Raw genomic sequence first — 72,089 nt, forward strand, 5'->3', positions numbered from 1 at the left:
GTATTAGGTGACCTTCAGGTTGAAACCTGTGGATATGTGTGGCCCGAGACACAAAATAGTCAAAGACTACACATAACCGCAATTTATTTAATGAATATTGCATAATAATTTTGAAAATATATTCAAAAAGATAATAAAAACACTGTTTTAACTGTTGGAAGAAATAACGATCTCTAAGTTGATAGGTATGATACTCAGTCGAGTCGTCTTTCAAAGTTAAATTGTGTACGTACCAGTCAGATCCTACGCGCAATCGTCGCTTTGAATGTGTACATCAAGAGACTAATTTCGATCCATGGGAACCAATGCATTTACGTATCAATAATGAATTATCTTTTGAATTTAATTTAATTTTAAAAAGTAAATTTCATTCGTTGGCAATAACCACGAATCCCCTTCATCACCTATTTAATTAGGATTACAAAATTTGGCGGCAGGTTTATTGTGAAACTAAAATTTATTTGAAATGTACGTATATATGTGGTTATAAATATTAGCTTTATGATACTCATTGAATCAAGTTATTTTGGTGCTATAGGAAAGAATTTGATTTAGTACATTCAACGAAATGGTTGCTATCTTTCGCGATTGGTGTTTCGCCTCTCATATTTTTCACGTTGTCCAACTCAGCAAAAGATAAAAGTAAATTAAAAAAGGATCAGCTATGATTTTTTTAAGTTATATCTTTTGGCCGTTATTTTTTTTTCTTTTATCAACAACCCCCATTATCTTTTCGGGATTTCAAATATGATCTCCTATTGATTCTACAGAGATATTTTTATCCATACATCTCTTTCCTCGTCGTAACGTTGCTTGCTCTGTGTAAGGAGAAGAAGGCGCGGCTGTTTCTCTATCATCTAAAAATCATTTGCATGCTTGTGTTTGAAAAGAGTGGCTCCTCGATATTTCAATTGCTTAGGACAGGAATACGCATCAGAAAAATTTTACCAATTGTTTCTAGAAGATAACACGAGTATTATCCCAGAGACTCAACCACCGTATGGATTTTCACAGCTGGAATCTTATCGAATGGTGTCTTTGCGATACCTTAGGAAGACAACTTAAGTTTACCAATTTAAAGAAATATGTACTGAAAATACTTAACGTTTTTAATGATTACTAGCGGTCAGAAAAAAGCTTCCCTGTTTTGCCTTACCATATGAATTATTAATATCAATACCAGTAGAAAAGCGCATTAAGTCTATGGGTGCACGGTAGGTCGGTATAAAAGCATGGATGACATACCTCTATCGATAAATACATACCGTTTAGCTGCACCTTTATCCGTTGTCCGGGAACCTTTTTAAAAAATAATAGAGCTCAGTATACTCGTAATTTTGCATCATCGCTGAAAATATGTCAGATTCTCTGTCAATGACCCTTCGTCAATGCAAATGCTTCATTTCCAGATAAAAACACTATCCACGGACTTTACTAGTGTAGGAGTATCCTGCGTCCTAAGCCTCTCTTTTCACCTTGAAGTCTTGAGAGAGAATTGATAGCGGTCGGTGGAAGCACGGAAAATTTGATAAATCCCCTTCGCACTTTCCGATGGTCTTTTCCAGCTTCGCTGCATCTTGATGGTGAGTTCGAATTTTTCACGTAGGAGCCACCACAGCATTGTTCCGCTCCCTCGGCGATTCAAAACGAGATCAGGAAAACAGAGTATGCTTTTTTAGAACACCGAATGCTATTATAGCTCTCTCCGTCAAGGGAATCCTAACAAGCTTTGTCACCGATATTGGCTCGGAGGCAAAGAGTGGAAAATTCTGCCTGTGCGGAAATGCAAAATGGACAAACTCGGGACACCGTCAAACATCATAACAATGAGCTCAGGAATATTATTCGCCGTCGTGAATGGAATGCTCATGGAAATAAATTTGCAGTGGGCATATGCTCTTTATTCCACCTCCACAGAGTCTATTACATTCGTAGGCGAGACCGTCATGAAAGATTAATCCTAGAAATAATTTTTACCTCTCACCATTCGAGGCCAAAATAGCTAGAAATAACAAATGACAAATTGAACTTTTCGAATGTTTTTAATTAATAAACACCAGTTACTATAAAGGCTAGTGACCTCTTGCTAGCACCCACGCCCTCTTGCCAGGTTGCAGGATAAGTTGCATCCTCCATATGACATGACCAGACCAATTTGGAGCCGAGTTCATCCTTGTACATCGCTCTAAGGCTCGTCCCACCGATTGGAGACGGTTGACGGGCAAAGATTGGTGGCTTCTGGAAGCAAAGGTCTATCTCTAAAGTTGAATTACGATGACCGTGGTTGAGTTTGTTATTTTAACCGCATGGAAGCAACTTTTTCTGTTAGCGACAACATATTTCAGACGGACATTTTGGTTTCAGGGATTTCCCGGTTAAAGTGGCCCTCTAGTCCATTTTTATAGATAAAAAGGGATATATGACCCTTACGATGAAATTTTGCACATATCAGGCTGAGATTTTAGTCATTCGAGGAGATAGTAGACTGGAGGAGATCCCCGGGAAGCTGTGAAATAAAAGAGTGCATCCAGATGGAAAACCATACGCCAGTTAGGCAGAAGTATAGCCCGGTGTTCTTCGCTTGAAAGAGCTCTATATGTTTCCAAATATCAATCGGGGGAGTGTTGTTAACGGCTACCGCACAGAAATGATTCGGGAAATGTAAAATGTTGGGCAATAATTGTTTCGCATTTTAGTCGCCAGGCCATTGTTGAGAAAAATTTATGCATGACTTAAGATATTCAATTGATTGGTAAAATTATATCATGTTATTAATGAGAAATCTACGTAAAAACTGAATAGGATATCACAGAAAGGCAAAATAGTATAGGAGAGTCATTTAGTTAACTCAATTTAAACCAATATTTTTGCGGCTATAATTATTTTTCGAAAAAATAATATGGCAATAGCATTATATTTATTCGTAATAAAAGATATCCTTACATATACATTTTTTCATGCATTTCAATTTGTAGATAACATCATAACATCCACATTTTGTTTCACATCTCTGCTTATGGTTATTTTAGAACCTAGATTTTTACTCCAGGACAAGCAAAATCACGTTTACCTTATCATCGGTACTAACATTTCATTCTACACATCAGCATTGGAAATGTTCGCACAGCATATGCCCTATAAATTATATTAATTTTGATTTTATTTATATCGTAAAAACATTAACCTGAACCGAAGTTGATGAGTTATGGGATTCAAAAACAATGGAAGCATTTTCCCACGGAACGTATTGTTTGATAAGTACCATTGATTAGACCATTTATCTTGAGTAAAAGATTCCCTATTTCCGCAAACAACGAATCAGTTCGGTCTAAGACTAAGAGATTATTGACTGATTGGTTCTCTATTTGCGTACTAAGTGCATTAGGTTTTTACATTTCCTGGCATGAGTTGTTTTCTCAATTTTATCGATCAAATATTAACGTTGTGAAAAGGGAGAAATTAACGTTGCGTCCGTTTGCTGCAACATCAAAATGACACAGGGTACCAAATTTAACTGCCGTCAAACTGGCGATTTCTCAAGAGGATTAGTTGGGAACACACGGGACAACAATTATACATATTTTATCACTTTCCTGGCGCCTATCAATCCGACGCCATGTCCGAATTATTATACCATACGCATGATCCTCGTGTAATTTCAGAATCATTGTTTAAGCACAGAGTTTTTGGTAGGTTTTTTATATAGGAAATCCTATTTCTAAATATCTCAATAATATATATATATATATATATATATATATATATATATATATATATATATATATATATATATCAGTATTCAGTCCGTGGCCAAATGAAATTTTTAAAGGAAAATCTTGACATAAATTTAACGAAATACTTGCTGAGACTCAGGGAATATAATTTGAAAGACGGCGATTAAGAAATATACTTACCATCTTCTTAACTTGAGACGCACATTAAAGAATGGGATAAGAATGAGGATTTTGCGTAAGGGCGCCCGAAAAGAAATAAAACGGGACGAGCGTTTACAACGAAGTTTCCACAACATTTCCTCACTAGCTGAGGCAATGATTTCTGCCAAATTTGGGGCCCCCCAGTTTTCCCAAAATTGATGCGTCCCAAATTTGTGACTGAAAGCCTTTTAAGAGAATTAATCGAGCAATCTAACGCTTTAGTATCCGAATTTGACAAGGAATAAATACTGAGACAGTTTAAAACAAAGAAATTCTTTCTGTGAGCATTGCTATTTGAAAAGTCAGACCAGAAATATTTTTAGGATCCTCTAATAATCCCCACGAACAATTCCCTTCCATACAAAATTCACCAAGGAAAAATAATAAAAAAGAAAATATTAAAAAGAGCACAATAGAGCTTTAGCAACTAGCCGGTTTCAGTCGTGTAAATGGAAAAATTCGAACTCTTAAAATCTCATAGCTCCTTTTAAAATTTCTTTTGGCGGGCATATTCCCCCCGGGATACAAATTAAGACGGAATGTCAAGGAAACACTTCACGTATTTGACGAAAAATAATGAATTATTTGACTTTTAACAGTGAACACACATCTAACAACCGTTGAATATAAGTACAGGGCCGCGTGAAATATTACTATGTTCTCGTATTGAACTCCAACGAAATGGCCGGGGAAGTGAAGGCCGCGAGTGCCGAAATAAGGTCCTGGCAGGAATGGGAGCAAAGCTTGCCTCCTATTCGAGGGCCACCACACATTCGCGAGTCATCCTATAGGTCGGGACCTCGGCTAATTCATTTCCACGACTCAAAATCTCATCTTTTTTTCAGCTCTAAGACATCTCCTCTTCGCTGCATGCACGAGGTCGCTCCACAAACTGAGATCCATGGGACGCGACCACTTTCGGTGAATCGAAAGGTTGAGAGCCACCTAGCTTCCTATTCATCTAGCTCGCGTCCAAGTGTGCACGCGAGCAAAGCAAGGGCCGCAATTCTGTCGGTCAGCGTGCTTCTCCGGACGCGTTTCAGGCTGCGGACCGCCTCCAACGCCGCATGAGGCGCGGCATCGCACGAGGGAACCACGTGGAAGCGGGAGCTGCCGGGGAGCTACCCTGGGATCTTGGCCTCTTCCTGGCCGTTGTTGAATGAGGCCGGCTCCGCCTTCCCACCCGCAGCCGACAACTGGACGGCCGGCACCACCGAAGCCGCCACCGTGAGCACCACGACCATACCGTCTTCCTCCGCCTTCCGCTTGGATTGCCCGGCTTCGAACAGCGCCTGGTGCACGGTGAAGAGGCCCTCGACTGACGAGGGTTTGGCGGCCGGTGTCCCCGGTTCGAACGCCACCCCAGCCGGCCCCGGCTTCACGGCCAAGAAGCCCACACCCGCTGCTGCCTCCACGGGCATCGCGACGCCCCTCGACCCCGTCCTTCGGGTCGAAGATCCGCTCTTCGAGTCGGTCACGCACCGTGGGTTCCGGCTCGCGAAATCCGTCTCGCCGATGTTACATGGTCTTTGGATCCCTTGGGGCAAGTTGTTGTAGGGGCGACGGTTGTCCGTTCGACATCTTCTACAGCAGATCCAAACAGTCTCCTGGAAAATCAATTATCATTTAGACAGGCTTTAGCTTCCGATTTTCTGATTACCGCTGATCATTAATGATCAGTAATACTCAATTCCACAGCATTAGTATGCCAAAAATCTAGAAAATGCATTAAGGATAAACAAATGTCCTTAAATGTGTTGTAGGTTTTGCACGGAGCTGCAGTGACCACTTTTGCAATTTAATTGTACTTTGGACGGTATTTTATGAATTATTATTTTTTTATCAAAGTAAAGCTCTTTTCATATAAATTTTCCTCTGCGCCTGCGTTTGCAAAATATAGTTTACCCTCACTGGAGTACCGGAGTACAAAGGAGGGTACGTGGACTCCACGCACTAAACGTGTAAATTTCACATGCCGTCCTTCTACAGGACTGAGTACGAGATGAATTACAATCTTACACACTAAATCTGCCTGGGGTTGGTTATTTAGCAGAGGCAAATTAAAATCAACCAGACGCTCTCCTATGAAGCTCCATGATCCGTTTATAATCTCAAGGATTTATTCAAAGTTTTCCTTATCGCAATATTATTCATTGTTTGGTTTTTATTACATTACCTTTACGTTATTGAAAGGAGCACAAAAAGTCTTTCGAACTTGCATTTTCAGAGAAGCTTTTTAAGATATCTTTGCGAATTTTGATCAATTATTCCAATTGTAATCCGCATATAATAACCAAGAAAGTATTTTTTGAATGAATATGGTTTTGACAGACTTTCTCGGAACGACAGAAACAAAATGAATGCTTGGATTTTTCCTTATATTTTACAGAACATATTTTGCAGTTATTGGGAAATTAAATGCCTAATTCCTAGATGCCTATGATTAATGAAATATAATACCCTCTCAGTTTTTTCAACAACCCTACTTGGGGGCTTACAGGAAATGTCGTTGAAATGAGGGCACGCCAAATGAGGCAGTGAAGAAAAAAAACTTCTGCAGAGCAAAGTAAGAACTCGGAAATCATCTCGTGAGAGAAGTTGCTCAGCTATTAGATGGCAATTGCGGAGAATGGAAGGACTCAATTATTGGAAAGATATCTTTGAATGAAATTTTATGTTAAAATATGCGCATTTAACGCACGTCCTGCCATGTGAGGCGGTCGTTTTCTTTGCAATGGGCCATTTTTACTGAGCACCACACACACTACAAGTTTTAAACTTTCTGAAACTTATCTTAAAATTAAATTTAATTGTGAAAATACCTTTCACCTGTCGTGTTCCACCTTTTACCTGGCTAGTCGCGTACAAGCATTGCATAACCAAAACATATGCTTTTACATGTACTTCACAGGGAACAAGTTAAAAATGTAGTTTATGTATGCAACTTTTAAAAACAGTGATAGATAAATTGGTGAATTTTTTTGTTTCACTTAATTGTTTTACAATAAATTATTTTATAATATTGTGAGACCTTATGCTAATTTTTACACCAACTTTTTGGGAATTTTGGAGACATTTTTCCCCTCTTCTATTTTGGCATATACAGTCATTGCAAATATAATTTCTTGTTTAATTAACAATGGAATTTTTACTTTTGTTTCTTTTTCGCTTACTGGCGTAGAGATATTTACTTCGAATAGGTGGAACTTTTCCAAGGGGTCACTTATTTTCTGGAAAGCGTTCAAAGATGACCACAATCGTGCAGTACTAAATGTTTATATTACTGTTCACACTCTAAAATTGTTGCATTGTAATGCAAATTTAGCGGACGACTCCGTTAAAGGTTACTGTCATGGCATCTCCCGCAGCTTCTGGGACTTAGTCACCAAGTGCTACAGCTCCCTTAATTTTCTTCTTTGGCATTTTTCACTGTAACAGTCCCAACGCCTAAGTTCCGTCCAGGCTCAAGTTTCTTTTTTAATCGTTTTAAGATGATTCTTTAAGACTAATTTCAGTACATACCTTGAATGCCTCTCTGAATCTGTGGGACATGATGTTGTAGAGAATTGGGTTGATGGTGGTCGAAAGATAATATAATATTCCAGACACATACGTTATTATTCCATATAATTGCAGCATGTGAGGGTTCTTCGGCGTATTGTCACTATTTGAGCCGTAGATGGCCACTAGGCGCTGCGTGTGAAACGGTGCCCAGCAGAGAAAGAAAGCAATTACCACAGCCACTGAAATGGAAAGAGAAAAAACTTCTGGAATGAGTAAATATGCGCGAGAGGGAAGAAACAGTATTCTCGTGCAGGTAATGTGTTTCAAGAAGTACGATTGATTATTGACTATAATCGTCTTAAGTGTTGATTCAAGGACAATATTTTATTCGGGATGTTAAAAGGCTTATAACAGAAGGATTTATGGTTGATCTTTCTCGGCGAGAACTATAAGAAAATCATGCGGGAGCCATAAAGCCAAGGAGAAGTTTTTCAAATGCATGGGCGTGATCAAACGCTTTACTTTAAATTATTTTACGGCGTATTCTACTCATGCAAATCCATACTACATAAAGTAGCAGTACTTATTTCAAACTAAAGCTGACCGACCAATACGATTTCCATGTCTACAAGTAAGATAAACAAGATCAAAGTTGAAAAGAAAGGTACGATTCTGAAGTAGGATAAAAGATAAATCGTTTTTTGACCTATTTATGTAACTACAGTATTGTAAATATATGGCACTACATTTTACTGGGTCCGAGGTACCTGGTATGAACCTAATTCAGAGTCAGACTTCACCTTGTGGAAGTGTTTTGTGTCTATATTTCAAATGAAAGGGAAAACGTACTTTTCAACGAAATTTATTGGGTAATGGGAGTTTAACAGTGATACGGCATCATCAGGAATAAATTTGCCATGAGGTACGTGTGATTTACGTGTAAGAGAAGGTGATGGGAATAAGTTGGAGCTCAAAGGGTCACTGGTTCCTACGAAATAACCAATTCCGTGTATGTCATAACAGATTCCTACCTGATGATGTCCTATCACGTAGAAAAGAGTCGTACCCAAGAAATTCGGTGGAAAAGTTCGTTCTCTCTTTCGTTTGAAATATGGCATCTGGTAAAGACTCATGACAATGTCACAATAATTTGTGTCAGGAGGTTTGCTTATTCTGATGTCACCATGTAAATTGAATATAATGTAGTTCTTAGTGTGAATAAGAACGTCATACTGTGGTCGCAACCTCCTATTATCTCCAGTTGCCTCTGATATCTTGTTCCGGTGCTATGTTCATTTCATTGTTGCACTAGTATCCAATAATTGGATTCGGATCCAGCTGTCTCGAGGTCAACAAATATGGAGAGCGTCAGCACCAAGCTTCAGAAACTCTTTCGCTGAATAAAATTGTTTGCTTGAGTGGAAAGAGTTTCCTTTCAGTGAATTATTCTTTAGTAAAATGGTGTATAGGTAAACATTTTCCGGGCGTAATGAAGGCCCTCTTCTATTTATTTCAGCTTCGTTTATATTTTAATGTAAAGCATTTGAAATACCAAGTAATATGGATGAATATAGTGGAAAATAGATGTCTACTTAAGGGTTTCCATTACAAAATAAAAATGAGCAATTAGGTTTCCACTATCATGAAGTCGTATATTCCTTGAGTGGAACGCACAAATTTGACCACGATTAATTAATACCCGGTGCACAAAGCTTTCAAAGTGGGAACACTAAATATTCTGAAAATGTTGAGTTTCTTGTTTTATTCTCCTCGATGAAGACGCCGGTGGGTTGGACGGGGGCAGGGCAAACAGTAACCCCACTAATTATGCCTCGAAGACAATTAAAATATTTCCGCTGCTCCTATAAAATACGTTGACGCTCTGCATACGAGCCTGTCGGCCTTCATGATGAGTACAGGACGGTTTACCCAAACCCCACCTCCGTGGAGATCTGAACAATCTGATCCATAGTTCCAAATATTTAAATTATAACATTATCTGAGTCATAATTGTAAAAACCCCCAGCAATCGAGTCAACATCCGAGAGTCCCAAAATTGGAATTTTTCCTTCAAATTATTGTAGTCATCATCATCTTGAGTTGCTTTGCCTCGTGGCAGGCTCACCCATGGTTAACCTGCATGTCTTCTTGTCACGAGCTATTCTCTTCATTTGTTCGTTTATCTCTTCCTCCCATGTCCTCTCTGCCATTCCCTCTAACACAGTCTTCAACAGGCACTCCTTCCACACACAATGCCCTAACCAATTAGCCTTTCTTTCCTTGATTATCTTCACCAATCCTCTGCAATTCTTCGTAATACCTCCTCATTCTTTACTCTATCGTCTCATCTTATTCCTTCCATTCACCACCAAATCATTGCAAGGGGATACGCAATATGCTTAGGCATTCACAATTCATAGTGGAAGATGTTAAGTCGGCCCTACAGCAGGCTACCCTTCATATGCGATGCCTGTCCACTTGCCAAGAGCATTCCCTCACCACGAGTTTACCTGAATATTAATCGGGTTGTTAAGATTTTTCTTGTGACAAGCTAAGGTCGTATTGATTCTTTTACTCTTTTTATTCCATATTTACGAATCATATTTCATTTTTTGTAGCCAGGCTTTAATAGTCTTTTTTTGCTATTATCTTTTACTGAAAATTTCAGGCAGTGCTTCTGGTTATTATTCTTCTGGTTATTATTATTTCTGGCTGCTGAAGAGGGAATGCTGCTTTTTAATAATCATAGCAATGCACCCTGTCACATTCTTAAACACGTGTACTTAGCAAATTACCACTTTTGACGCTACCATGAGCACCATTTCGTGGCGTAAACTTGATAAATACGAAATTGGATAAATATAATTAAAAACCCGATTTAATGGAGACAATAGTGTTATATTTTTATCTGGGTTGACTTAGTCCAAAAACATTTCCGTCTGTTATCTGCACTTAGCACTTTGGCGGTACCGTAATAGATTAAGTAGCTACGTAGTTGGACGCAGCATGATGCCACGCCGAAGTGGTGAAGACATTGCATGGGCAATCGGCCATGCTTAGTACCTATTCAGTCATATAGTTCACATGGCGCCGCCGAGTAACGAAGAAGTTATAAGCAGGGGTATTTGCATGAAGAATGCATTTACGTGTATGCACGTGAAAATACGCCATGCAGAAGAATATTGGGTAGATGTACATATAAAATGAACGTACCTATGATCGTGAAGAAATGAAAAACGAAATAGCCGAGACCGTAAACTTGACTGGTGCCAGGTTTGTAAAGGGGGGGGGAAGGTAAAACAAAGCTACAAGTAAGGGGAAAAATAGGGAACGCACACTAAGTCAGTTGGGTGTGTTTGGGAACAGTAGCCCACGTATACCGTAATCACACACAAAAAAGCAAAATTAATAAATAATAAAACAAGCTTACAACCACTCGATCAATAGGGCGTTTTAAGGAACAACAGTTACTCCAGAGAATCGCATTCATACAGACACCCAGGGTTTGCAACGATATCTCCTATGCCAGGGACCCGTTGTACTTAAACAGGTAAAAAAACAATTGAAATAAAAATCAAAAAGGAAAGGCCCAAGTTCGCGTTCGGAATCACTCGGGTGTGTTAGACCGTTGTGAATCGCACTCGCTCACTCGTTCAGGGTTTACAAGGATTCCTCCTATGCCAGGGACCCATCGATCGCACAAAAACAAATGAAACGGATGGACGCAAGTTCTCGCTCATTCACTCAATCACTCGAGTGATTCGCAAAGGTCCCTGTTTCCGAACACACTCGAGTGATTGAGTAAATGAGCGAAAACGTGAGTGCATCCGTTTTATAATATCGTACTAACCTGTGTGATTAACGGGTCACTGGCATAGGAGGAATCCTTGCAAACCCTGCGTGTCTGTTTGAGTGCGATTCACGAGAGTAACTGTTATTCCTTAACACACCCTAATGATCGGGTGGTTGTAAGTTTGTTTTATAATTTATTAGTTCTCCTTTTTTGTGTGTGATTGAGGTATACTTGGGTCACTGTTCCCAAACACACCCTAGTGACCTAGTGTGTGTTCCCTATCTTTCCCCTTACTTGTAACTTAATTTTTACCTCCCCCCTTTACAAACCTAGTGCCAATCAAGTTTACGGTCTCGGCTGTTTCGTTTTTCATTTTTTATTGGGTAGATGGTGAGTGGAGAAGGGAGTAGCTTTCCTGGCAAGAAGGAAGCGGAGCGAATACTTTATAGAAGACACACTCAGGTTTTCAAAAGACTTCGAGGGAAATATTAGCTCTCTGCACTATATCCCATGATCACCATGGGACCGCAATGATCAATGAAGAGAAATACCATGGTTGTGCACTCCGTTGAAAGTTGTCTTCTTCCAGTAGAGTTGGCCGCATTTATTCATTCTTACAGTCTAATAAATGATCGCTGCCCCAAAACCCCCGTCCGCAACTCTTCCCCATGGTGTCTTCAAGTTGATGCTGCACTCACGGTGCGACAAATGGGCTTACGTGCAGCCGAACCGACGGCACTTGCGTTAGACAGACGGACGAGCACTTGACATTGAGAACATCGGGTGAATCGAGAAATGTGAACCGCATCGTGCATAGGAAAAATATCGTTCATACCGGCTAATTCAACCGTATAGTTAGGGAATACCGGTCATGTTGGATGATATGGTCATATACAGCCGGGATGGCATCTTTATGGCCATCACATTTCGTCTTAATTTTCTTCTTTCCGGTGCATTGAAGTATATCAAAAGTTTTACCCGTTTTGTGCACATACACGTAGTTGATATCACGTTCTCGTGAAGATCACGGTGGACGCGCGCGACGTGACAGATTGAGGTATATATCCCTCCCTCCCCGGCCGACGCGGCGGGCTCTGCGTGCGATCGAAATAACCCGTTTGCCTTCCTTTCGCGCACTCAGAGAGCTTCGGAGAGTTGGCATGGGGTGTGAATTCGGACCGTGTGTTGACATCGCCGCGATCCGAAGCAAAAGGGCCGCGCGTGCGTCCGCGGCGCCTCTTCTTGCGACGCAGCCGCCCGCCATGGGAGGGCATAGGGCCGCAGTGACGTCAACGCCGGAGATCGACTCTCCCTCGACGCCCAATGAAGACCTCGACAATGTTTCGGAAGACTGAAATACTTCTGCTTATGTTGATTAAATGTTGATTCACCAACACTCAAAAGTACTTGCTTACTTTACTGATTCGTAGGCACCAAAGTGATAATATACTTGTTCAAAAAGTGAATAGTTTACGTTGTCACTGCACACGTACAAACTCCATTCCCCCATTTAAGCTTCCCAGCTAGACTTAGTCACCTGGGCTTAGCGTAATATTTCTCTAAATTTGGTGTGAAATGTGTTTGAACGTGCTTTCTGTTGTAAAATTGCTATTCTCTCGTATAAGTTTATATTATTTTTAATGCGCACGATTTTATCTTCGTCTATTAGATACGTTTATTGAATGGCATTGGGATGTTGAAGACTGTGATGCAGGGGAGAATGTCAGGCGTACGAGGAAGGGGCAGGAATAGGATAGGTATGTTGGACGGAATGAAGGGAGGAAGGAAGTATGCGGAGATGAAGAGGGACTTGTTGATAGAGTAAGATGTCGGGTTTTGTTTGTTAGGAGAGACAAGGGAATTGCCACTGCACCATTGAGCAGCCAGTGTCCATCCAAAACTACCTTAACCAGTAGATTACCGGTAGTTATATTAAATATTGATTGCGTTTTATGAAACATTTTACCATCGTGGATCATACTAACTGCTGATCACTCTATGGAACTGCAATTTTCATGACAATCATTTGTCCTCTCTCCTCGAAACTGTACCAATTATTTACAGTTACCTGGACGTTTGGGGGACGTGTTACCCAGTATTTGGGGGACGTGTTAGTCCACTGGGGAGAGCGCTGGGCTACTGAACGGAGGTTCCGGGTACAATTCCTGGGGATACCTCTGAGCACCTTCAGCTTCACCAAATGGAGTGATTTTTCGGGTACCAGATCTTCTGGCGCTGATACTCGAACAAATTGTTGCATCGGAATATTTTATGTTTCCCGGGTTTGGTTTTAATACCTCTGCTCACAAAATAAAATATTATTATTACTATTTTAAAATTCAATTTTTTTGGAGATAAATGGGGTTGCCTTCCCGACAACCACATTTATCTCCAAATCCCACCGTTAGGCAAGCGAGGAAAGGGAAGGAACAGGATAGGGATGTTGGACGGGATGAAGGGAGGAAGAAAGTACTCAGAGATGAAGAGGGACCTGATATAGAGTAGGATGCTGGATTTTGTGTTTTGTTGGGAGTCACAAAATATTTTATTTAGTGGCTTTGTCCATCCAAAAACCTACCTTAACCGGTATTAATAGTTTTTAGGGGAGGCGACCGACAGCTAAGGTCATTTGCGCCATAGGGGATGGACAGGAAAGGATGAAGGGTGGAGAGAAACCAGGCGTCCGCATTAGCCTACTCTTTACGAAAGGCGCCAAGGGGTCCGCAGCTTAACGTCCCATCCGACGGACGCCGTACTCACTCAAAGTGCCCTCCACAAAGCACCTCAAGTAGGGATCGAGATACCTCTGAAAAATATTCAACACCGCCGGGATTTGAACCCGCGCCCTCAGGGTGGGACCTTAACCGGTAGATTACCTAATAATAAATGGGGTTGGAGGGACATAAAGGGATGATTTGAGTTTGCGAAAGAAGGTTTGTCAAAGAGAAGGGCTTAAGTGGCCAGTAAGCTAAGGAAGGACGCAAATAAAATATAAATAAACACCTTGCTATGAAGCTAAACCCTGCATGAATCAGAGACCTGGTCTCCCAGGTACTAGGAAGAAGGTAAATGGAAGGCTTTAGAAATGCTAATGTGGTGAAGAATGGAGGATATTAGTGGGGAAGATAGGAAGACTAGCGATGAAGGTGTACACCTGGTGGGCGAAGAGAGAAAGTTGCTATGGAAATGAGGGCAAATATAGACAAAGATGGTGGACGAGATATCGAAAGGTGGTGGAATATTGAAGAAGGGAGGATGCTGTATATGCGGGACAGACGAAAGATTAGAGTGGCCCTTTTAGAAAACGTGGAGGCCGAGGGAAGTTACAAATATATGAAGGAGGATATAATCTAGAGCATACAAGAGGAAGTTCTCGTAATGCGTAGAAGATTATAGCCGTTCGGGTCCGTCCGAAACTCACCTTTTACTAGGGTGATTGTTTCAAATGAATAAAATCAGGAAGGTTTCGAACCGGGAGTAGGGACGGATTGCAACGTAAATCTATGACCACATTTAAGGAGTCTCTCGGCCAGTCCGCGATAGTCGGCAACCGTGATGGTGGGTTGGCGAGCGAGAAGGTGTGAGGGGCGTGGTTGGGGGTGGGGGACGAGCGGAGGATTCCGGGATTGAAGGGAGGGGGAGAGGCAGAAGGAAAGTTAAGGTACGAGAGGGAGGTAAACGAAACGTAGAAACGATTTTCCCCTTTCCTATTATATACTATTGGAACAGACCTCTTGGTAGCTCTAGACCATTAAGTATTCTGTTAGTGCAGTTCGTCGAAAAATAACAAGTCATGATAGTTTATCATTTGTTAAAATGTAATTATTTAGCAGGAAAATATTTCTGAGCCTGGTAGCATTGCACGTCTTAATTTTAGTACACATCTATGATTTACAGCTCGCATATAAGGAGAAAAAGGCATCATCTTGTTATTGGATTGCTTTGTCTGAGAGACATTGATAGGATGAAGGTCACAAGAGCGGCTTAGGCTTTTAGAAAACCAAAAATCACACGGGTTTAACCCTTACATGGTCAAAATAACGCCGCATTGAAATTGTTAGGTGAAGCTACAGTTGGAAGGTAAATGGACCAGAGAGTTGATTGCTACGAGAAATCATATTTCCCTCGGGTACAACAGAAGACCACAGCATTTGTAAACAAACTGCGACAAAACAATCGACAATTACTCTAATGACTGGAGGACTAACACCCCCCTCCCCACGCCCTCTTACAGCGGTTTGTAAGATGAAGTGTACATCTAGAACTATTTTCCTTTCATTTCGCCCGTAATTCCTAAAGGCCATTTATTTCCCATCCGTCCATCTTAGTAAAAGTATCTCATGGACATCTAAGCGTCTTATCCTTTATTTCCTATATATTTTGCGATTGGCTCTCTTTCCATTTACCCGAAATTTTAAAAAGAATAAGTATTTTTTATGGAACCCGATTTTGGGTTAATGAAGCAAATTGTTTCATTGTTTTCATACTTATATGGATTACCATTATTGTCAGTAATCTACCGGATGTGGTAAGGGTTTTGGATGGACACAAGCTGACGAATAGGGAGAGCGATGGATCCCTTGACTCTCTTAATAAAAACAACCTAGCATCCTACTCTACAAAATGCCCATCTTCTATTCCGCATACTTACTTCCTCACTTCATTCCATCCAGCATCCCTATCCTTGTATTCCTGCCCCTTCCTCGTTTGTCTAATGTCCTCCCCTCTATCACAATCTTCAACATTCCACTGCCAATCTATACGCCCTTCATTCATTTTTCCTGCTGCCTTATGATTTCTCCCAACAATCCCCTCTCCTCGCCCACCGCACATAGCGGACAAGTGCAGGTGAAAATGGACAACCCTAAATCACTCCTCTTCCTAGCACTGCCCATTCGGACTATCCCCCACTCACACCTGAGCAATCTGGGATGTGTACAGGTAGCGGATTAGGCTCCTATCCCTCCAATATATTCCTGTTTTCTGCAATATACAGGGTTCGTCCGGAAAATAAGTGTACTGTGCTCAGGAAAAAAAATGTATTACACTTTTACATATCTTAAGCTAATATTCCTCAAAATAGGACCCTTTTGAGTCGATACACTTGTTCCAGCGGCGTTCCCATTCCTGGAACGCTCCCGCGAAGGCATCATCGGGAACCTCTCGAAGACACGTCGTCACGGCCTCTTTGACGGCGTCCAAAGTCCCGTATCGCGTTCCTTTCAAGCTCCTCTTTATCTTCGGGAACAGAAAGAAGTCCGGTGGTGCCCAGTCCGGGCTGTAGGGCGGGTGCGGCAGCGTTGCCACGCCGTGCTTGGCCAAGAAGTCCGACACGACAAGCGCGGTGTGAGACGGCGCATTGTCGTGATGCAGCCGCCAGATGTTTTTGATCGCTGGCCGGACGCGGGCGACTCGTTTTCGAAGCCTGTCGAGCACTTGGACGTAAAATGCAGCATTTACAGTTTGTCGTTCAGGTACAAATTCGTAGTGGACGACTCCCCTTTTGTCAAAAAAGACAATGAGCATCGCCTTGATCCGAGATTTGCTCATGCGAGCTTTCTTTTGACGGGGTGATGATGGGGTGTGCCACTCCGCACTTTGTCTCTTCGACTCCGGGTCGTACTCAAAGATCCACGTCTCGTCACCCGAAACAACGTTCTCTAAAAAATGTGGATCATTTTTGCAGTGATCCGCAAGTTGTGTCGCGATTTCCAAACGATTGAGTCTTTGATCATCACTGAGCACTTTCGGCATCAACTTTGCACAAATTTTTCGCATCTGTAATTGGTGCCTAATAATCTCGTGCACTATTGTTTTTGGCACATTACACTGCTCTGCTATCATCTGAACACTAAGACGACGATCAGAGTTCAGTACATCGCGAACTTTTCGCACATTTTCGTCGGTGAGTGTCGTTGATGGGCGTCCAGGCCGTGGTTCGTCGTCGACCTCTTCTCTGCCCTCCACGAACATCTTGTGCCACCGAAAGATCATGTTTATGGACATGGCTGACTCCCCGTAAGCCTGGTTAATCATACCGACAGTTTTGGTAGACGATTTCCCAAGCTTTACCGCAAATTTGATGGAATAACGCTGCTCCAAAAACTTCGGCATCGCGTTCCGTGACGTGGGTCGAGCGTGGAGGTTCGCGTTAACAGAGCTCCTCACTACACCACAGCTCAGAGCCGACTGCCTTTTTCAGCGTCGCTTGCCAACATACCCCCCTCCAATCGCAGCCCGTCAGAGCGGTGCTGGGCGCGCCTGGAGCGGCGGGAAAAAATCAGTACACTTATTTTCCGGACGAACCCTGTATTTGATAGTTTTCCCAATTTTCTCTATCAAACGCCCTCTTGAAATATAAGAAACAGGCATGTACATCCTGTTGGTATCCCATGCTTCTCTCCATTTGTGACCTCATTTCTGCAGTGACATCAGGCGTGCGTGCCTTTCCCCTTCCTGAACCCTAACTGATCATATCCAAAGTAATCATTTTCTCTGCTCACCATCCCCTTGTCGATGATCCTGAGAACCACTTCAGATGCCTGGGAAATCAACCTTAATCTTCTATGATTCCCACATGATGTAGCATTTGACTTTTTTGGAATAGGCACTTACACTCTTCCGACGAAGTCCTCCTGCCAAATTCCTCTCGTATTAGTATTACAAATCATTCCGCAAAACTCTTCTTCCCCCTTTTTTGTAAGTCTTTATGTAGTTCCACGGGAATGATGTCTCCTTCCACGGCCTTATTTGATATCAATTCCCTTGATTCCCTATCTATCTCACCGTCGATTAAATTTCTCATCTTCGGAGAAATTTGGACCTAACCTAAGTTATCCTCATCTACTTTAAGTTCACTTAATCTGACCTTGCGGGCCCAATGTCTTTGCCATAGATTTCTTCTCTACATTCCTTCTTTCTCTCTTATTCATTTCTCTTCCCTCTTAGTTATTTAATTCTTATTACTTCATCCTTCCTAACTCTGTATTTACATGTGGATGTGTCCATGTAATTCATTTCAGAATTTGGAGTTATATATATATATATATATATATATATATATATATATATATATATATATATATATATAGGTAATCTACCGGTTAAGGTAGGTTTTTGGATGGACGCAACTACCAAACAAACATTTTATTACTCCTAACAAAACACAAAATCCATCATCCTACTCTATATCAGGTCCCTCTTCATCTCTGAGTACTTTCTTCCTCCTTTCATCCCGTCCAACATCCCTATCCTGTTCCTTCCCTTTCCTCTTTTGCCCAACATTCTCCCCTCTATTACAGTCTTCCACATCCCACTGCCGGTCAAAACCCCCTTCATCCACTTTTCCTGCCTCCATAGGATTTCTCCCAACAATCCCCTCTCTTCGCCCACAATACCAAGTACTTCCTCATTTGTTTTCTTCTCTGTCCATTTCACCTTCTCCATTCTTCTCCACACCCACATTTCAAAAGCCTCCAATCTACGTCTATCCTCCTGCTTCAATGACCACCTTTCCGCGTCGTACATAACTACGCTCCATATCAAAGTTTTTACGAGTCTTTTCTTAACATCCTTACTCAAAGTCCCCGTCATCAACTCCCTCCTCCTTGTGAAAGCCTCTTTGCCTAGCGCAATTCTTCCCCTTACGTCCCTACTACTTTGACCGTGTTGGTCCAAAACACTACCGAGATACGTAAACTGTTTTACCTGCTCTAGTTTTTGCCCTCCTATTTTAATGTTAAGCTTGGCCTTTGTCTTTCTAGAAAATCGCATAACCTTTGTTTTATTAATATTGATTCTCATCCCATACCTGTCGCACTGAATTTCCAATTCACTCAGCAATGCTTGCAGCCCCTTGGCTGACTGACAAACTAAAGCTTGGTCATCAGCAAACCTAACTGATTTTACGAATCCCCCGCCCACTTTCATTCCTACCTCGAGTTCTTCCCATGCCTCTTTGATCATTTCCTCTGCATACAGGTTGAACAGCAACGGTGATAATGGGCAACCCTTCCTAACACTGCCCATCCTGACTCCCCGTTTCCCACCCGCACCTGAGCAGTCTGAGACATGTACAGGTTGCGGATTAGCCTCCTTTCCCTCCAATCTATTCCTATTTTCTGCAATATACTCATTAGTTTTTCCCAATTCACTCTATCAAACGCTTTTTCGAAATCTACGAAACAGGCAAATACCTCCTGGTTGTGTTCTATATTCCTCTCGATTAATAATCTCATTACTGCAATGGCATCACGCGTACCTCTCCCCTTCCTAAAACCAAACTGATCATCCCCTAAGTAATCATTTGCCCTACTCTCTATCCTTTTGTTTATGATCCTGAGAACCGCTTTAGCTGCGTGGGATATCAAACTTGTTTTTCTGTAGTGCTTACATGATGTAGCCTTTACCTTTTTCGGAATAGGAACTAACACTGATCTCACAAAGCCTTCTGGCCAGATTCCTTCCTCATAGACACTACAAATCAGTCCATATAGTCTCTTCCCACCACATTTTCCTAAGCCTTTCAATAGTTCCACAGGTGTGTTGTCTACCCCCACGGCCTTATTTGATTTCATCACCCTCGATGCCCTTTCTATTTTATTGTCGAGTATGCCTGGACGTAAGCTGTCTTCCTCTACGTCATATTCTTTTTCAATGTCTAACTTTTTTGGTCTAAGTTCTTTATTATACAGTTCTTCTATATACTCCTTCCATCTCTCTTGGATCTTTCCTGCGTCAACTATTACCTTACCCGCCTTATCTCTAACTGTTAGCATAGATCTTCCTTTCTTACTTCCCGATAACGATTTAACTTTGCTGTACAGCGCATCGTTTTCACCCTTCCTCTGCAGACTTTCCATATCCTCGCACTGCGTCTTCCACCATGCTTCTTTTGCTTTATTTGTTGCCCGCCCTAATTTATTGTTCATATATATATATTATAAAGGTTAAATTTATGGTAAATACAAGGCTGGCAATGTAGAGAGTAGAACATACGTAGATGGGTTGGCTTCTCTCCCCTACCGTATTTATCACTTTTTGGAAAGATGGAAGGCATTCAAAGGAGGCAGGAAAAATGGATAGAGAGCATTGTAATTGGTTTTGGGATGTGGAAGACTGCAGGGACAAACAGTAAAGAGGGAAGAACATTGGGAAAGCGAGGAAGTGGGAGGAATAGGTTGCACGGGATGAAGGGAGAAAGGAGGTATGCGGTATTGAAGAGGCGTTTACCATGGATTCGGATGTCAGGTTGAGTTTTTGTTATGAGAGGCAAGGGAATTTATCATTGTTACATTGCATACGCCGTGTCCATCCAAAACCTACCATATCCAGTCGATAGTCAAAAAAGAAAATAATCTTGAAATTATGATCCAATTTCAGCTTATCGCATGTATTTCTGATGGCTAGGGTAGCTTATTCCCGAGAAAACCAAATGTTATTGTTCTGACCGACGACTTTTAGGACTTCACCCGTCAACCTCCTCTCCAATAAGTGGAAAATGTCCAACGATATCATTCGATAGTCATTTCAACTGAAATGCGGCTCGGAAATGTGCCGGAAGATTTAAACTAATGGATAGCATACCAAATGGCTCCCCATTACCGAAACTCAACAGGCTCAGCTGACCGATCGGCGCGCAGCAGAACCGATTATTTCGATTCGACTGCGCATAACCCCTGAATTATTCCCCGGGCAGGGGCGAAGCCGGTTCGTCAACCGTTTATCAAAATCACAATGGAAACAGCTTCACGAAAATAGCTTTTAAAAATGTCTTTCTGCAAATGAAATACCCTCATTTTTTTAACCTGCCGAGTGCAACTCGAAATCAAATTTACGGCGAGGCGCGGACTATCTTCACGCGAAGACCTAGATTTGAATCCTTCTGATCTAAATCTATTATTCTTAAACCAAGGCTAGGTACCGGGCACCACACGCAGAGTCTTTATCATATTATTGCCATTTTTCCGAGTGGACATTTATGATCGGAGCTAACGTAAGAATTGCATGAGAGTAAATTTGGCGCTCTAGCGAGAAACGCTCCGTTTTCTCTCTGGTGTGCCCGCGGTTCTTTCCCCCTAACAATTCAAAATAATGTTCACGGATGTTCTGTCATACGAGTCCATGCGTTTATCTCTTTCGGAGGTGCCGTTGTGTGTGTCCAAATCCGCATTCTACCCGGACTCGCAGCTTCCCGAGGACATCGTCTCGTCGGAGTGGTCCATGCAATGAACTTGCGGGGCCGGGAGTCGCTCCTTCTCTCAGCCTCCGGTCTGGGGCATCTCTCTCCCTGCCTCCGGAGAATACGTAGAAACGAAACCCCAACGGAGATTCAATCGCGTCTAAATTACTAATGTTTTCGACTAACAATTCATGATGATGACAGCCCATGACTAGGGCAGCGAAACATCCGATGGGAAAATTGTCCATTTTGGTCTGAATGGAGGCCGCCATCGGGGGAGGAAAATTCCAATCGTGATCCACGTTTTTCATTCATTCATTCAGAAAGGGTCACTTTCTTTGGCGCGTTTCACCCTGCTCCCGCTCCGTTTGGATATTGACATAACCTTTACACGTTTTATCAAACGATCGCTGCGGTAGAATAGACGCCGAACCAGAAATACAGAACGTACCAAAAAGGGAATTTTTAAAGTAATTACTTCCGGAGAATTTTTTCTTCCGGCTGGTGAAAATTACGACAGGTTCCCCTCATTATTAAAAGAAAAATGAATGACTAATTTGGGTCGAAGGGAATTATTTCTGCATCTAATTTACATCTACTGGGGATTTCCCAACCCAGAGAAGGCTTAGACAAGGCGTATGTATTAACAAACATCTCCCAAATACATACGGCGGTGTGATGTTTCCCTTGATGTAATTCCATCGTCTTGTTAGAGGAAGAAACATTTGCCTTTCCAAAAAATATATTTTATTCGCTACTGGTTTCGATCCTCTGAAATATTTTTACACTTGACCTTCCGAACCCAAAATGATACGCTGCCTTCTGCCAGAAAATAATCAGCTGCATCGAAATCGGTAGCGAATAGAATATATTTTGTGGAAAGTCAATGTACTTTTCTTTTCGTATTATTTCCCAAAGTTCCTTGCATTCTCACTTATGGTACATGAAACCTTTATTCAAATGACCTGTCTCATGGTAAAAAGGAACTTTGCTCAAATACCAGCATCGATGAGGGCATTTAAACGAAGTCACGGGCGCTATTAGTCTAGCGTCAGACAATTAACCCGCGATGCAGTCGCCAGTGGTGTCCGAACGTTTATTCCCGGGTTGATAGCTCTGCAATCGTCATCTGTGGTAAGATGGAACTATGCGGGTTGAAAAGACTAATGCCAGCAAATTTATTTCCAATATATCTCTTTGACTTTAGGGAAAATGAGATTTCGCAGAATAATACTGAAAATTTTCATCTTTTCTCGATAAGTCTCCATCCATCGTTTTGGAATTAACCGTGTTCCAACATTAAGAGTAATTAAGGCCCTTTCCATTCTTATTTCCTTGAAAGAGACGAATTTCCTTTCAACGAAACAACAATGATGTAATTGGAGCAAGGCCCAAGTTTCCGATTTCATTCGGAATATTTTGCAGTTATGTCCCAAACTTGGTCAATAAGAGAGAAGGTATACACATTTTTCCAAGCAAAAGCAATGCAAAAACGATTATATATATATATATATATATATATATATATATATATATATATATATCTATATATATATATATATATATATATATATATGCAAAAATGATTATATATATATATATATATATATATGTATATATATATATTTGAAAATTATAATTCTATGTTATCTCCATGAGAAAGAAGGGAGGAGGGGATTAGAATCTTAGCCAGAATATTGTTAATGCGACAAATTTACTGGGATTATCTCAATATTCGAAAACTTTGCTAGTTGAAATATTTTTTTCGAGTTTCACATTAATAAATGGGACTAATTAATGCTAAAAATAGTGATAATTTGTTTTATTAGTTTAATTTTTAGTATCTTGAAATAATTAGTTATTATTCACACCAATGTTAATTTACTTAATAAGAAGCACAATGACGCTAATTAATCCAAGCTTGGTTTCATAGTTGAGGCAGAGTTCCCAGCGGTTCCCGAAAGAAGTTTTGACTCCCAGAAAGACACAATCGGCAGGCATCCAAACTATCCAAAAGCATCATCCGGATTGCAACCCCGTACCCTTCGATCAGAATGCCAACCAAACCTACTACGCCGCCCTGTTGCGTAACAAGGCCTTCAATGCGAGGATTGATGTGCGGCGACGGCGGCGGCCCTCCAAATATCCCGTTCTCTCCTGCTCCTCTCTTCCAAGTGTCACATCCGTAGAAAAGCAGACTCCATTCATTACTCCTGCCGAATCGCTTCCTCATGTCTATGCCAGCACTGTGTTTCATTAGTATTTGCTTCTTCTAAAGCAAACTTTTTTCATAATTTCCATTCTGCTCACAATATGCTCTTGCTTTTTCCATCCCTAATCGGCTGCCTAAATAGCTAAGCTCATCCACCTGTTCCAGCGCTGCTTCCACTATTATTTCTTGGAAATTCCCATCCCTACTTCGACTGCAGTCCACAACTTTAATTTTCATCTGGTTTATCTTGAGCTTGTCCTTTTTCTTCCTCCGATATTTAGTTACTAGTTCATTGCATGTCGGTTTTTTTCTTTAGTTGTGCCTCATGCATTGTGCGTGACTTTGTCTATTCGTGTGCTGTGCTTGCCTGGTGTGGATACACCCCCTGCCACACCCCTTCCCGATGGCTTGCAGGGTATTATGTAGCTGTAGATCTCCTTAAAATGCAACAATTTCAGTGTGTAATGCATATTAGCAGAAGACTCAGTCAAAAGTTACTGTCGCGCCATCCCCCGCAGTTTCTTGGAAGTAGATGTCCTTTTTGGAGTTCCACCGAAGAACCCTTCATAATATAGTGATCACATTTCGTGGTGACGTTTAATTCAAGAATCCCTGTTTCTTTGTGTTAACTTTGCATCAATTAATACGAGGGGTTTTCAGCCTGACTAGTTTCAACACGTTGACTTGGCTTTCGGCATCATCCCGATGATGACGAAATATAGTATATGCAATAGTATGGCACCAAATTACTCGCATAAACCGTTCCCTCATTTATCAAATGGCTCAGTATATTACATTTCCCTGTTAGCGAATGCATATACTATATACTTGTGCGTCTGCAGTAATTTGACCAATATTCCTTCGGACTCGAAATATCATGAAAGGGGCGTTAACTCTGGGAGGTATTTATGGGCTGCTGATTCAAAACGGGATGTCACCATAAATCCTCAGTTCCGAAACCCCCCAAAATATTAACAGGGCATTGTAAAGAAATACCCGCTGCGAGGGTTCTAAGTGAGTACGGATCCCCGATTTCGAGGTGTGATGTACCCCTAAGAATCTCCCGGGAGATGATGCTCACAACTCGAACTAAAAGTTCGCTCCAGATTAGCATTCACCATAAAACAGGTCGTCCTCGCTTTGCTGCCGAGAACCCACTCCGCGGGGAGGAAGTCTATTTCGAGCGTTTCCCGTGCATGGCGGTGTCGGCGTCGCAGACGTCGGTCTCGAGAATGTGGGATACTCAGCCCACTCATCCGCTCCAGCGCCGCCCTACGATGGCTATCACGCGGACTGCGCCGCCATTTAATCGATCAATTCCTTGACGACCGGGAGCGTAAACCCCCGTGATGCGGCCCGTTTCATTTCTCCGTGAATTGAAGTGGCCCTATGGCAATTGGAGTCACACTGCGGGAGGGAGTCGTCAATTCGACGCCTCCCTCCGGCCCCTCGCGACGAAAGACAGCCTGTCAACAGAGGGTCCCCGGGTGGCAACCCTCCCTGTCCGCCCTCACATCCGCCGGACGATCACTGATGCCGGCGGGGGGAGCGGGGCACGGCGCCAGCCGCGGCCGCCCGTGAGGGTAGCGACGGGCGAAGGGCTTTGCGGGGAACCCCAGGGAGGATACGGCCCCCCCTCCCCCGAAGGGAAGGCCACCCCTTGTCGACCGAAGATGCGTCACCAGTGCGAGCAGCCATCCCTTAGTGTTGGGGGAGGCGGGCAGAGGGTAGCGGAAATTTTGATGAATACGAGAAGAAGAAATTAAGTCCTGGAACTGTTTGCCTTAAAGGACATAAAACGTTGGCATGCATTCATTTTTAGTTAGGGATTAACAGGTTCATAATTGAAAAGAGGGAGACGCAGTGAGGATTATTTCGAAGTTCAGTTTTAAAATAGCATTAAATCCGATTTTACAGCATTAATGCTAGGGATTCATCGGATACCTAATTTTGTCCAGAAGGTGTCACTATATTTCTTTTCAAATTTATGTATTTTTTTTATTTGAAACTTCTTTCGATCTGTTCCACAGGACAGAAGGTACTATAAAATAGGGAAAATACCCATCGAGATTCAGTCGTATATGATTTGGGATTCTCTTTGAGATAAAAAGTTCTTAAGCAATTATATGATTATTCTTTATCGGCAGAAATACGTAAGTTGATAATTGGTACTTATTATAGTTCTTGCATATAAATTCTGTCTTTTTGGAGGGAGCACCTTTCTTTGATTTTCGGTCTTCTGATATCACTCGCCACTATTACATTTAAGGATTATCAAGAGTATTTAATTCGTGCGATTTGTATGTCTTCAGTGTTGGTATACCGGTTGCACCAACGCGAGCGTATCCTGTCCTGACGGAAAAGAGGAACACGTAATCGCAAGTTTTGCGGTGTTCAATTAGAAATTATTCTTTGCTATCGGGATTTAATTGTGTAAGACAAGTGTAGTTGCATATTTATTACTTCTTGTTTGTTTATAGGTTATTTGATTTGTCCATTGTATGCATGTATTCTTATTCTAGGATATGGGTATTTATTAAAATATTATTTTGGAAAGAAAAATACAGACTTGTCAACGCCACTTAATGTTTTAATTTAACGATCCGGGTTTCAATACATGGTATGATCATCAGGTACTTCGATGATGATGGTAATATGTATTGAAACCGGGGTCGTAAAATTAAAACATTAAGTGGAATTAAAAAAGCCGTATTTTTCTTTCCGTAATGGCTAAGTTCCTCGAAGTCAAGCCTGAAACTACGAAAATCTTGTTTTTCATTATTAGTCTTGACTGGTTCACATATCAGCTTTCCAACCCAACCCCTCCCCCTTTCACACCTCCGCCCCCTCTCCCGCCAGCCTCCCTCCCACTCACTCGATCTTCTCCTTCGCCACTCTGAAGAAAGTGGCCGCGCCATCGGAAACCTAACAAATATCGTGTGAGTTTGGTGACGACGTTCTCGGGGTAGCTTTGGAGGGGGTTGGTTTAGGATGGAGAGGGGTGTCCCAATGGTGGTGGCTAGAGACAATAGTGGCTATTAGTTCACTAATGTGCTTGGTTTAGACCAGGAAATTTTAAAAAACATTTGCACATACTTATGTTTCAGCTGGTGTGTAAACTCTGTTTGCATGCATAAATTTAAAAAATCTCCAAGAGACAGCATTAATTCGAGGGCAGTATGGACATTCTACACATAATGACAGAGGAATGAAGGCAAGCGGTTGTTGTAATGTCTCGGTGTTGGCGTCCGCCGTAGCCAACGGAAGAAACTAGAGGGTGAAAGATGCAAAAGGGTCGAGGAGGCAAAGGATGGGGTGCGGTGGGGAAAAGGGGAAGATTTAATCTCTTTTGCTGAGGCCGGGGAATGGTAGGACCGAATGGCCCAGATGTATGCGGACTCGCGGAGGACCCTAACTTCCATGTTAGCAGCGGAATCAGAGAGGGATTTCAGGGCGCAAGGGGGAAGTACTCATCAAAAGCTGGGAAAGTGGAAAGCAAGTTGTACAGAAATAGGGAGAGTGGACGGGAAAGCGGATTTCGTTGAAAAGCGGCGATTTACAATATGGAGGGAGAGATTACATTTGTCCATCCCCCAGTCAAGAAGGAGGTGCAAAGGTTGCAATTGGGGGTGTAGTTGATATTTTTTGGAGATCAGATCATGGAGATATTCAGCGTGAAAGCGGAATGAAGAGGGGGCGTGGGGATGAGTGGGAATGGGGGAATGGGAGGGCATCTCTTAGAGCGAGGGAAGCTGCAGAGCGATGGGCGATGAGGACGCAGGTGGAACGATGGTCTGAAAACGAGTTGATGGATTTTAAGATACGTTCGAGGATCAACCCCAGGTTTGAGTAGAATAAAATGAATGTGAAATTGTAATTTGTTAAATCTTTTGAAATGGAACCATTTAATTTTCAGTGAAATGATTTCTAACATCCAGCGGTATGTACTGAATATTGCCGGCTTTTACCAAATCTAAGGATACAATTACTTCGGGTTACGATTTCAAATGTTTTCCAAAACCTGTGTGGCAGAGTTTGAATAACACTACTTACGCCATATGTGTAGTAACTAGGGCTCCATGAACTTGTAAAAAAAATATATTCCATCGCATCAACTTACTCGAAACTTTTGGAGCTCACTCAGAAGGTTTTGTTTCGTAGGGCTCGAGGCAGTCGCTGTCGGCAGGGAAGGGGATCATCACATTTTCCAGTGCCGCCAGCGATTCTCCGATAATATCCGATACCCGCGAAAGAACATGGAACAAAGATGGCCGGAGGCGTCTACCAAGGGGTTTACGATGAATACATCCGAGCTCTCTACCCACTGAGCTATCTCTACCCAATAGAAGAAGTAAGGAAATTAATTAGAAGAAACAAATAGGCGTGCGGGTGACGTCCTTGGGATTTGCCCGTTGTCAAACTTGATCGCAGAGTGGAGGATTGCAACAGGCGTACCTTTTTCTAGCATATCATGCGATGCCTCCAGATTTCCCCGAGCCTTCATAGTAATTTTCACAAGGAGCCGACGCTCCTATTGCGTACAATATACTGTAACAGTAACAGCAAAAAATATGTTTTTTTAAATATATAGGAAAGTAAATTGGCAACAGAAATGATTTTTTTCTCTCTTAATCAACCTCATCGTCGCACGTGATACCTTGCCCAAGGAGTTTTTTCATTTGCTTTCTTGGTTGTGCCACATCAACGACAGCGGATTTTCTAAAAAAAACGATAATAGGAAGCGTTATGGTGCACAATTTATCGCTTGTAATCCTTTAAAAGAAACGAAAATAGGAATCATAATGACTGAGGAAAAGTTATATCCATTGCAAAGTATTCTTTTAAGATCTTTTCAATGAGTGGAGTTGTGCAAAGCGTGGAATGATAGAGAAATCGAGTGAATTATCGGCAAAGTAAATCAATCATGTTTATCGATCCTTGCTCATTGTTTACAATGACCTTCTCGATGAGGAAATCACGTGGAAATTCCGAGAGCGGGTTTTTCCCGGGCATTTCATTCGATCTGGGTCATTTTCATTAAACCTCGGTTACAAGACGATTCATGTGTAGCCGAAGATACATCATAAAAACTCTGCGCCTGGAATATTCCAGCGCAAGGCTCAAGGACGCACGGCGAGTGTCTTTCACCGTAAATGAAGTAACCACGGTGAGAGCCTCGCTCGCCGCCTGCTCTGTGTGAGCACGCGGCCTTTCCCAGCGGCGCGCCCCCGTGGGCATGAACTTTTGTAATCATTTTCCCACCAAGTTCTTAAGGCCGACAGCATTGCTGGCTGGACTGAACGGAAATGCCTAGGAGTCAAATGTAAATTTAAATATTACCAAGTGATACATGCCTGGCTTGAATCCATGCTGGGCAAATCAAATGATTATAATAGTTTATATCAAAATATCTTATTCAAATTTAGATGCAATTTTTTCCCTTAAAGCTATCCGACACATCTGATTGTTAGGCTGCGATAAAGTGTTTAAGCACTTAAAAGAGGGCATAGCATTTTTTAAATATGATCTAATAATATCATTTGTGTTTGTTGAAGAGCCTCAATTCTTTTTTCTCCAGGTGTATTAGGGCACTAAAATTAAAAATATACGGTCGACAAAATATAATGCATATTTGAAGGCAAATGAAATCCACACCTACATCAATAAGTTTAAAAAAATGGAATATCATTATTAAAAAATTCCTGTTTGTTCATAATTAACACTGAATTATCAAATAAAAATTATGGAATTAAGCTTCCGCTGAAAAATATAAAGAGTGAAAACACCATTAAAAAACTAAAAAAGCTCAGAAATTTGATTGAAGACGAAAAGAAGACTCACCCAATGTCTAGCATTAATCACGCAGGCTCCATTTCATTGAAAATCATCTCATTTTTTAAATATGTTTAAAATATAACCTGTTCGTCACGAAACTCGCCAAAAATAGATTTCACATCGCATGTCAGTTCTGTTATTAGGCGTAGCCACTACTGCATCAGTGCAAGTCTCCTTGATTTTTCCTTTGGCATTATCCCGCCTAAATTTGTATCTAAAATTCCACAATTTAAACCTCCTGTCATTGTTATATACACACACACGCATATTCAATGAAAAAGGACTCTCAAAAAACCAATTTACGTGCATTTCGCCGATCTTCGCCAAACGAAGATGAATCACGCCCACGGATTTCATATGAAAGAGTCGGTTTATGACGGAGAAGTTTACCAGGGCCTCCATGAAAGTACTGGAGATTCTAGAAAATATGACTTAGGGCTTATAAGTGATTAAAGGAAACCCCTAAGTTCACCTCCCATTGGTAGAAAGAGGACAACGTTTGTTAAACAAGTGACTAGCGACGCAGTGATAGAGTATTTCCCGGGATAGGGAGACCCTTCCTCTCAGCACCGGCAGACTCTTCGGAGGGTGCATGGGCCGCTAAAGGGCAGATCGCCCCATGACGTGGGAAACCACTCCTAAGGGCGGATGAGTCTTGCAAGGCAAACGACATGGGATGAAACGACCAAAGAAAAACCACCACCACATGTTGTAGAAATGAAAAAGAAAAGGGATGGGAAAGAGTGGTTTACACATAATTACGCTGGATAAAACGGACGAATGCAGAAAATAGACTCTCCGGAAGATGAAATAAAATAGTAGAGGAAACATAACAATGAACTAAGGGGGTTGATTGATGAGGCTAGAGGGAGTGGGAATCAGAAGAAAATAAAAAAAGAGAAAGCATCGCGGTTGGAGTTTGTACGTACTTGTATTATGCCGAAATTGCTTGCTGAGAAGGGTCGTAGTTGGGAAATAGAAGGAAGGGGAAGGACGGGAATGATTGAGGGGATAAGAAATGGCACGCGTTACTGGCAAATGAAGGAAGGTGCTGAGGAGAGAGTGAGTGATGGAGGACATGCAGTTGAAATGTGTCGGTGGGCAGCTCCTCCGGAGGGAGAAAGGCTGCAAGCTGAGAGGTGGGGAGGGATGTACCGGTGGTGGTGAGGAGGGAATGGTAGCTATTGGTTGTTGATGCACTCGGCTTATACCAGAAATGATTGCTTGAGGAAGGCGGTGTTTTTAGAGATGGAGTGATTGAGTAATCCAGAAGATTAATGGAGTAACGGTGATCGTTGATGCGCATGGAAAGAGAAGGGGTACGTTCGCCAAAGCAAGAAGAGGGGAAGACGTGACAAGAGCGACGGTATATTATATTTTTCGATGCACAAGGGAACCATGTGGTTTGTTTGGAAGGAGAGAGTGTGGAGCGGAAGAGGGGACGCAGTTGCAGCGGGCCTTGGGCGGTCGTAGGGAGGGGAATGCAGAGGGGGGAAACAGGGGTCTTGAGGATTTGAATATGCAATGTGAATGTGTGGGAAGTTTGAAAGAAACAGGAGAGCATGTTTGAAGGGTTGTGGGATTATCACCTTGTAGTATGGGGGTAAGATACTACAGAACCCGTCTGATTTTATGAGTGGGGGGTAGTAGTAGCATTTAGGGTAGGCGACCGACAGCTGAGGTAATTTGCGCCATTAGAAATGGGCAAGAGAGAGTGAAGGGTGGAGAGCGACCCGGCGTTGGCATTAGCCTACTCTTTACGAAAGGCGCCAAAGGGGTCCGCAGCTTAACGTCCCATCCGACGGACGGCGTACTCACTCAAAGTGCCCTCCACAAAGCACCTCAAGTAGGGATCGAGATACCACTGAAAAATATTGAACACCGCCGGGATTTGAACCCGAGCCCTCCGGGTGGGACTCCAGTATTTTATGAGTGGTGGGGAAGCAAGTGATGGGGTTGAGACACTCGGGGGTGTAGTTTTGGTTCAGGTGATTTTAACTAGCAGAGGAGAGTGTAGTATTTCACTGTTATTTAAATTTTAGGTGCAACAGCGTTTCCTAAAGCAGCGTATATTGCTGTCGGAATGGGATGTTATCGCAAATGCAAAGGCCGCGTTCGGAGGGGGGAGAAGGTATACAGGTAGATCGTTTAGTTTGCTAGGAGTAACGACTGCGGAAATGGGGACGTTGTTTTTTGTGAACGAAAATGGTAAATTTATTATTTTGAAGGAGGATATCGACGTCTAAGGACTTTGGAAGCAATGAAAGATATCGAGAGAGAAGAATCGACATTTTCAATGAAAGTGGATAGATTTCTCACTGCATGTGACCAAATAAGAGGGATGTCGCCCGTATTACGGGCCGAGAAGACAGACTTGGACTTTTGATTCAGGAGGAACGTATTTACGAAATGGTCCAATAAGATGCTGTCATTAGAAGGGGTCATGCATGTAAATATGACGGTCCCACTTACCCAGTGATATCGATATGGTGGGCATGTTTGAATTTGTAAGGATTGGTTGGGGATGTATGAGGCAGAGTAAGTGGTAGGAATGTTGAATGAAGGGAGGGAGGGGCGTGACAATGGGTCGTAGGTAATGGGATCATCGAGAATCGGAGAGTGTTAAGAGTTGGGAGGGGAGATAGATGATGACGGGTGTTGGAAATGTTTTAAAGAACAAGATGTTATTGCGAAATGCCGTGCATACAACAGTCGTACACAATTCTTAGTCGTCAAATCACAGGCGTACACAATTCGTAGTCGTCAAATCACAGTCGTACACAATTCGTAGTCGTGCGCGTTGCGCTACAGTCCATGAGGTCAAAGCCAACTTTTACACTCAAGTGTGTTTTACCTTTGGAAATTTTTAAGAAACAGCGGGAGATGCCGCAAAAGAAACTTTTAACGGAGTCATCCGCTACTGCGCATTGCACTTTGAAATTCGTCGCATTGTAATGCGCATTAGCGGATGACTCCGCTAAAAGTTTCTATTGCGACATCTTCCGCTGTTTCTTAGAATATCTTATCTAACATGAGGACGGATGTCATTTTATCTACTCTAGGTATTATAATGTTCTTATTGAAGGATAATTTTAAGGGGGCAAGTGTTTCGTAGTGTGTTAGGTTTTCGAGTTGATTGAGCCTTGCCGGATATTTTATTTAAAAAGAGATATGAATATGTCCGTGGGATAATCGGATGGAAGAGTCTTGGGTTCGCGAATCTATGTTGGAAGGGACTTCAGCAGTGGAGTACCAACTCGGAGTCCTCTGTTTGAAAGAGAATTGGAAGGACCAAACTAGGCATTTTTTCTCCCCTATAACCACCACAAATAAATAGGCCAACTTTTTTATGCTCAGAACCAACCCTTTTAAAGATATTTAATCAGTTCATTTGAGCAAGATAAGTTCTTAAAAAGTATAGATCAGATGAAAAATGTTTTCCCCATCTGATGAAATAAGCAGTTTTGCGCACAAAATGTGTGGAACAATCCGACCAACCGGTCAAGGTTGATACTGCTTTCCTTCGAAGCCTCGCCCGCCCACACTTACAACTGCTCATTACAATAGACTGCTTTCAGTTCTACGTGCCGTCCCAAATGCCTACTATTTTTCTCCTTGTTCAAAATTCTCTCCCTATCGCAACTCTCACCTCCCACTGCCTCTCAGTAGTACCCCCTCCCTTTGCATTTCCTGCCTTCCTCGAATTTCTTCGAAAATTCTTCTCTTTTCTCCACCTCCCTAACACTTCTCATTTATCGTCCTTCCCGTCCATTGCATCTTCTCCAAATCGATATGGACAAAGCCTCTGGGCCACACTTGACCACATGCCGCAACAACTAAGTTTTAAAAAATTCTGCACGAAAGTTTTCATTTATCAAGTCTTGCGTCTTTGATTGAGATACCTGTCGACAACTCCTCATCCGATGATGATGCGCAGCTTCGAAACCATGGTCGTAAAATATTAAAATCTTTTCGGTGGAAATGTTACGTTTCTTTTTACCCTCGCTCCCTCTTTTTGAAAATGATCATTTATCTAAATGAAATTCTCTCAAAATCCTTAGTACTTTCTTCATTTCGTCTCAAACACTAACTAAATGAGTGCAGTGTTCCATCTGCTCTAATTTTGTACTCATGCGTTTTTGTTCAACTGGGCCTTCCAATTTCTTTATATGCTCATTAACCTCGTGCAATTATTATGGATTCGCATCCGATACGTTTCACATTGATATCCTAATATGCTCAGTAATGATTGAAACATTTTCTAGGACTATAGCTTGATTATCCAAGAATACAGATGATTATTCGAAATTCCGCAACTCTTTGAATTCCTACCTACAGCCCTGGTGATGCCTTTTTTATCATTTACTCCTCGTATATGGGTGATTAACCATTTCTTTATTCCCCTGGCTATCCCTCTTATTCCCCCGGCTGACTCCAAGGGTGCATGTTTGGAATAAGTTAAAAGCACTTCCAGTCTATCTTCCGCAATACCCATTCATTGTGCTCGAAATGCACCATCGAAAGTCTTCTTGAAACCCACGACGTAACAAACTACATCCAAGTTGTATTCCGTGTTTCTCTCCAAGTGTCATCTCGCTACTGTTATGGCATCACGAGTGCCCCTTCCATTTCCAAATCGAAACAGATCTCCCCTCAAGTAGTTGATCGCTATCCTCTCCATCCTTAATACTGCCTGTGCTCCGTCGGGAATCAAATTTCTTGCCGCTTTCCCCTCTTTAGATGGAAATGAATACTGTTCTAAAGAATGCATCAAGCCAAACTCTTGAAACATAAGTGTTAAGAATTATCTCAAAAGTCTTCCACTCACGTGCTCCTAAATCCGTGAGTGGTTATGCAGGGATGCTGTGCATTCCGGAGGTGCTTAATATCATTTTCATGTCGCCATCAAGTACGCCGAAGGACTAAAACCCCATATCCCCATCCATGTCACATTCTCTCTTTACGCATGAGCTCATTTGAGATGTTTTTCGTCTCAGATTATTATTTCCCTATTTGTAATTTACTCACCCTTATTCCGAGGCCATGTGTTCCATTTTGTTTTCTAATGCATTTTCCTAATAACCTCTGCTGACATACATGGTATTCTAATATTTTCCCCATTAACCATTCTTATTGTTTCGTGTGCAGTTTTCTTTATCCCTTCATTTGTTAATTATTCCCATCATTCCTCTACTGTACCCATCCCCGTATCCTCTCTCAATATATTATCAACTTTCCCCAGGTACTCCTTCTTTTTCTTCCCTTATTAAGGTTTTCAACTACTATTTATGTCTTATTCTGTTTAAACCAGGTGTTAGTTATTAAACTATAAAACCATAAACGCAGTAATCAACCCGAAGGTTCGTTTGGTAGGTGACGGTAGAGTTCACCCAGTACTAAGCCCGACGGCGTGTGAAATTCACACATCAGGGTAGGGGGCCCAGTTCCTTTCCCTGTGCCGGTTATGGTTTCCTAGGAAGATCTGGTACCCGGCAAATCACATAGCTTGGGTGGAGCTGCAGGTGCCCAGAGTGCCTTGCCCGGGAATCGAATTCGGGCCCCTCCGGTCAGCAGTCCAACACTCTATTCCCTGGACTACCGCGACCCATTGTTAGTTATTATTAAGCCCTTTTCCAGCAAATTTATTTTCCCTCGCCCATCAAACCAACCTTCGGGCTGGCCATTCTGATTGCACCTTATAGCTGTCCACTTCTCCCTTCCTTTGACCGTTGGTCGATATGTATATCTGAATAAGACCCAATCCCTATTTTCAATAATCTATCACCATTTCAGCATTATTGTTCGGTACTAATTTCACTTTCGGTCCGTGGTATATTATGGTCGGAATACACAATACTATTTTGGCTCTCTATGACTATCCCTCCAGGAATCCCCGCTCTCCAGCCTGGCACAGCCCTCGCTAGATACATACATGCCACAACTTTCATGCAACAAAATGCACTTATCCATATCTTGCCTTATGGGTTCTGACAATTCTGGCCTAATATTCCAAGTATCCCCTTCACGTTCGTCACACAACTGTTCTCACATTCTCCAGATTCTCCTGCCTGCTCTTCTGCTTTTGCTAGCTCGGCTCTGCAATGTTGCCCATTCCCGCACGATGCTCATAAAATATAGTATAATGCTGACTAACTACGATTTACACAATGATCCTGCCAAATGGGCACTTCGATAAAATACGATCGAATTAAATTTTAGCAAGTTTTCTAGCCAATACTTTGATATATTAACAAATATTCTCTTGTTATGCTTTTTGAGACCTCACAAGAAAACAATTTATGAAGATGAGAGAACTTGATGAGTCTAATTTGAATGTTAATGCCTTCATTGAGTATAACATTCATTTAATAGATATCCACACGCCAATATTCATTACCTTCAGAAACAATAAATGAAAAATAGGAATGCAATGGCAGCACATTGATGTGGATTACGTTGCACAAATAATGAATTACGACCAATAGATATAACAATGTTTGAATGTTTAACATTTTAAGAGATTGCTTCAATATGTATTCATAATCAATTTATTTAATATATTCAGTGTTAATAAATGGATAGAATAAAAAATAATTCTCGCCGTCTCTAACCGAATGTAAGAATTACTCTCATTTTGGAGTGAATTCAGGTCAGAGATAAGAGAGACCTGCTTCCCACCGCAATCGAAAACTTCTCCAGAATGGCCTGCCGTCCAGGGATTTCTTACGGTCTCCGTACTCGTGCTCTGAGCAAAATGCGCAGTGAGGTCTGCCATTTATTCTCGTTCAATCCGATGGATTTTGTCACATTCCTACTTCAAATATTCTCAATTAGGAAAATGAAGTTAATATTAGAACGCAGCAAACAAAATCCTGTGACTACCAGCGTTCCAATCCTGGCCGTGGACTTGGAATGGAGAATGTCGCTGTCGGGCCAACAGAATGCAAGATGAGTTGACTTGAACGGAGAGACGCGAAAGGAATGATTTTGGTGCGAACCAACCTTTCCTCGGTTTGACTCAGATGAGTGAAGACGAGCATAAATCCACTCAACGAGATCCACCCGCCCTTAAACTGCTTTGACCGTGTGAGCGATTAATACCCTCAAACCAACGTTATACTAGCCATAGAGTTATTTTTAAGTGTTGATGCACGATTGAAACGGTAAAGCTGTACTATTTTGTTCCGATTTCGTCGACCCCGAGACGAGGTTCCCTACGAATAAGCCTTAAATATATAACGAGGATTACACCTACGGCCTGGACATATTTCATATACGATCTTGGGGTGTTAACTGGATACGTGAAAACAGTACCCAGATGAATTCATGGATTACCAGATGGACTCCTCTTCCTGGAAGAGGTTTAAGTCCATTAGTCGATGTCACCAGATGCAAACTGCTTACTCGGATTGCAGATAAGTCCTCATCTTTAATGTCCAAGTATCAATTATAATGTATGAGAAATTAATGTTTTCAAATGCCATCGCCAAAGAAGATTCTCTCTCTTAGCCATCTGCCAACCATCGAGTTCCTTTAAACCTTTCCGACTATTGTATTCGCACCTTTTTCTATCCGAAGGTGTGACATTTTAATGGTGTTATGCAGGGTCTTCCTTATATGTAAGGAGAATGATTTTTTCCCGCCGATGCCCATGGCTGGAGTGGGATGATTTGTGGCGGGAAAGGTGGAGGGAGTTCTTGGAAATGTAAGGCGACCCGCGTTACTTGTCTGCGGGCCGTTACAGTGTTACGGATCGCTGTTAGACTTCACCCCTTTTCGAGGGTCAGGCCTCGAATTTGCGATGCCACGTTCCATGGAGCAACTATACACGATAAAATATCGTGTTAAGCTCGGACACTCGGATTCGTAGACCATGATCATGGTTAAGGATGCTTACGGATGTCCTAAGGAATGGTTTTGCGCTGGCATAAGACATTCTGGGAGGGGAGAGAGGAGGTTGACGACGATGAATACCCCGGACGTCCGTCAACGGCATAGCGAGACGCAATTTTTCATAAAGCGAGAGGCATGCTCAATTCCGATTGACGCCTTCCGAAAGCAACTGGGCATCGCATTTGTACAGAAGGTTTAGCCATGAGAAAGTTGTGCGCCAAGATGGTCCCCAAAGTGCTGCCGGAAGATCAGAAGGCTGCTCGTATGGCAATCTCGCGTGATCTCTTGGACCGCTATGAAAGTGGCCTACAGCACCGCTGTGGCACCGCCAAACTTCTTTTCGTTCCCTAGAATAAAAAACAGGTTGAAAGGCAACCATTTTGGAACGCTGGCGAGCGTCAAAGGCTCGCGACGAGATGCCTGAACGTGGTTTCCGTGACGCCTTCCTGGAGTCGTACCTCGACTGGCAGAGGCACTGACTTCAGTGAGTCGTTGTACAAGTGGGTTATTTTGAAGAATTTAAATCATTTGTACTTTGATATTCAATGATTTTTTTCCCAGACCGTCTACTTATATTTGGAAGAGAAACTACATGACTCTCCATCCATAAAATAAAAATCATGTGATAGTGCGAATTTGAAAAAATGCAGGCACTACTTGAATTCATTATTCCGATAGTGAAGTCGAAAGAAAAATAGTTTTCAAGCATTATGAAAATGAGAGTTAGGTTATATTTTCAAGTTAATTTCGGATATATCGAGCTATTATTCATTTAAATTAAATTCATCTATTCACTTGTTTTAGATTATGTCATAATTATATTTCAAACATTTTACTGTCTTATCTTTCAGGGTTTACTTTCCCGGAAAGAAAATACTTGAAATAGTAATATACTATGTGCGTATGGAATCAGGTATTCCGGAATTTCACCCGGGATGTACCAAACAATGAGGCCTAAAGAGGAAGGAACCATAGAGGTATAACCACTTGGTAGAGGGTTGTTCCTCACACGGTAGTGGAGAACCGCTTGAATTAATTTGTGCTCGGAGAATGGCCGCCCTCACGTTTCTTGGACGGGATACGCGACTTGTTGCACGTGTGCCTACTCTTAGTGTGGCGAGTACATTATTGGGATGGACCGAACACCATAAACGGTTGCAAAGCGGAGAATGCTACTTTGGTGACGATGGCGGGGATATAGGAAATCAATACTCTATATTACCTATCGAGTAATTAGACGAAGAAAAGTTCATTAATACAAACGAACGTTTTTAATGATAAAAATTTCACTGAAAATAGAACCTCCTTTGGCTTAAACATCATCCTGCAAGAAGCTGACCCAGAAGCCTCAATATGGAAGACTAAGTGGGATAATTTGCCCATACTGGTGGTAAATACGTTAATTGGAAATGTAAAATGGTAACTTCGTGATTCCACTGAAAAATGTTTATTACGAGATGACCCGGGACGCTCAACGCCATTTTCAATCTTCAACGTCACCTGAAGATGGCGTTGAACGTCGAAACCCGGGTCATCTCGTAATAAATATTTTTCAGTCGAATCACAAAGTTACTATTTTTCATTTCCAATATGAATCGATTCCATAGAGTTACGCCGGAAACTATCAACCATCATCAAGTACGTTAATGTTGAGCCTCAACTGTTGTCAAAATGACTATGAAAATTATTTTAATTTTTATAATAGTGTTCCATAAATATTTGAAACTTTTTTGATAGTGTTGAATAGCAGATTGAAGGCCCGGGTTCACCGAGCCACCTTCCTTGACCCGAAGAATGCATACCAAAGTGATCTCCTCCATTCTTACCCAGGAAAAATACTTTACACTTAAACAGTTTAAACGCCTAAGTAGAATCTTCCCATTCGTAGGTTTTTAAATTCATTATTTGTTCTATTTGGTTGTTGTTGCCTTATTTTTATCATATTATGTAGGGTAAAATTAGACAGTCTTTTGCCCTTGGGCAGCATATATTTCTGACGTTTCTGAACATCTTCATCCAATGCCCGTAGTTGAGGTATTCACGGGGAGAAATGTATTTTTTTAGATTATTTATGCTCTCATCATTTAATAACAGAAAATTTGGCGAAATGCATAATTGTGGGATATTGTAAGCATATTTAAAAGGCGCCATGATTGATACTGACTGAATTCAGCTGTATTATGATGAATTGGTGCGACATATTACTCTTCACATCAAACTACAAGAATGCAAAATTCACTCCTGGTGTCTGGAATAAAATCTGTACAAATTCTTAACTGGGAGCTCCGAAAATATGCAGATGATGACATACTGGAAGAACAAAGCATCTTACCGTAAGAAAGTGGTACCAAAATTCAATTATTCAATTATTCATCGTGTAAGTCAATACCTTTTGAAAGTATAAGCATCGGAAAAGAAATACTTAGTTATTCCACATATATTTTTATTAAACACGACCTAGGTTTCGGCTTACAAAGTCATCATCAGGTAAGTCGAAGCCTAGGTCGTGTTTGATAAAAATATATGTGGAATAACTAAGTATTTCTTTTCCAATATGAATCGCTTCCACGAAGTGACGCTTCAAACCATTCTATTCAAAGTATAAGTAATTTTCCATGCAATTTTATATTTCCCTTTTCTCATATATTCTGAGGTGAAATCATTCGCGAAGATTTCCTTGTAAAATGACATACTTTAAAATTATTATGTTCATCAATTTTTAAATTTATGTTTTTCTAATTTTATTTTTCAATGCTTACATTGAAATGCTTACATTAAGAAAGCTTTCAATTGACAATTATTTTTCTCTCGTTGAATACAAGAAAACGCTTTGAATTTCAGAATTTGTAGAGTGTGGAGAGAGTGACAATATAGGCCATTCGCTCGACTGCCAATGAGGAAGGCTATTAATAATTTATAGGGAGACTGTAATGGCTCTGGGTTTCAACGGTCCTCTCACAGATGGCAAGGATGATTACAGTTTTTGAAGTTAAAGATGAAGCTCTCGTGGAAACTTAAGCTGCGATTCCTTTCTTCTTGGCGTAACCACATACTATATACTTGCCCCAGCCTCTACTCGCCCATTATAAAATTTCTCAACAATTTAAGAAAAGACCAATCCTTTGGCAGACGAGATTAAGTTCGTATTCGGCACACGAAAAAATAACTGTTATTATGATGTATTGATATTAAAACAACTCCTCTATTGGAAATAAACATTCAATATTGAAGTCAAACTCGGTAATACCTACCCAGTGAGGCAAATAAATTCATATCTCCTCCATAAAAAAGACTAGGAATGTCTCCCTCTGAAAGACACCCAAAAATCCCATAGATTAAATATTTATTTGGTCTTATTCTTACCATTTGGTTGTATAAACAGGTAAAAGATGCGAATCCGTACGAGTTTCAAGGACTGTTTTCATGCAGAATTCTGTAAATGGTCAACGATATTGGAAAGCAAAAATTAATTTTAAGATCCCGAATCAAATATTAACCCTTGTATTGACTTCCTGTGGCACATGGCTGATAAAAAACAAGCCGATTAATTCAACACGGATACTAGGATCACTCTCTTACCTAGCATCTTGACCACCCTCCGCGTGGACTTGTGGCTGGAGGGACGGGCCCCGCGGCGTAGGCCGTGCGCCGGGTGGCGGGCGTCGGAGGCGTCGGCCGCCGACTCCGATGCCCCGGCCATTAACTCCATTCCGTTGGAGCGGCGGAGACGCAAGCCGATGAGTGCGTAGAGCACGACGATGATGTTCATGGGGATGAGGAAAAAGATCACCGACAGGAAGCAGAAGTAATGAGCGTAGGAGGAGAGCTTGATGGTGCACGTGGAGTAATCCGAGTTCTCTTTGACCACGACCCCAACCTGGGCTGCCGAGGGGATGGCGAACACCAGAGCGACGAGCCACACGACGAGGATGAGGCGGGTGGCCCGGGACAGTTTGGAGGGCGTGCGGGAGTAGAAGGGGTGGCAGATGGCCATGTACCTTTCGACCGTGAACGCGGTTATGGTGAGCACCGTCGCGTTAGCCGACGTCTCGGCGGCCAGGCCGCGGAGAATGCAGAACACCTCGCCGAAGATGTACGGGTAGCGAGACCAGATGTAGTACATCTCCTGGGGCAGACCGGTGATGAGCAGGAGCAGGTCCGAAATCGATAAGCTGAAGAGATAGAAGTTGGTCGCGGTGTGCATCGACTTGTTCCGCCGGATCACGAGGCACGTGATGACGTTGCCCAGGATTCCCGTAATGAAGATGGTCAAGTAGACGGTCGTCACGGGAATGACGACCGCCAGCGAGTCCCTGACCTTGGGCGCCACGGACGCCGCCGATCCGTCCTGGTAGGCGTGTGCCCCACGTTCCGCCCCGGCCGCGGGCCCCGCGGCCCCTTCGGCGTAGGCCCTCGCGCCCGGGGACGCCCCACCAGCCGCCATGACCACTGCCCGCCCGACCGCGGACTCAGAGAACGGCGCCATTTCTCCACGCTCCGCGCCTCGCGCCCTACGCGGCGGCGGGTGCCTGTCTATATATCCTCCCCGTGGTGCGCGCAGAGACGGGATAGCATCGAGCACTCCGGGCCGGACCGAATTCACTCGGGGCACGTGAGCGGGATTCGGAATTCCCGCCCCGCAGGAATGGAGAGGGAAGTCCTCCTCGGCGCGGAAGCGGGCGGAGGAGGAGGGCTCCGGGCGGCGGCGCTCTGTTGGGGGAGGGTGTAGAGGAGGAGGTCGCGAGGTAGGAGGATGGCGAGAAAGAGGGGTGGGGTGGAGGAGGGTGTGGAGGAGTAGGATGCGGAGGAGGGGGTCGGACGCACGGGAGCGCCAGCATGTCCTCCCGTGGGATGGGGGAGCCAGGCAGGAGTTAGGGGGTCGTCTGTACAAGGCGCACGGCGCGTGCCCCTCCGTCCCCTTCCCCACACTCCTCCCACTGACCCCCTGTCCGTCCCACCCCTAACTCTTTGGACTCCACACACGCCACAGGTTTCTGTTAACCGAAATTTCAAGTACTGAACACTCACGGATTGTCGATGAGAAAAGTTTACCCGTTGGGTCTGAGGCCTAAGTTTCCTTGCGTCCTTTTCATATGGAAGCTTCGTTTCAGTGGAAATCCTGCCGCCTTAAAATTCTCCACTATCAGAGATTGATGCATTTCATTTAATTGTCGCCGTGAAGGAATGATGGAATATGGATGTAGATTGGCAACCTGCAAGGCGGGTTTTTTGCATAAAAGTCATAATTGATACTCTTAGAATTTCACAGTAATAGCGTTTGTCATGACTAATTTGATTTGCCTTAAACTTTTTTAATAAGTCTCCATATGCATGAATATCTGAATAAACATATATCTGATGATTCTCGTCTGAAAATACAATATTACTTAAATTTGAAATCCCATGCGTCGGAATAGGCCAGTTCCCCACGAGATATGGCTCACAAATTGTGTGTCAAACTTCGTGGAGCGATTCATTATCCAAGGACTCGAAACGTAAATTAAAAATGTTGAATTTACAGGGTTATAACAGATGATCTTTTACTATCTAGTCATTGTCACTCGGCTTTTGCTTAATAGCAATGTAATTTTTTTAAATATTTCTATTTCAAAATCTGATTTCTACTTTTAATATAGTTCCTCATTTTTCATCAAAAACTCTTTATTGTATGCCTCTATGGACATGCACCTTTAGTCAATGAATCTCCATTTGTCCTCGGATTGAATTTCTAACAAATAAACCAGAAAAACTGTTATCAAAATCTGCACGAATAAAACGTTATTTTTCCAATTTTCAGTGCATGTAAGAAGTGTTGGCACACTTCCGTGAAATATTCGTAAATGACCGCATAATGTTTGGATAACTATTTATGAGCTGTTTAAATGTGACTCGCTGGATCTTTGAATCATCTAGCCTCTTCAACTTCGCCCTGATGATGCTACAGTTTAGCGAAACTGGTCCACAGGAATAAATTCTTTCCAATGGAAACGAAAATTCTTTGATTCTTTCCTCGTTGGTTAAATTTGTCTTGACATTTTTATTGGCGTCTTATTTATTTGGAAATCAATATCGTGTTAATCGATTATTCGAGAAAAAGGTAACTTTACGCTTTGCCGACGTACATTTACAGGGAAAATTCCAGAAACCAGGCATAGGCATGAAGTAGGGTCAGAATAAGCACCACATGTAGCAAGTAAGAAAACGAAATATTTATTCATTTAGCGCAGATTAGCAATCCTTTTTCCATGTTCAGATAGCATTTCATCTAATCAACAATTGGTATTGAAAATATATTGCATGGTGATAAATAGTGGTTATCTTCAAGTTAAAGATACACCTGCAATTAGTTTTCGTGCGTCAAGAGAGGGCTCACTCCGAGCTAAGCATTTAGGCGGGAGTAATTCGTATTTTAAAGGCAGAGGGGTCAGGTACTTTGCGTCACCATTCCGCTTTCAAGGAAATTTTAAACCAGAAACGCGCACGGATTGGCTTGAGAATTACATTCCGCGGGATTACCCGCAACGCTTGAGGCCGTCAGCCCAACGCTCCTCCCAACAGTCGCCATCATGACGCTACCCATAGAAAATAGTATCCGATGGCTGCTCAAAAATCTTCACCCACAGCCATCATACCTGCTGGCGATTGAAGTTGCTTTTTAAAGAATTTTGAATGCATAGCATAATATCAGGCATTCCAAATTTGTTTGGGAACCTTCACACATTTATTTTCCATTAAATATTGCTTTAATCCGTTTCTTCTAAATGCGTACTGTCGCTTTTCTAACTGATACTGTCGCTGAGGCTTTCAATCGCCAGCCTATGTACGAATTTTGCTGATCAATATACATTTTATGAAATGCTACAAAATTGCTTCGCCATAAATCAATAGAAGTATGTGATCGGCAGTCAAATATTTCAATTCAATATTGACTCATGCAAGCGCTATGTTTCTGGGTCATTTTCGTGCGAATCTGCTCCAAGTTAAAAATACCCGTGCTCATTTATTGTTCCTGTTATTAAAGATATGTCTATCCACCCCAAGAAGCATGACTTATGGGCCCTTTTCCTTTTTGCCAGTATGGATACAATACCATGCACGAATAATGCACAAAAAGTTAAGAACCACACTTTAAAGTGCACTGCATTTGTTAAGACTACGCGGGTCCTTCAATAAGTCCTTAGAAAATTGAAGGAATGGCAGTCGTAGTATCAAAAAGGTTTGCATTGAGTAAGCCTCTTCTCTCATTGGACTGCTGTTAAAGTTTCAACTATATGAATTACGTAGTTTCATTTTCATAGTCGATTGAACTAAATAACTTCTTCCAAAGAAACTGCGGGAGATGCCGCAACAGTAACTTTTAACGGAGTCATCCGCTAATGTGCATTTCAATGCAACTTCTGTTAATAAATTATGTTCTGTTAATAAATTCTGTTAGTAAAATAACTTCTTAAATAACTTCTGTTTATATAGAAAAATGGAGTAAAAGAATTTAGTGCGGTGATTTATATCGTCTATTTAAAAGGATTAGCACATAAAAGAGATCAAAGCCGAGTCGGGTAAAGGTCATGGCGTTTTCTGTTTCTGTGTTTACGACTGTTTACAATTGGGTACCTAAGTTTAAACGTGGCCGTACATTCATCCAAATTTTTTGCATCGTTCGGGACGTTCAATGGAAGAGATTTTCTCCGAAACGATTGACAAAATCCACGATATAGTTTTGAATGGTCGATGAATCAAAGCTCACGAAATACTTGAGGCAACAGGTGACAGTGCTTTCTATATTTCAGGAAACATTGGGTGCTAAAATTATCTCGACGAAATGGGTGCGGCGTGTTTACTCGCGGTGGAGAGTAAACGCAATCGTGTGGTCGATTAGGCGGCTCGTTTAGCGCTTTTCAGTCGCAATCCTATTGAGTATCTGCATCGATGCGTACATAACTGTGGGCAAAATATGGATACACCACTGACCTCCAGGGATAAAGGAACTGTCGAAACAGTGGGTTTTTAAAGTCGATCCGGTTCCAAAGAAGGCCACGACGGTGTATTTGGCCGACAAGGTGACGAATACGATTTTTTGGGATCATGCAGAATCGTCCATATCGACTACTTACAAAGATACGATAAATGGAGATAATTATGTACCGTTATTGCACCGGTTGAGTGAATAAATCAAGAAAAAACGTTTTCATTTGGCAAGGAAAAAAATTCTCTTCCGTCAAGACATGCATGGGTGCACTTCCGTGCAGTTTTGATGGGGGAAATTAAGGAAAAAAAGTTGGAACTATCGCAAAATCCACCGTATTCATCTGATTTGACCCCCAGAGACTTTTTTAATTCCAAACTTTCCACGTAAAACGATTCACCTCGAAACAAGAGGCCATCGCCAACACCGATGCCTATTTTGAGGACCTTTAGTAATCCTAGTTTTTGAACGGCTTAAAAAAATTGGTGAGACACTGGGAAAAGAGTATCAAAGGAGGTTATTGAAAAATAAAAATCAATCTACCAAAAATGATTGGTTTTACTAATTTTCTTAAAGACCAATTGCGACCCAAGTGGTATGGAAGACCAAGTCACGACAGAGAGGTTGAAGGACAAGACCATTGATGACCTCCGACGTTGAAAGCTGTCTCCAGATTTAAATATTCTACATCTACATTAATACCCTGCGAGCCACCAAAAAGGTGTGTGGCAGGGGGTGCAGCACCAGGAGGAAAGGGTAAGGGATGAGGGGGCTAGGGTTTTTCAAATGGATGGGGAAAGGTGGGGGGAACCTGAAAAATATATATATATAAATATACTAGTATAAACATGCGCGGTCGCTACCTTGTAGGTTAATACTTATGATGCCGAGCCGACTAGTGGGGGATTTCGATTACAAGCATTCTGGTCTCTTATTGTTCTTGGAAAAATGACCATTTAAACCTGTCAGTCTTGCAGTCAATCTCTCTAATCTTATATTCGTGATCCATCCGCCCGTAATACGTTGGGGTTCGTATTATGTTCTTGATGTCATCGGAAAAGGACCCATCTTTAAATGTTTTTAATAAGTTTAATCTATATTGTAAACGCCGCTGTTCAGGGGATTCCCAGCCTAAATTTTCTAATAAAGTAGTTATGCTGCTGCATTGGTCATAACAACGTCTGACAGATCTAGCCCCCCTCCGCTGTACTCGATCTAATTCCGAAATCAAATTTATCTCTTGAGGATCCCATTTACTGGCAGCATACTCTAGGTGGAGCCTGACTAGGACAAGAAACCATTGTTCCTTCGCTTTTTCGTCTAATATTAATGGAATAATAAAGAATGGAAAATATTAATGGAATTACAATTATTCTGGCTACCCTCAGATAATTCTCGTTTTGAGAAATTAATTATCTACTACTCAGCTGGATTATGGGAATGAATTAATACGGATTAGTTGCACATTCATGAATTCCATCCCAGAATTCATGCCCTGGCATGAATATTTTTTGTCTATTAAGGGGGACTGGGGCATTTTTAAGATGATCCTGATTGCTGTCCATTTCGTAGAACATCGAGGGGTGAGATTCAATCGTGGTGAATTAAGTACGTGGAACACTGTTTGGGAGTGGGGGGTGTCGACACCAGCCAATCAGCGATGACCTTCCGTGCGAGCCTAAAGGTGCCCCTTATGGCTGCCACATGCCCTTTGGTGGAAACTGATTACAAATTAGTCTGTTGATAGCTGTTTCCCTCATGGGATTTTGCAAATCCCCATCGCTAGACAGCAAAAAAATTCGCTAACAATACCTCATACAGTCTTCAGGCGAGCTATTCCAACTCATTACAATCAACAACAGTCTTGAGCCTATTAAATTATTGATAGTAAAAATAAAATATAGGCCCAATAATTAGAAAGACACCAAAAGAGAGCAAAAGCAACGGAGATTTTGGTGATAGCAAACAAGGCGGGAAACGTATTAAGATGAATATAAGTGTAATAATGAATTCAATAGTTTCCGGCTCAAGCTCTATGAAAGTGCATGATTACTAAGGTAACACAGCTGTGCTAATGGTTCTCGCCCCCGCCGTACAAGCCCGTTAACCCTCAACAACGACCGCAGCACCCTATTCCCTCATCCCTTGAATCAATCCGGACGTTCTTTCCTCCAACTCCTTTCATTTCTTCTCTCCATCCTGAGCATAGGTTGTAAATCCATGTGTGACAGTATTTTTGACTGCGAAACTGGCCATATCTCAATAAATTTTATTAAAATATTTTCATTGCTGTTTTATTCGGTGAAAAAGTGCAGTAATCTTACAGGTAAAGAGTGACACTTCTAGGAATTCGAGCCCATTATCTCAGTTTCCGTCCTAATCCCCTAAAATTATAAACTATTTTTCGGGCGTTTTTTATATTATCAGTTTCCATCAATCACTATTTGTTTTCAACAGTGGCAACGTAATAACTTATATCAAATAACGCTTTAATTATTAAAATGGCCTGATTTCTGCTTTCATTTTCAGATTATAAAATTTAACCGTATTTTTACGCGGTTTAATTATGTCGAAATGAATGGATTTTGTTTCTGCATATTGTAAAACAAGAAAACTAACCATCCCGTTTGCTGATTTATTAATCATTTTTCAATTATTCTGTTACAAGTTTTAATTTGAAGAAATTAATACCAGGCTCCACGGCTGACGGGTTCCGACACCGTTGATTAATCTTGGCAGACGATAGTTTCCCGGTATTCTAGATGTTATTTGCATGTAGATATTCGATTCCGTTTATAAATTTTTCATTTCCCACACGAAGCAAGATCACCATATGTGTACAAAATATAACAGAAACATACTTAGTAACCATTTGTACTATTTTATAAACATGTTCCTTTTCGAGAGCGAACCTCTCCTTCGTTTCATATTAATTACATCAGAATTTCCATAATATTGCAGAGCCCACTGCGTTAGGTCTCCTGGATTAGACTAGAGTTCAAAATGAACTGTGAATTACGTAGTCCCTGAAGACACGAACCGGAATACCAACGAAACTGTCATCTTGGAAGATGAATCACGGTGGGTAGAAGCTGAAAACACTGGAGCCACATTCAAGTCACCGAGGAAGGCTTCGCAATAAAATTGATACCGGTGAGTACGCGATTTTTTTAATTTCCTATATACTTTATTGCAGTCATATTCAATCGAGTAATCAGACAATCATTACAAAAGATGACAGCGAATCTTGAACCGAGGCAACTTGTGTAATAAGCATAACCCAGCAGCTAGAGAGAGACATTCTCGTTATTGAGAACAGCCATCCGGAATACTTGACGGATAAGCTTGCGGTCTTCCTCGAAGTCAAGAAGTAGAGCAGTAATCGATCGCATCAGATAATCCGTCTTGTTCTTAACGCTCCCAATTTTTCGGCCGCTCGCGTTTGCATTGCGGAAGGGCGGTGGTTACAAGCCCTCCATATGTATCCATCCATCCCTATGCATATATACGAGTCTTTAACATCCCTCGGCCGATCAATACGCCCTTCGTCCATTTTTCCTGTCCCCTTAGGATTTCTCCGAACAAACACCTCTCCTCACCCACCATACCTAGTACTTCCTCATTTGTTTTCTTTTTGGTCCATTTCACCTTCTCCATTCTCCTCCACACCCACATTTCAAAAGCCTCAAATCTACGTCTATCCTCCTGCTTCGATGGCCACCTTTCCGCGTCGTACATAACTACGCTCCATATAAAAGTTTTAACGAGCCTTTTCTTAGCATCCTTACTCAAAGGTCCTGTTATCCACTCCCTCCTTTTGAAAGCCTCTTTGCCTAGCGCAATTCTTCTCCTTACCTCCCTACTACTTTAACCTGGTAAGTCCAAAACACTTCCGAGATACGTTAACTGTTCTACCTGCTCTACTTTTTGCCCTCCTATTTTAATGTTTAGCTTAGCCTTTTTCTTTCTGGAAAATCGTATGACCTTTGTTTCATTAATATTGATTTTCATTTGGTATCTATCGCTCTGAATTCCCCAATCACTCAGCTATGCTTGCAACACCTTGGGTGACTGACAAAATAAATCTTGGTCATCAGCAAACCTAACTGATTTTACGAATTCCCTCCGACTTTCATTCCTGCCTCCAGTTCTTCCCATGCCTCATTAATCATTTCCTCCGCGTATGCGTTGAATAGTACCTGATGTATTAGGCAACCCTGCCTTACACCTTCCTAACACTGCCCATCCGGACTCCCCGTTCCCCACCCACACCTGAGCAGTCTGAGACATATAAAGGTTGCGGATTAGCCTCCTGCCCCTCCAATCTATTCTTATTTTCTGCAATTTTCTCATTAGTTTTCCTAATTCACTCTATCAAACGCCTTTTCGAAATCTACGAAACAAACAAATGCGTCCTGATTATACTCTACGAACTGATCATCCCCTAAGTAATCATTTGCCCTATTCCCTATCATTTTGTTTATTATCCTGAGAACAACTTTAGCTGCGTGGGATATCAAACTTGTTGTCCTGTAGTCCTCACATGATGTAGCGTTTACCTTTTTCGGAATAGGAACTAACACTGATCTCACTAAGTCTTCCGGCCAAATTCCTTCCTCATAGATACTACGAATCAGCCCATATAGCCTCTTCCTCCCAAATTTTCCTAAACCTTTTATTAGTTCCGCAGGAATGTTATCCACCCCCACGACCTTATTTCGTTTTATCTCCCTTAATGCCCTTTCTATCTCATCGTCGAGTATGCCTGGACCTAAGCTATCTTCCTCTACGTCATGTTCCTTTTCTATATCTAACTTTGTTGGTCTAAGTTCTTCTATATATTCCAACCATCTCTCTTGGATATTTTCTGTGTCAACTATTATCTTACCAGACTTATCTCTAGCTGTTAGCACAGATCTTCCCTTCTTACTTCCCCATAGTGATTTAACCTTGCTGTACAGCGTTCACCCTTCCTCTGCAAACTTTCCATATCCTCGCACTGCGTCTCCCACCATACTTCTTTTTCTTTATTTGTTGCCCGTCTCAATTTATTATTTAACTCTTTGTACTTCCTTTTGCCTTACTCTGTGTTTACATTCTTCCATTTTCTTCTCTCATCTATCTTTCTAACCATCTCATCCGTGATCCATGGGTTTTTTGCCCTTTACCATTAACGGCTCCAATAGTGTCTTTTGCAGCTTTCGATGTCCCTATCTCTATACTTTCCCATTTTCCTTCGATAGAACTCAGCTCTTTACCGTCGTCCATGCTTTTCTCTACAGTCTGCTAATACTTATTCCTCGCCAATCCATTTAATGTTTCTACATTCCATTTTGTAAACCGCCGCCCCTGCCTTATCTTTTTGAAACGGACGCTACATTTCATAACAGCTAAATTGTGGTCAGAGTCCGCATCCACTCCCGGGAAGCTGTGGGAATTTATGACACTGTTCCTAAACCTGTGTATAACCATAATATACTCCAACAGATACCTTTCTGAGTCACCTGGCATTTTCCAGGTATACCTACGCCTTTAGTTGTGCCTAAACCAAGTTTTGGCGATGACTAACCCCAGTCTCCTAGAGAACTCATTGCTTTCTCCCCGCAGTCAGTCCTCGTATCCCTAAACCGTACTAAATCGTATTCCCATGCCTCATCACCATCTCTTCCTTCGCCTACCACCGCATTTCAATCCCCCATCACTATCAAATGTTTTCCTGAAGGAACACATGCGATTATGTTCTCTAACTGATCGTAAATCCTATCAACTACATGCACGAGGTCTGCTCAAAAAGTATCGCGAATTTTGAATTTTTGCGGGTTACGTACGTATGTGGACTACGCTTTTTCCTACCTTTTTCTTCTATACTATGGCAACCCCTAGTTGGTTCTCGTCCCCGCCGCTGTATATTATTCTAAAACTATCACTCCAGTAATCCCCGCTATCCTTCCATCTCCTTACCATTAACCTAAAATTTCTATAATTCCTCTTTCCATCTCTCGCTAAATATTCTCCAATTTTCTTGTCCTCAACATTGTCCTAACGTTCCAAGTTCCTTTTCTGACTAAATTGGTCTTCTTCTTCTGCATCTTCCATCCTGCTTCTGTCAGCCTTCTTTTGCAAGTGTTTCGTGAGATGACGAAGCCTTGCCTCTCCCTCGGCCGGGCACGACCCCCAGCCGAATTGGCCGGACTACCGCGACTCCATATAGTTTTTAAAACATAGAAACACAAAGAAAGGACACTCACATATGTAGTTCTATATATATATATATATATATATATATATATATATATATATATATATATATATATATATATATATATATATATATATGTGTGTGTGTGTGTGTGTGTGTGTGTGGGTCGCGGTAGTCCAGTGGGTAGAGCGTTGGACTGCTGACCGGAGGGTCCCGGGTTCGATTCCAATATATATATAATATATAATATATATATATAATATATATATATATATATATATATGTGTGTGTGTGTGTGGGTCGCGGTAGTCCAGTGGGTAGAGCGTTGGACTGCTGACCGGAGGGTCCCGGGTTCGATTCCAATATATATAATATATATATATAATATATATATATATATATTATATATATATATATTATATATATATATGTGGGTCGCGGTAGTCCAGTGGGTAGAGCGTTGGACTGCTGACCGGAGGGTCCCGGGTTCGATTCCCGAGCAAGGCCCTCTGGGCACCTGCACCTCCACCCTAGTTATGTGATTTTTCGGGTACTAGGTCTTCCTGGGAAACCATAACCGGCACAGGGAACTGGCCCCCCTACCCTGATGTGTGAATTTCACATGCCGTCGGGCTTAGTACTGGGTGAACTCTACCATCACCTACCAAACCGACCTTCGGGTTGATTACTGTGTTTATGGTTTTTTTATATGTATACATAAATAGTCCCCTGGCGCAACCTACCCGTGCCAAGAGAACTTATGTGCAAAATGAATAAACAAAATTTTAACAACAATCACCACCGCATCCCACGCGCTATGCGTAATACTCCGCGCATTACAGCTCACCTTGGGTCTTTTCGATTGCTGTAGGCTTACGGCGATGAGCCGTAGCGAATATTTAATTCTAAATTCGGATCGATGAAATAGGTCCGGCATTCTTTACTGCGTCCTTCCTTTTATAAATCAATGACGTACTTACTAAAATTATTGCCTTTGCAATATAAATATTTTATTTGCTGTATTTATTCGGCTTAGAGTAATTTTTAATCAAGACGGAAATTCTGGCGGATAAGACATTAGGCATGCATCTGTAGCGCAATATTTTTTTTATTTCTAGGCTTTTGTTACACGGTAAACTCTTTTTGCACAATATCTATGGATATTAGTGCAACATGTTCGCATTTTGTTCCTCGTAGCTGTGTAGCTACGTAACTTAGTCGTCGGAAGTGGATGCCTACCTGTAAATTTAGTGGTTCAGGTAGCCACAAACACATCTTTGCTGGAAAATCGAACATTTAAGCCTAAGCTTCATTAGAAATTCCAAGTGAGTGGCTCGTTGACCGCTAAACAAGCGGGTATCCCAGCCATGTGGTTTCACAACGGAGGCTCGAATTATCACCTTCGACGGAACATTCTCAAGAGTAACGAAAAATTTTTTCTATCCCTTTGTATCACGGCTGAATTTTTTGCCTTATTAAAGACCCAACTAATAGCACTTGCGTAATCGCTTTACTGTTACCTTGAATTTCTTGGAGGCTAAACGGAGGGAAGAGCTATTAAACGAAGTTAAATCCTGGTACAACTTACAGCGTCGCGACATAAATGTGGAAGTTGGAGTCAAGTGAAGCGTTGAATTAGATATTATTCCAACGTGATGCTGGCAATAAAATTAATGCTTGCTGGTGAAGTCATTGTGCGCAGAGCCTGTACCATTTCTTGTTGCCTTGAGCATACGTAAGTCACCAGTGATGAAAATAATGATTATTAACTTCGCAAAATATGGGCAGAGTTGAGTTATTGCTGACATTTTTCATTTTTTTCGTTTGCTGACGGATATCACAAGTATTTAACCTTTCGAGGTATTTTTTCCTTGTGGGAATTCAATTTTTTTTCCTCGAGAAAGGACAGGCAGCTGGTGAGGAAAGGTCCAAAACCAAAGTTTCCAATCATTAGTGTGAGCATGCAAGGATTGCCACCTCCCATCCCTTGAACTTTGAAGCCCTCGCCCCGCCCGGCGGATTTTCAATTGGGAGAGTCAGTTCCCTGTACTAGCCTGTGCGTAGTAACGTAAGAAACGAGTTATTTTCCGGCAGTCAACCTTTTAAGGAAGGCTTCGGATGGACAAAGACTGAACACGCCTGCATTTCTTAGCCTCGCTCGAAACACAGCGTGACCCCACACTGCAATAAACACTTCTTCAATTCTGCAAACATCTGACCTCCCTCCATTCTACGTATTCAATAGCACTATCCTCTCCCACCCTCTTCCTTGCTTGCCGACCGTCCTCCACTCACTCCTCAGGGGCTTCAGAATTCCGTTGACAGTCAAAATGCACCGCACCTTACCTGCCTCCTTTGACTCTCTCCAATCCCTTATTTTCCCCAACCATGCCCGGCACTACTTCGCTGATTGTCTTTTCTGCCCATTTTACCTTTTTCATCCTTCCCCACACCCACATTTCGAAATCCTACAATTATCACATGTTATCTTGCTTCAACGAGCAAGTGTCTGAGCCTAACAAAACCACATTCCATATCAAGGTTTAATCACGAAAGGGGAACAAGGAGGACGCCGTGGCTTCATATGCGCCGGTCATACTTTTACTAAAATAAAAGAAGGCTCAAAAAAACTTACATAAGTATAGTATTCACAATTGTGGCAGGCCTTATGTTCCAGTTGTACAATTGAAATGTACTCTTGCGATGTTTTCATACCAAATTTTTTAAACAAGCGCAGAGTCATTTTCTCTTAAATCTTCTCTTAGAGAGCCTGTTTGACTGAATGAAAATTACTTCGAATACCAAACTTCAACTAACATGCGTGTGTGATTAGAAAAGAAATGCATGGGGTTGACAACAATTGGCATTGGCACTCATGTGAGATAGAACAGAAATTGCTGCGCTCAATGGCTCTGTGATCCCTACAGAAGCAAGAATCATAGTTGATGCACAAATGCTCCCCCTTTTAACATAAAGGCCCATTATCATTACTCTTAAAAGATTCTTGCATCTCAAACCATTTAATTCCCAAAAAAGGTTATTTTTTATAGCTTTTTTGCATTATGGTGAGCAAAGTGTCCTCTTATTACTTTAAAACCTTCGCAATGAACTTTGAGACATCCCTACCAAAGTACCTTTGGAAAAAGGAACATAATTATATCAAATGGGTTTTAGTTGTGTGTACCATGGGTCTTACACCTGGAACTTGGGCAGCCCTCATATTGATAACTAGTGAAAACTTGGAAAAATGCCTTCCTTTGGTCAGGCTTTTCTTTATTGTGCTTCAGTTGTTTGAACCTTGCAAATGGGATATTAGCATTATTTTTGCATGGATAAATTGATAGTCATTTAAAGGAAAGCACCCCTGTAGCAAAAATGGTTGGTCACCATGGAACTCATCCTCTGTCGTGTCTCACAATACATTTGCACCATTGCACTCCAGGGCACAATTATATTTTTTTAGTTAAGAGACAAAGAGGGTCTCTCAAATTTTGAAACAATGCACCACTGAATTCGATGTCTGCATAGAGACACAGATCACCAGAGTGGCAAGTTGCATTCGTCACCATCTGGCAACCAGTGGGCTTTAATAACTCACTAAAAGTGCAGTTTCTTTACCAATGACTTTGGCCATCCATACATGCTAATTGACAGATAGAATATTAGAATTTATGTCAAAGACAAAATATTTAGTTAAAAAGTCAAAATTTTGTGCCATAATAACAGTTATGAAATACTGCAAATCCAATCAAAGATGAATGAAGTCAAAATTGTGATTATAATAGAGTTGGATGCATTTGTGATGAAAATGGATCTCCAAGAAGACAGTCCACATTAATGAGATAAAATAACTAAAAAATCTATTTTAAAGTAGAGCATGAGGTGATGCAATCATGTTTTCCCTTAGCTTTTTAATGCCTTACCTTGATATATTGTCTTACCTTGATATATGGCCTTATCATATGCATCTTCTGTTCTACTTTTCCAGAGTTAAAAACTCTTTGCTACTTCTCAATGCGTTCTTGCTTTGTATAAAGCCATGATCTTGTAGCTGATTCTCCAAACATTGGTGTCAATATTTCTCTTTTTACTCTTATAAGTTTTCAATTTTTCTGTGTTTTTCAAAATTAAAGCTGGAGTGCATACCATCTTCATTATACATATTGAGATATTTTTAAACATTCTGATTGAACTTAAAATCAGACCACTTGGCTTTTCCACGCAGAAAAAAAATTTTATTTATGACCTGGGTCTTGTTATGGTATAACATATCAGCCAAGTGAGTTAAAATTTTAAGTTCAATATGAAGAATTTCCACCGAGTGACGCCAGAAACTGTTTTATTTTTGAACATTCACTTATTTCTGTTGTTTTATTAGATTATTGAGATGACATCAAGCTTTCTTTCTCTAATCTTATAGTATGACAGTGACAAGGAAGAGTGTCTATGATGTTTTCTATGATACAATTTTTACAACTATATGCATTTAGCACCTTTGTTTTGTATGGTGTAGGTATCATATTTTTCAGTTCCAAGCATTGATATTTTCTTATCAACTAATCCCTTAGTATTTTAATAGGTTGAAGTGATCAGAACTGGTCTCCTTATCAATAACATTTTTCTTGATACTGCTCGCTATATTTTTGGCTTTCAAACACCAGAAACCTTTAGTATTTTGATCTTAATCTAATGCATAGAACTAAATTTGAGGATAAGAGAGAATTCATACATTCGATTACGATCTTTCTATTCAACTCATCTTTGAATTTTCTCAGCACCTTCTAACAAACTTAAAGGATTATTATATTTTGGGTAATCTCATACAGTCTGACTAAACTATCATAGTTTTCAACCACCATGTATGCAAAATTTGTTTGTATTATAATATCAGGAGAGAGTCAATACCAGAGCAAACAATTTAATTTGGTCACCAGAATTTTTAGCAAATATTCTAGTAAAAGTACTGCATGCATACATCTTGGTGATGTCTTATATGCTCACATGTGTGAATTGGTTATTTGGAAGTAATTTTAGATATTTTTATGTGCATCACTATCAGGTTTCTGTGAAGGTAGTTTATCTTTCAAGGCTTGGTTTTTCTCTCGACCTTTCTGCTTTAGGAGCATTACTGCACAATCTATTATAAGGATGTTTTATGACAGCCACTATTCTTTGTCCAAATACCCTATTGTTTATCAACTTGAAAATATTTTTTTTCAAAATTATGGTTTGCTTTTGCTCTTGGCTTCATATTGAAATCAGTTCACACTTTTAGTTAACCTAATTGATCAAACACTAACATTATAGGAATATTTTCAAGCTTCAAACCCTTGCTCAAATACAGTTTCAGATGAATATATAGTAGTACATAGTACTCTTTTTCATACAGAGTAATTAGGAAATGGGGTAGTTTGTTTGTAGCTGTTCAATTCTCCGGTGTGAATGGATGGTCAGAATGAGCATCGTGGATATTTTTGGGTACTCCAGATGAACTTTTAACCAAGGTGATAATCTGATATTTTTGTAGCATCAATGTCTGTTACTCTATTTGAAGTTCCTACCTGGTAAATAATGTATTGTAGGCCAATCATACAGGTATATGTGTCCATTAAGTAAATTGACCTTTAATTCAAATCATACTTATCACCCATGTATTTATTGTTTGCAGCAGATTAGTAATCGCTGCTACATGGAAAACTCCATGTATGTGATACCTTTGTTGATAATCAAAATCACTTCATAGTCTGTCAATGGTTTCAGTAGGATATCATTCATCTTCAATACAGTTACCCATGCAGAACTAGGAAATGTGTGACTAATACAAACATGAGTCTAACTTGTACTACTTCTGTGAAAGTTTCCAAAGGTCCGAATTGCATCTTCTATTAATGGCACATTGACCATTTTGTACAAGAGAAAGAGATCTTTGATATTTTGAATCTGTTTCAAAGATGAACTTTTCATTTGAATTAAGTTTGGTTTCTGGTCATTTTTTAATGAATACAATTACTCTAGTACGTAACTTTAACATTTATTTAGTGAAGAATTTTGATAGTTGCATAAATTTCTTTTGTTTTAGATTGTTCACCAATTTATCTAAGGAGCTCAAAGGGAATTTGAAGGACTCAATGAAGTACTATTTTTATTAATGACTTATTTTACTATCTTTATTACTTCCCCAGATTTGTAATTGAGGAGAATGATCACTTCATATTACTCAGGCATTTTAATGAGTGAATTATCTGCACAAAACACTTCAATGAACAAATGAGCTCCATACCCAGGGAGGGCGTGGAAACGAATAGGAACGAATCTAGGTTTTTTTTTAAATTCAGTGTCCTAGAAATCATGACTAGACCTCCTCAGTTCATGGTCTGTAACTTTTTGCTTGTTCAAATGAATGTTTTTCTGCAGCTGTTCAAGGTCCATAGTGTATTCATTTACAGATTTTAAAACCTATTCTTCTTCAAAATTTTCATACAAGTTTTAATTGCTTTCCCTGTGACACATTCTTATCTAACATCTGTGGTATTCATAAAGCTTGTTTCACAAATGTGAAATTTTTACATCTACAGTATTTGTCAATGTGCTGGGTGCAACAACATTACTTCCATTTTTGGAAGTGTTTTGCATTTGAAAAAAGGAAGTTATGTTGTCGCACCTTCCACGCCAGACTTATTAAGTTATTGTAATACATGGTTGGAATAAAAATTATCCGCAAAAGTTTTGGAAAAATAGATTTATTTCAGATATTGCTACAATTCCTTAAAGTTCTTCAAAGTACATCCCTTGAGCATCAACAAACTTTTGCAAGCAGTTTTTCCTCAACTCAGAGAATCCCTGGTAGGCACATTCTGTAAATTCATTAAGGGTGCTTGTGCAAGCTTCTTTGACAGCACTTAGAGTCCCATGATCGTGTCCTTTGAGTAAGAGGGAGTGATTTTCCTATTCCCTTTTGGAAATAGGGAATAGTCTGCTGATACCAAACAAGCAGGCACCTGACTCTGCTTTTGGTCGTCCATCAAGACCTTCAGAATGAGTTTAGCACAGAATGCCAATGCAATCTGCAATCATATACACACTTAACCAATGGTCTGAATTTAGCACTTCCCGCACTTACCAGGAAAAAATTGTTACCAATACTTTTTGTACAAAACTTGTAGCTCTGAGCCATATTCAAGGTATCTTCTTTCAATTTTTGGTAAACTACTAGAGCAGAATTTGCTCCAAAGTATTCTACAAGTGGTTTATAGTCACTCTTTGTATATTTGACAAGATACCAAACTTATATGATCCTGTTTCATTCATTTGTTTGTGAAGGAAGGTATAGGATATGATTTACAGACATCGGTCCTTTTAGCTCATACTCAACATCTCCTTGCACTGCAATGAGAATTTCCAATGAACTCCCTTAGGGATCAGTCGATAGGATTTTGTTAAATGGTTTTGGCATTTCTGCCCTAGCAGCCTTATAATTTCTATGATAGTAAGTGTGGTCGAATAATTTTTTCTCTGAGCCCTAGTTATTTCTACACATCTTACCTTAAACCCTTTTATGATTATCTCTTGTCATTTCGCTATAACCCACCAACCTCAAGAGATCTTTTATCCCACAGTATCTATTCAAACCTTTCCTTTTGCATAAGTTGAGGTGCTTTTTTACATTTCATTTATTCGCAATTGAATTCTCTTTGAATCATAAAAGTACATGTTGATTGATATATCTGTTTTGTTTTTAAATTTTAGAATGACATTTAGTTTTAGTGGAAAGTCTTTCAATACATTGTCAAATCTTTGTCCCCAACACTGATAATTATTTACTCCAACTAAATGATTTTTCTTTGGACAGTAGAGTAGATAGATATGGCCAAGGAAAAAATTTATTGTAATTATTCTTAGCATGTATAATAACTTTTTTGGTGGCTGACTATGGGTTTAACCTAAAATATGAACAACCTTTTTGTGTGATATGTTTATTACCAATTCAGCTGCACTGTGATGATTTTTATGAAGTAACTCAAAAATCCCTTAATTTCAAATTCTTCCATCTCACTCAGTAATTTGCTTTTCATGCCATCTTGAACTCGTTCAATTTGGTAGTTTTCTTATAATTATGGTAATATTCTTGAATTACATTTCTGGGTGTTTCCTATTTTCAGGAGCATGCTTTAATGATACTACGATGAAACTACAGCATTAACTTTGTATTTTCCAGAGAATTCAATTTTGATAAGATATTTGATTGTCTTTCATATATCAACTGAGTTCTATCCATGCCTCCATTCGGTTTTCACTCTCAAAGATTCTCCTTCGGATTTCATTGCTGCTTTTTTTTCATGACTTTTTTCTTTCATCTTTCATCACATAGTAGTCTGAAATCTGGAAACTTTTAGATATCCTATATTTTGGATGGAATGATTTAGAAACATGTCCGTAAAGAAATTTTTTTATATAATGTACAAAGTGTTTTTTTCTTAGTGACGACTAGGTAAAATCTTTTGGTCGTTTGGCTCCTTATGGAAATGAAAATTAGGTGAAACCTTATGTTTTTCTGCCATCTTCACCTAATGTCATTTCATCAGCTACTGTGTTGTGAGTTGTCTGTGTCAAGAAAGGTGATGGTGGTGACTGAAATGGAAGAAGTGAATTCAACTGTGAAAGAAGAATTTAAGGCAGATAAGAAATTAGTGATGGACTCAGAGTCATATCTCCAGAGGATAAAAGTGTCATCTACAGATATGTAACAAACCCAGAAAAGAGGCTAGAGGGGTTGTTGTGAAAGGAAAGTCTCTTCAAGATGGCCCATGAAGAGAGTTCTCTTGTGCCCAATATTAGGCACGAGAGAACACAAAATTAAAATAGATAACAAGTAAAAGGGCAAATTGAGTAGCTTCAGGCGTTATGTGGTGGAAGTCGAACATAATGAATAACTGATCGTAGCACCTTTCCACTTGATAAAATTTATTTTACGGCCGGGTTTCAATGTATTACATCACCATCAGGTCCTGATAATGATGTAATACATCGGAACCCAGTCGCAAAATAAATTTTATCAAGTGGAAAAGTGCTACGATCAGTTTTTCATTACGTGAAAGGGCACTTACATTTCAGAAAGTTTGAGCTTTCAGCCTTCTCTGAGGCCTTCTTCAGGTCAGGCTGGGTCTCGGACGGAGAATACAGAGTCAGGGGGGGGGATAGGCACAGGGTATGCTTGGAAGAGAATTATAGATGGTGGTTAAGGGTGGGAATTTTAAAGGATTGGAAGCTGGTATATACAGATCCACGAGTTCTCTCCTCTATATTGTTGGCTGAATCGGGTAGGAATTCTAGGATGTTTAGGAAGAAACACTGGTCAAAGGAAAGGTTGTGGGAATTTGCATGTGAAGGGATAGGAAGAGAAGAGAGTGAGGCAGAATCACATGAGTAGTGGTGATTGTTCATTCAAATGGACAAGGGGGTAATGTATTTGCCTGCGTAAAATGAAGTGGATTGTTTGCATAACAAAAGATAGATAATGTTTTTCGAGAGGCAATCAGCGTGGGAAGAAGGTGAGGGGGCAATGAGGGGATGTGGGGAGAGGGGAGCAGATCTGATATTCAGACATGATTTACATCCAGGGCGGGTTCAAGTAGAGGAAAGATGAGGAAATTTGTCAGGGGGCACCAAAGGGTTGGTGGATCTCAGAAGTTTTTTGAGATAGGCGGGTTGCTATTCAAGGGGTAGCAAGCATTGCTTAGTGAATTGGATATTCAAAGCGATAGGTATGATTTTAGAATACTTGTAAACGAAAAAGAGGTTACGCGGTTTTCCAGAAAGAGAAAGGCTAAGTTAAATTTTAAAATAGGAGGGCAAAAACTAGAGCAGGTGGAACAATTTTCGTGTCTTGGAACTGTTTTGGACAGAAATGGTCTACAGGTAAGTATGTTGAAGAGACAGACATAAGGAGAAAAATTGCGTGAGGCAAAGAAGCCTTCAAAAGGAGGAGGGAGTTGATGACAGGGACGTTGAGTAAGGATGTTAAGAAAAAGCTCGTCAAAACTTTGATATGGAGCGTAGTTATGCACGGCGCGGAAACATGGCCATTGAGGCAGGATTATAGGCGTAGATTGGAGGCTTTTGAAATGTGAGTGTGGAGAAGGATGGCAACCGTGAATTGCACAGAAAGGAAAACAAATGAGGGGGTGCTGGGCATGGAGGGCGAAGAGAGTGGATTGCTGGGAGAAATAATAAGGAGGCAGGAAAAATGGATGAAAAGCGGATTGATTGGTAGTGGGGTGTTGATGACTGTGATGGAGAGGAGAATGTTAGGCAAGGGAGGGAGGTGGTAGGAATAGGATTGGGATGTTGGATGGAAGTATACGGAGATGAAGAGGGTTTTATTGTAGAGAAGGATGTTGGGTTGTGTTTTGTTAGGAGAAACAATAGAATTTATAAGTTGCTATGGCCATACAAAACTTACCTTAACCGGTAGATTACCAATAGTAACAATACAGGTATTAATTCGTTCGGCTTCTCGCCGACACCAGCGGAAATGTCACGCGCGTAGTGTCACGCTGCTTTTTAAACGCAATGAAGCAATTTGAGAGGCTTCATTCTAACTCCAATAGTCCACGAATAGGCGACGAATATATCTATCCCTTCTCACTCTGGAGATTAATCAGCCATCGGTGCTTTCAGGACCATTCCAGTGTTAAGCATACACGTTGACGCATGGGAACCACCGTTGAAAACCTGCAGGAAATTTCTTAAGAGCACCTACGCTTATTAAATTTTATCTGTAACCAACCATCCATTTATTGATATTCTTTATAATCCACAATTTACAGACTTGTTTTACTGGCGGACAAGGGCCATTAGACCCCTCCCCGTGCGCTTTAAGAATCTTATCCGAGAACTAAATGCTATCCAATTTTTTCAGGCTCAACTTTGTGGGAGTTCATGTTCATTGAATGAAGAACACAATGTATTTTTCCACTGTTCTTTATTTTCGTACTGCTATTTTCAACGCTTAAGCATCATCATCAGGTACCATGAAGATTACGAAGAATTTAATGAACTTAATTTTACCCTGCCCGAAGTATGCCCTTTTTGCCACTCCAAATCTCCGCCTTGGGTAACCCCACAGCTTGATGTGAAGGCTACGACACATACACACCCACAACCGTGCACCACCGACTTAGAATACCATCAAATGTGAAGAGCCTTCCTCGAATCCCACTCCGACTTCATCATCCCTGTGCATATGAACGTATCGAAATCGGAAAGCATGTGCTTGCGCAATGGTCTCGCACCACCACGGAGTCATGAGGGCAAAGAACAGTAGCCTGTGCAGTGTTTACATAACGGAACTCTTTGCGATCAAGATAGCCTAGCGATAAAAAATAGGCAATGATGGCTCATTCATAATCTGCTTCGAAACTTCGAGCGCGCCACCATCCCTTTCCGGCTTCTCCCCAATGCACCTTCTAGTCCAGGAGGTACAGTCTAGCTTCCTATCCCTTCATAAGAAGCGTATCCAAGTATCTTTTTATGGGTCTCTGGTCACGTAGGAGTTGCCGGGAAAGAAAAAAACCGGTAAAACGACGAAGGAAGCCCTGGGCAAGCACGATACTGATTCAAAATTGGTACCCGTCGACGATCTAAAGGCTGCTGCGTTACGAAATTATATCTAAAACCAGCGGAGGGAAGCGTGGCGGACCTCGAGACGCATCATCAACAAACTTCGAGAAATAAAGTCAGTGGCATCTGCGTGGCCGTCATGCGTCAAGAACAGTCATATGGAGAGGTCACGATCACGCGCTCAATGATACGGCATTGAGCACTGACCAAGTCCTATCTCTTCGCGGAAGAAAAAACAACTTCGATGCGCCAATTGAGACCTGACCTTGACACTGAATCACGTCTTGAAGGAGTGACACATACCAGAGGGCACGCGACAGTCTGTGTAATGAGAAATTTGCGATCTATCTAAGGAGATGGCCCTGACTTGTCATGTCATTCTAAAGGAAATTGGCCTATTGAGGAAGTAATTTGTGTGTAAGTATTTATTATTAGTAAATAAATATATAATATACACGAATGACTATTTATTAATGTATTCGTTTTTAGTTTATTTACGTATTCAGTTTTTATTAAATTAAAAACTGTTTGTTTTTTCAACTAAACGACAGTGGTGTAAAATGGCCTTAACTGTCGGCGTACCCTGACTTAGAGCACTACTCTTACTACACCTCGCACGCTAATCTTTGCTGTTTGCTCTCAGAATCAAATTGATGTCGCCAAGTTTCATTTGCAGTGGTTCTCACTTTTCTAAAGAAATCCCTCATCTTCCTGTAACATCATCTTCAACGTTAAACAAACCTGCACGCGAACATCCTATTGTTTGGGTATTAGCAGACTCATAACCCACCGCCCACAAACAGACTCCGTCCAATTTTCCTTTTACCTACGTGTGGATGGCACCCAATCAAACTTTCGATATTTCTGATAGTGCGCGTAACTTTATTCTCTCACAATGGCAGCAGCGGTGTAAATGTTTTCTTTCATAAGATCAGTGACTGGAGCTCAGGAGCCACCTTCCTTCAAAATTATCTCTGCTCTTTAAAACATTTCAATCATATTACATCTATGATATAGGGAAGAAAATTTTCTCCATAAGCCTCCTGCAGTATCTACACCCCGGCTGCATATTCGTTCAGGTGAAGGGAAAATTTTTGTGCATAATATTACCACTGTTATTTTACCTCCGTCGTTGCCGCATACGAACTGAATGTTTCCTGTTGCAACGGCTGCCATTGGCACAGTACTAAGTTCAAATCAATGACACCTAAACCAAATATGCATCACCCATTAAGGCAAGAAGATAACATAAAATTATAACTTCAAAAATAAATTATGCGAATAAAAATTATCACTTCTTATTGAGCAGGCTATTAATCGATTAAATATGAATAATTGGCGCGGAACAAATAATATTTGAGACTGAAAAAATTAGCCTGTCATTTTTATGTAAATTTCTAGGGAACTAATGATATTGTGGTTGGTGTTTTTGGCAGCTGTCGGTGGTACGAGCAACTCCCATTTATAAATAACCAAAAATGGTCCATTCCTGAACAAGCTGCATCCATCAATCCCTCTGTCGTAGCCACTTCATTTCAGTCACTTTGCGAACACCGTCGATCAAGGGACATTGTAACTTTAAGCATACATAACATAGCGTGCTACTTGCTGTAAAAGCATTGCTGTTTGAATTCCGCCGATTCTGTGGCTCATGCCATAATCAACATTGACTTAGATCGATTAGTTAGGTGTGATTCAATATGTGTGATCCATTCCCGATATTTAAAGTGCAGACAAAGGGTTCTAAGTGGATACACATATGTTGAAAAAATCAGCGCATGATTAATACCTCATACGAAAGCTGTCCAGAATCTAGCTTACGTTCTGAAATAAATTATGAAACCATTAACAAGACAAAGCTTTATTACATACAATTGAAAGGCACATTCTTAATCTATTTTTCTGCATAGTTGCCATACAAATTGAGGCATTTATCATGACGATATACAATTTTATAACAACGATACACATTCCGCGTCACTGCCAAAGCGCTGTGTTGCAAGCCACTTCTTCATCGCTGGAAAGAGGAAAATCGGCGATTTTTACGAATGTTTTCGTTGATTTTCACCGTCGGTTTATCTGCCACAAGGCTAGACCGACCACTGGGGTGCTCGTCGTGAACATTGGTGCGGCCGTTTTTAAATTGAATGCACCACTGCTTCAATCCGCCTTCGCTCATCATTCCGTCTCCGTACACTTTACAAAGTTGCCTATAATTTTCAATTGGCTTGTGCTTTTTGACAGTAAAAACCTATTCACAGATCGCACTTTACAACTCGCGGGATTTTCTATTGCAGCGCACAATTTAGCAGTTCGCAGTGAACAAAGTAGAAGAATCAGAGTCTGCACACTGCCACAGCAGGATACGCACTAAGTTTTAGACACCAAGATGACGGCTGTAGCCCTAACCACCGCCACGCTTGGCCGACACGTAAGTGACTTCCTGGAAAACCCTCGTGCAATTCGCCTTGCTAATTTTTTTCAGTGCAGTTCACACCTTCCCCTGACTGGGTATATTGATGCCATTGCGGTAGCACACAAGGAGAGGTACGAAGTTTAATTTTTGAAATTTGCAATATGAAAGTTAGTAAATTAGTTGCATGCGTGTATACAAAATAAGTGCTTTAAGCTGAATGAAATATTCAAGAAAAATTAGTAACAGACGATCAGTTCTAAGGAAAGAAGTTTGCCATACTGCATGTTAAGAAAAGTTTATCTTAGTTGAAATAAAGGGAATAAAGATGAACTGAGTCACGTCTTGTAAAAACAATCATTTGCAAAATATATGGAAAAGTGGGTGCAGAGTATGAACATATTTAGGCTAAATTATGAAAGATGGCTATAGCCAACAATAATGTTTCACTCGAATGTGTTCAAATACCTTCCAAGCACATTATTTAAGCTATTTTCCAATATATGTGTATCCTCTTGCCTCGGTTACCATGTTTCCGAGCCATACAACATGACGCTCCCCTTTTCAGTTTTCAATAGTTTTTCTTTACATATTTACTTAATGTACCTATTATCAAATCATTATCAGTTCAGTCTTCGTAAATGCTTCCTTGCCAACACAATTCTTCTTCTAATGCCCTTAAATCTTTTCCCAGCATCGCCTAAAACACTTCCTAAATTGGTGAACTCCTCCGATTAATATCCCCAAAATTTAATGTTTATCTTATTCTGCCTATTTCTTGAAAGCCTCTTTGCTTTGGCTTTCTTATGATTAGTTACCATCCCATACTGATTCTGTAATACTATAATTAACACTTACAAACCTTTGATTGACTGGTTGACTGATAATTGTTGATGCCTCTTTGATGGGCTCCTCTTCTTTGTTTCATGCCTCCATAGCCCTTGCTATGCCTTCATTTCCATTTCCTCAGTATATACATATACAGGTATATACGTATACAGGTATACCTGTATATTGATCAAAATAGCTGATAATGGGCATCCCTGCCCTACTCCCATGCCTATCACCGCCCATCTCATCACTTCTCACACTCTCAGATTATCATTCACTCTCATTCCTGGATTATAACTAGACCTACCGAGTCTAGTCGTAATTCTACTGATAATTTTCCGTCAATTACCTATTTCACATTTACTACTCTTCTCCGCAGTTTCTTATACAGTACTATTGCTAGTCATACCCACTCTCTACCTCCCTGCTACGTGCATATATTATTACTATGTCTTTATTATTCTGTCTATCCGCCTCTCTGGAATATATGACATGAGGAAGAAGCTATAGCAAAGATGAACGGGACAGACAGCTGCCAGAGATGTCACAGCGAGAACGCCCCTGACACGGATCGCCGTTAGAATGGCTGTGCCACTGGCGACGCTCAATACTGGATTGGGTCACCTAAATACTGCGAAGAATTCGGTGCGTTCATACGAAAATTTGTGCATGGTGTCAGGAAAAGGAAATGATTCCAAACAAGTACGTGTATTTTACTTCCATTTATTTTCAACGACCGCATTAGTCCAGATAATTTGTGGTTACATCAGGGTAAAATTACTTCGGAAATGATTTTAACTATATCCTGCCAAGGAATATTTTTAACACTATATCCAAAAGCAGACAAAATCGGCCCCGGGACCACCACTAAAATCCGATTTCAAAATGGCGAACAGGATTATTCCCTGACAGCGAGATGGCATAAAGGCATTGCGAACGAGCTCCGTCGAAAACTTGCTGTTTTGTCATTAGATCACAGGTTTCGAGAGGGTAGGCTATGTATACCTTTTAAACGTCATAATGAGGATGAGATTTCGACAGGGGTTCGTGGGGAACATATGGATTTTGTAAGTAAGGCACATATGCCTCGTATTCCTCGTTTGAAATGACGGAAACCTTCCCGTTAGTAAAGTGAATCTGATGAGGATGCCCCCTCTCTAGACAGATGTCCGAAACATCACATCTACGTTTATTATACCAAATTCACTGATTTTTTTATTTGATTGTGTGCAAATTTCCAATGAATAAAATCCACTTATAAATACGCACGCTGGAATAGAAAATAAGTACAGTTGCGCTCGATCAAAATGAATTGGTGCAAAACTTACATTTGCATAAAGATTAGGGACAATAATAGAAAGTGTGCATTAATCAAATGCTTTTGTAAATCAGTACAAGTTCCAATGAGTACGAGTAAGTTGTGCAAAAAGGTACAATAGCAAAAGAAGGAAAAAGGCAATATATTTCAATGATTATCAGAAGGTATTTGTATCCTGTCCATGGGCGAAATATATCTGCACTAGCGAAATATGCCTGCACAAATAATTACACAGTATTGATCTTTGTTCACTGGATGCCCATCATTTGCGTATTCCGTGATACGCATGGTAACAATTGGTTATATCTGAAAGACTTGCGGGTAAGGATGTGATCTTGAAGTGCAATTTCAGAACAATTTCCAATTTTTATGTGAATGCAGTTAGATGCAAAAGTCTAAATTGCATAAATATTTATGCAAGAGCACACTTTCAATGAGAATCGTGTACATTATGTGCGACTATAACTTCCATCCATGATTTCCTTTGTCTCAAGTCCTTAAATGTTTTATGATTTTATATAATACCATTACACTCACAAGAGATTAAGGGACTTTGTGTGCACCTCATATTTCACATACTAGTATTTAAATATTCATTATTGTGTCAACTCAGTGTGCGTCGCGTTATTTCCGAACGTTTTCACTTACTTACTCCCAGATGTCGGGGATGTTGTCCGTAAAATGAATTAATTTTTTCCGCATGGGAAAGGTAATAGTCATAAATAATATTATAATCGCTGCAAAACAAAATGACGATTCGTCCTGTCATCCCTCCATATTTACCCATTCCCAAAATATTTACCCACTTATGGGTAAGGGTCTACTTGAATCTCAGCTTCACCATTCATGGAGGAAATCCAGAAAAAAATACCAGTTGAGTGAGCAACTCGGATTGAGAAAATCAATATTCCAGCGCCTCAAGCTATGTAGTAGGTGACCATGGAGTATTCTTGTCTGAGAAATACAAGCAGCAATCTCCATGAGTGGTTGTGTAGTGAGGAGTTTTTTTCACCGTCCGTTTCTAGATGAAAGGGCTCCTGGGAACGCGAATATCCCGAGACAAATTTAATGGACGAAAGAGGCTCCAAGTGACATAATATATGTGGAAGACAAGACATTTTTGGGGGCTACATCGTGATTTATTTGCTGCGGGGAATTTTTGCGGATTTTACCCAAACAATTATTTATCAGAGGAAGAGGGAGAGATAGACAAAGAGAAACTGCTATGATATTCGTATAAGACAATTGTAAATGCCCTTTGTTTCATAACTGTTCACTATGTACTATCTCAGCGTCATCAACACTTCAAGAAAACTGTCCAAAATTTTGCGATCTCAATCCTTATTTCTTAACTTGAGTTTCCTCTCCGATGATACGTATGCCCCCAACTGGTGATGAGACGAGCGGCTCCTGTGAATTCGAAACTATGAACTTTTGGCCAAAAACAACACACTAAAGATGCCGCAGCCACCGTTATCCCCAGATCTGGTCCCCAGTGACTTTTTCTTGTCCCCCAAACTGAAGAGGCTCATGAAAGGACGACGCTACGCTACGATTGACGAGATAAAGACTGCATCGAAGGAGGAGCTGAACAAGATCACAAAAAAATTATTTTTTTAAATGCTTCGAGGATTGGAAAAAACGTTGGCACAAGTGTATAATATCTAATTGGGATTACTTTGAAGGGGACAAAATAGATATTCATGAATAAATAAATAATTTTTGAAAAAACACAAAAATCGCTATACTTTTTGAACAGACCTCGTATAACGTTGTATTTCGTAATTTCAGGAGAGAATTTTTTGCTAGTCGAAAAGAAAATTACATTTCCTGGAGTCTCGATTCTATGTATTACTCTACGTTGCATTTGCTGTCATTCGGTCACTCATGAATTTTGTTTTACGGATGAAAGCTAGAGTCCGACTTTTGCCACTCGTTATTGTCGTATGTCAAGTTGTTTTTGTGCATCTGGGGTTTCTTTGGCAATTATTGCCATATCATCTGCAAAGTCTAATTGTGCATCATCGTATCTTGGTTCGTAGCCTTTTTCTTGTTCCCTTAGGATATTTTAAGGTCACAGTTGAAAAATAATGGGGATAGTCCTCGCTCGCGTAATTTCTTTACTCAGTTCTCCCATGAATTTATTTTTTTATAATTAGCCATTTTTATTCTATTTTGATCTGGATCAAGTTCTGCTTTTATCTATAGTTTTAACGCTGCAAGAGTCGATCTCGCAGATTATTAGCCGAACCGCGGCGGCAGAAGGCGAAAGTGAGGAGCTGACGAGCATGGTGGTACCCTTTACCGGTAGGAATATTCAGTTCTGCGGAGTTTTGGATCGTTTTGTTGCTATTGAGATCTTGAGTTACCTCACCCTGGAATTTGCACGAGCATACATTCAATGCATGCGACTCGCATGCTGTTTAACACCTGGCGAGAATTAATATAATCTATTCAATCAAATCGATGTTTTTTGTAATGTTTGCACGAGTTAATTAAACATGCGAGACGATTTTAGCCGGTATCAACACACTAGGAAAGATTCTCCTGAAAAGTATATCCTACATCATGTTAAAAATAATTAAAAATGGTACAGCCTGTTAAAAATTGATGCACGCAACGAAGCTCAAATGGCACTCATTAGTGCTGTTGGGCGCCTGGATTCATATCCCCGTTATTTTTCAGATACTTCCAGAGAAAGTTATATGTATTATGAAATAAGTTCTAAGAAATTTCAGTGGTCCATCATAAGCCTGTCTATTCCTCAACGGGCGAACTATGCAACTATTCCCGACGTTCAGTTAGATAAATTATTTTAGGCGGGATCACGTGTCAATTTAATGAAATTTAGTCATTTTACAAATAAAACGATTACTGTGACGAGAAGTGGGAATTAGTATAGGAATTACGAGGAAAAATTGTGAAACTAAAGAAGCGTTTTGTTCTAGTTTACCAACTGCGGAGTTTCAGAAACAGAAGTTAAAAATCATTCGAGCATATGCTATACTGATAACGCATTTTTATAACGTCACCTACCATCCAAGGGCAAATTATCGTGCATAGAGGAATTTTTCGGGTCCACCGCTGCTCCCAAAAAAGACCGAAACGGCGAACATACTGATCGAGGCCGCTGTGAATCAACCTCGGCCCGTCCAGCCATCTCCAAGGAGAGCACAGCCTGTCACCTACCCCTCCCTCTCATTTCTCCAAAGACAGAGCTAAACCTCCACTCTCTACAGTCGCTTTCCTCCCCAATCGTCATTAATGGAAGTGCGTCTAGGTTAAAGCCGCTTGGGGCATTGCCGATTGGGGGCCACATTTATATTGTAATGTTTATTAAATAACCATTTAGTGAAATGTATAAGTATTAGCGGTTTTGACATTGTGAATAACTTCCCAGGATTTCGGGGAATCCAAAATTGAAAAAAAATTCGCGCTACCATTTAAGGCCTCCACACAAACAAGCCGGACATGAGCTACCTAACATAATGAGCTCAATGCCGTGGCACACACGAGCGAGCAACAGAGTGCGCGCGATTGAAATGATCGCTCAAGGCGGGTGGATCGCTGGGCGTGAGCGGGCAGTGGATATATTGTTGCAGACGTAGTCCAACCGCAGTAGATATTAGGGGGGCGACAGCTGATGTCTTCTGAGGCATCAGAGATTGTATATTAAGGGAATGGAGGAAGGGTGGAGAGAAACTCGGCGTCCGCATTTGCGTACTCCTAACAAAAGGCGCCGAGTTGAACTAAGTAAAATGTCTCCTCTGACGGACGGCGTACTCACTTGGAAGTGCTCTCCAAAATGCACCGGAATTAGAGATAGGGAAACTACTGAATTACACCGGGATTTGAACCAGACCATTGGGGTGGAAAGCCGTACATTAACCACCAAACCATTCCCAACCACCCGTAGATTAGTCGTTGACTCGAGTGACAGGTTTTACTGTGCCGGTTTTCTTTCGCGTCGGAATTCAACCTGAAGGGATAAAGAAGCTTGTTGAAATTGTGAGAGCATAGGGAATCCTATGCAATGAGAGTCTGTAGGAGGTCTTAAAGAGTAATCTGTTGCTATACTAGACATGAAAGATTATACTTCTGAAGCAGGGTACAAACTACACGATCCCTTCTCGTGCGCCCCACTCCCACGTGACCCCTATCCACACTATCAAAAAGAAATCATACCTTTTAGAATATGAACGACTCGATTAAGGACTCACAACCACGGAAATTTCCATCCTCACCCCTCCAAACCATAAGCATCCCCAATTCTCTATGCTCCCATTAATGCATAAACCCAACAATCCTGGGAGGTTTCTAGCATCAACTCCCCTACCCAACGCATTCCCACACTAATAGACCTTTTCCTACAACGCATTGTCACAGAACCTCCC

The 72,089-nt window shown here is 41.0% G+C and overlaps 1 protein-coding gene across 1 annotated transcript; it reads right to left on the reverse strand.

Moving 5' to 3' along the window:
* Positions 1–3,804: 3,804 nt before the first annotated feature.
* LOC139686175 (pyrokinin-1 receptor-like) lies at positions 3,805–41,825 on the reverse strand. Its single transcript, XM_071583357.1, has 3 exons — positions 40,932–41,825; positions 7,458–7,678; positions 3,805–5,542 (listed from the first exon to the last, which is right to left on the reverse strand). The coding sequence occupies exons 1-3, from the start codon at positions 41,794–41,796 to the stop codon at positions 5,057–5,059; spliced, it is 1,572 nt and encodes a 523-aa protein (XP_071439458.1). The 5' UTR covers positions 41,797–41,825; the 3' UTR covers positions 3,805–5,056.
* Positions 41,826–72,089: the final 30,264 nt, after the last annotated feature.

The sequence above is a fragment of the Hetaerina americana genome, unplaced genomic scaffold (genome assembly GCF_022747635.1).
Source record: "Hetaerina americana unplaced genomic scaffold, ioHetAmer1.1.p SCAF_130, whole genome shotgun sequence".
Taxonomy (NCBI): domain Eukaryota; kingdom Metazoa; phylum Arthropoda; class Insecta; order Odonata; family Calopterygidae; genus Hetaerina; species Hetaerina americana.

What these genes read in the sequence shown, in the direction of transcription:
- LOC139686175 (XM_071583357.1), bottom strand. Translation starts at nt 41,796, where the DNA reads ATGGCGGCTGGTGGGGCGTCCCCGGGCGCGAGGGCCTACGCCGAAGGG. An exon ending in GAGGGTGGTCAAGATGCTAG is followed by an intron (nt 7,679 to 40,931) that starts GTAAGAGAGTGA and finishes TTTCCATTTCAG; the next exon opens with TGGCTGTGGTAATTGCTTTC. An exon ending in GATTCAGAGAGGCATTCAAG is followed by an intron (nt 5,543 to 7,457) that starts GTATGTACTGAA and finishes TTGATTTTCCAG; the next exon opens with GAGACTGTTTGGATCTGCTG.